The 63,697-nt window shown below is 42.4% G+C and overlaps 1 protein-coding gene across 1 annotated transcript; it reads left to right on the forward strand.

Annotated features, from left to right (window-relative positions):
• The first annotated feature begins 13,515 nt into the window (after positions 1 to 13,515).
• LOC126237253 (glutathione S-transferase-like) lies at positions 13,516 to 47,438 on the forward strand. The gene is made up of 5 exons (XM_049947171.1): positions 13,516 to 13,658; positions 42,419 to 42,566; positions 45,876 to 46,043; positions 46,456 to 46,598; positions 47,119 to 47,438. Exons 2-5 carry the CDS (start codon positions 42,431 to 42,433, stop codon positions 47,284 to 47,286), a joined length of 615 nt encoding a protein of 204 aa, XP_049803128.1. The 5' UTR covers positions 13,516 to 13,658; positions 42,419 to 42,430; the 3' UTR covers positions 47,287 to 47,438.
• Positions 47,439 to 63,697: the final 16,259 nt, after the last annotated feature.

The raw sequence follows: 63,697 nt of genomic DNA on the forward strand, positions 1-63,697 counted from the left end.
GAACTTTCGTTACGCCTGCATAGAACGACTTTCCAAACGATCAAGAAGCCTGGTTTCAACAGGACGGAGCGACATCACACACTGCACGACAATCAATGGCATATGTGCGATGATTGTTTGGCAACCGTCTGATCTCACGAATCGGTAACATTCCCTGGCCCTCTAAATCTCCAGATTTATCCGTTTCTGATTTTTTCTTGTGGGGCTACCTCAAAAGCAGAGTCTACACGACTCGACCAAGGTTCCCTGGATGAGTTAAAACAAAGAATTCGCGATGTAATTCACAGTATCCCAGCTGAGATGCTGCAGCGGTCAATGAGGAATCTCAACAGCAGAGTTCACGAATATATTCGTACAGGAGGACGATATCTAAAGAACGTAATTTTTAAAAAATGATAAATGCAATGAATGTTTCGTAAATGGCGAAGTTGTGAGGTTTCAATTAGTATGAGTGCAATTTCTTTCCTTCATCACTTCTAGTTTTATTAGACTGTGGAAATGTTCCCGTTTTTCCTTGTCACCTTGTACATTATGACTTCCTTTGAATAAATTTAGAGTAGTGCAGTTTAACATTTCCCCTCCTTTAGTGTTCCAGCATTAAAAAAAAAAAAAAAAAAAAAAAAAAAAAAAAAAACTTAAAAATTTTCACATAAAAACTTTGCAGAAATTAATTTTCAGCACGTCCTTGTGTTTATATACCTACACAGTGCAATGCAGCACTAAATATCTTTTGCAACTGTATAAATTTTACTATTGAATCAAATGTCGCCGAATTACCGGAAATTTTCCAGTGATGACGCTGCAGTCCACACAGTCAGACTCACAACTGTGAGCGTGCGGCCGCCTATTTACGTCGTCTTCTCCATCTGGCTGGACCCAATCCACAACCAACAAGCACTCTATTGTCCCTGTCACGACTTCTGTTCACGTCAGGTTAACAGGACGGCTAACAGCGAGCGCGCCCACAACGCCGCCTTCATTGCGAGCGTACCGCAGTTCAGTGTCTCGAGAGCCCGTTTAAAAGTTACGCGCAGCACAACAGTACGTTTCGAAATGAGAATATCTGCCTACTTTTATATATATTATTATTCATTCAAACAGGTTTCTCACTCTTAATGTTATCACTCTTAATCTTATTACATTTAAAATTACTAACATTTACTCCGAGGTGGAAAAATCATATGATAGCGATATGCATATACAGGATGGTCCATTGATAGTGACCGGGCCAAATATTTCGCGAAATAAGCGTCAAACGCAAAAACTACTCAGAACGAAAGTTTTCTAGCTTGAAGGGGGAAACCAGATGGCGCTATGGTTGGCCCGCTAGATGGTGCTGCCATAGGTCAAACGGATATGAACTGCGTTTTTTAAAATAGGAACCCCCATTTTTATTACATATTCGTGTAGTACGTAAAGAAATATGAATGTTTTAGTTGGACCACTTTTTTAGCTTTGTGAAAGATACCGCTGTAATAGTCCCAAACATATGGCTCACAATTTTAGACGAACAGTTGGTAACAGGTATTTTAAAGTAAAATACAGAACGTAGGTACGTTTGAACATTTTATTTCGGTTGTTCCAATGTGATACATGTACCTTTGTGAACTTATCATTTCTGAGAACGCATGCTGTAACAGCGTGATTACCACATTAATGCCATAAATGCTCAAAATGATGTCCGGCAACCTCAGTGCATTTGGCAATAAACGTGTAACGACATTCCTCTCAACAGCGAATAGTTCGCCTTCCGTAATGTTCGCACATGCATTAACATTGCGCTGACGCATGTTGTCAGGTGTTGTCGGTGGATCACGATAGCAAATATCCTTAAACTCTCCCCACAGAAAGAAATCCGGGGACGTCAGATCCGGTGAACGTGCGGACCATGGTATGGTGCTTCGACGACCAATCCACCTGTCATGAAATATGCTGTTCAATACCGCTTCAACCGCACGCAAGCTATGTGCCGGACATCCAACGTGTTAAAAGTACATCGCCATTCTGTCATGCAGTGAAGCATCTTGTAGTAACATCGATAGAGCATTACGAAGGAAATCAGCATACATTGCACCATTAGATTACCGTCGATAAAATGGGGGCCAATTATCATTCCTCCCATAATGCCGCACCATACATTAACGCGACAAGGTCGCTGGTGTTCCACTCGTCACAGCCATCGTGGATTTTCCGTCGCCCAATAGTGCATATTATGCCGGTTTGCGTTACCGCTGTTGGTGAATGACGCTTCGTCGCTAAATAGAACGCGTGCAAAAAATCTGTCATCGTCCCGTAATTTCTCTTGTGCCCAGTGGCAGAACTGTACACGACGTTCAAAGTCGTCGCCATGCAATTGCCGGCCGAAGTGGCCGTGCGGTTGAGGGCGCTGCAGTCTGGAGCCGCAAGACCGCTACGGTCGCAGGTTCGAGTCCTGCCTCGGGCATGGATGTTTGTGATGTCCTTGGGTTGGTTGGGTTTAACTAGTTCTAAGTTCTAGGGGACTAATGACCTCAGCAGTTGAGTCCCATAGTGCTCAGAGCCATTTGAACCATTTGAACCAGCCATGCAATTCCTAGCGCATAGAAATATTGTACGGGTGCAATCGATGTTGATGTAGCATTCTCAACACCGACGTTTTTGAGATTCCCGATTCTCGCGCAGTTTGTCCGCTAATGATGTGCGGATTAGCCGCGACAGCAGCTAAAACACCTACTTGGGCATCATCATTTGTTGTAGGTCGTGGTTGACGTTTCACATGTGGCTGAACACTTCCTGTTTCCTTAAATGACGTAACTATCCGGCGAACGGTCTGGACACTTGGATGATGTCGTCCAGGATACCGCGCAATATACATAGCACACGCCCGTTGTGCATTTTGATCACAATAGCCATACATCAACACGATATCGACGTTTTGCGCAATTGGTAAACGGTCCATTTTAACACAGGTAATGTATCACGAAGCAAATACCGTCCGCACTGGCGGAATGTTACTTGATACCACGTACTTATACGTTTGTGACTATTACAGCGCCATCTATCACAAAGCGAAAAAAGTGGTCCAATTTAAACATTCATATTCCTTTACGTACTACACGAATATGTAATAAAAAATGGGGGTTCCTGCTTAAAAAAACGCAGTTGACATCCGTTTGACCTATGGCAGCGCCATCTAGCGGTCTAACCGTAGATCCATCTGGTTTCCCCCTTCAAGGTAGACGAGTTTCGTTCTTTGTAGTTTTTTCATTTGATGCTTATTTCGTGAGATATTTGGCCCGCTCACTATCAATGGACCACCCTGTATACTGATGGCAGTAGTATCGCCTACGCAAGGTATAAAAGGGTAGAGCATTGGCGGAGCTGTGTGATTCATGTGAAAAGGTATCCGACGTGATTATGGCCGTACGACGGAGAGTAACAGATTTTGAAGGCGGAATGGTAGTTGGGGCCAAACGTATGGGGCATTCCATTTCAGAAATCCTTAGGGAATTAAATATTCCGAGATCCACAGCGTCAAGAATGTATCGAGAGTACAAAATTTCAGGCGTTACCTCTCACCACGGACAACGCAATGGCCGACGGCCCTCGCTTAACGACCGAGAGCAGCGGCGTGTGCGTAGAGTTGTCAGTGCTAAGAGACAAGTGAAATAAACACGAAAAACAATATGGGAAGTACGACGAACGTATTCATTAGGACAGCGTGGCGAAATCTGAGGTTAGTATACTATGGCAGCAGATGACCAAGGCGTTTTCCTTTCCTAACAGCCGGCCGGAGTGGCCGTGCGGTTCTAGGCGGTACAGTCTGGAGCCGAGCGACCGCTACGATCGCAGGTTCGAGTCCTGCCTCGGGCATGGATGTGTGTGATGTCCTTAGGTTAGTTAGGTTTAATTAGTTCTAAGTTCTAGGCGACTGATGACCTCAGAAGTTAAGTCGCATAGTGCTCAGAGCCATTTGAACCATTTTTTCCTTTCCTAACAGGACGACATCGCCTGCAGCGCCCCTCCTGGGCTCGTGACCATATCGGTTGGACCCTAGACGACTGGAAAAACGTGGTCTAGTAAGACAGTTCCCGATTTCAGTTGGTAACAGCAGTGGGGCACATCACAAGAAGCCATGGACACAAGTTCTCAACGAGGCACTGTGCAAGGTGGTGGCTCCGTAATAGTGTGGCCTGTGTTTACATCGAAAGGTTCAAATGGTTCAAATGGCTCTGAGCACTATGCGACTTAACGTCTGAGGTCATCAGTTGCCTAGAACTTAGAACTAATTAAACCTAACTAACCTAAGGACATCACACATATTCATGCCCGAGGCGGGATTCGAACCTGCTACCGTAGCGGTCGCCCGGTTCCAGACTGTAGCGCCTAGAACCGCACGGCCACGCCGGCCGGCTTACATCGAAAGGACTTGGTCTTCTGGTTCAACTGAATCTCTCATGGGCTGGAATTGGTTATGTTCGGCTACCTGGAGTCCGTTTGCATCCATTCATGGACTTCATGTTGCCAAACAACGATGGAATTTTTATGGATGTCAATGCTCCAAGTCACTGGGCCACAATTGTTCGTGATTCGTTTGAAGAACTTTCTGGGCAGTTCTCACCTCAGTGTATAAGAACAATAGTAACCTATACATACCAAAAAGCTGTTTATAAAGGGAAAACAGAAAGTATGAGAAATCTAAGCGGCTCAAGTGTGAGAAATTTAGACAGGGACTTAACACGTGTGTCCTCAGTCAGTCCCTTCTTGTCGTCAGTGTTTTCCACGTACTCCGTTCCTCGTCGATTCTCCAGAGAACCTCTTTTCTTATCGGTTTTTGCCATTCGATAGCATCACATCTCAAACTCTTCGAAACTCTTGTTTCCTGGTTTTCCCGCAGTCATTGAATTACTTCTATACAGTGCTGTACTCGAATCGTACATTCTCAGAAATTTCTTCTTCAGTCGAAGGCCTGTGCTTGATGCTAGGAGATTTATGTTAGAGAGGAATTTGTTCTTTGTCTGTGCTAAGTTGCTTCTTGTATCTTCCTTTCTTCGTCCATCATGCGTAATTTTGCGTCCAAGGTAGCAGAATTCCGTCATTTCTTCTACTTCGAGGTGCCTAATTTTTATATCAAGTTTATCAACAATCTCCTTTCTTCTGTTCCTCGTTAGGTTTCGTTCCCTTTTGTTCACGCTCACTCCACGTACTGTTTTTATTAATCTGTTCATTCCCTACAATATGGCCGAGCGGTTCTAGGCGCTACAGTCTGGAACCGCGCGACCGCTACGGTCGCAGGTTCGAATCCTGCCTCGGGCATGGGTGTGTGTGATGTCCTTCGGTTAGTTAGGTTTAAGTAGTTCTAAGTTCTAGGGGACTGATGACCTCAGATGTTAAGTCCCATAGTGCTCAGAGCCATTTGAACCATTTTATTTTCAGCGTTACTTTTTAGACGTGCAGTTTGGACGGTAGTGGAGGAAGACCGCATCGCTGTCTTATACCATTTCTTATATCCTTTTTAATCCAGATACTTCGTTCGTAGACTTCCGTTCTTATTGTTCCCTCTTGGTTTTTGTACGTATTATATATTACACTTCTCTTCCTGTAGGGCATGCCGTCCGCAGCTCGTGGTCTTATGGTTACCGTTGCTGCTATTGGATCACTGGGACCCGGGTTCGATTCCCGGCCGTGTTGGAAATCTTCTCCGCCCGAGGACAGGGTGTTTGTGTTGTCCTCATCATCATTCAGGAACTGTATGAAGGTAGTACCTGTTCCCGAAAGGACAGATACCACTGATGACTGTGCAGCTTCCCTAGAATGAAATGATAATTAAATTGACACCCTAGCTGCATACAGGCGTTGTATACACCTTTGGGGACATGTTGAAAATGTGTGCCTCGACCGGGAGTCGAACCCGGGATCTCCTGCATACATGGCAGACGCTCTATCCGTCATTCTAGAGAAGCTGCACGGTCATCCATGGTATCTGTCCTTTCGGGAACAGATACTACCTTCATACATAGTTAAAATATGGCTACCCGGCCATTGACCTTCTTGTGCGAACGCACACGCTATGCCCCAACTCACACGGGACTTGGTAGATTAATCTGCAACGAGTCATGAATGAGTGTGATGGACAAACATCTATTAGGTACACTACGAATGTAGTTGTGTGGACATGTTGGGAATGTGGGTCTCACGGGGGCGTCCAAGGGATAAGTCCCTGCAGTCACACTACCCTCTGTGCCTTCGATGCCTCAGATGGATAGAGCGTCTGTCATGTAAGCAGGAGATTCCGGGCTCGAATCCCGGTCGGGGCACACATATTCAACATGTCCCCAATGATGTATACAACACCTGTTTGCAGCTAGGATGTCCATTTAATTATTATTTCATTCAGGAAATGGCGAGCCTGGAAAGAGAATAGCTTGAGAATTTGTGTGGGCACTGATAACCACGCCGTTGAGCGCCCCAAAAACTCAAAAATCGTCATCATCTAGCTTATAACCATTTTTCTGAGAATTCCAAAGATCTTACGCCACTTTACGTTGTCGAACGTTTTTTCTAGATCGACAAGTCTTACCTAAGTATCTTGATTTTTCTTAAGTCTTGCTTTCAGATTCTAACGCAACGTCATAACTGCCTCTCTGGTGCACTTACCTTTACTATCGCATTAACGTGTATTAACAAAATGTAAAAGAATACAATGAAACGACAACGAAGACAGACTCGAAACGAATCCAAGACGATACTTCTTACCAATTTCGAAGGTATTAAGATTCGCGACGTACGCTTTTAAGCGATTCTGATCGCTGGACTAGCATTGTGTTGCTGTCTCAGATACATGCAATCAAGGCCATTCCACTTTCTTATGTAAAAACTTGCAGCCACCTCCTAAGAGACAGATTCGTTTTCTCAACGGTACTGTTGGTTCTACAGTTATGTGCACAATTTTTCCATGGACATCATAACATGAAGGCTGTGTGTGTATGCTAAGGTACAAGCGTATTTGCTAGCAGTAGCTATCATTTCACGAACTGAATATAACATATGAAAAAAATTACTAAGCAAGGCTTGCCTGGCAGAAAATACCGCGAGAAATGAATAGTAGCCCTAATATGGTAACCGAGCGAGGTGGTGCAGTGGTTAGACACTGGACTCGCATTCGGGAGGACGACGGTTCAATCCCGCGTCCGGCCATCCTGATTTAGGTTTTCCGTGATTTCCCTAAATCACTCCAGGCAAATGCCGGGATGGTTCCTCTGAAAGGGCACGGCCGACTTCCTTCCCCATCCTTCCCTAATCCGATGAGACCGATGACCACGCTGTTTGGTCTCCTTCCCCAAACAACCAACCAACCAACCCTAATATGGTAACGTTTACATTCGAAAAATTAAACCCTGTCAACCGTTCAGGACAGTCCGCTCGTTGATATTAATTGATCTTTGACAATAGACATAATTGTATCATCACCCAGAACATTGCCCATTTCTGGTGGAATACTTTATATAATCAGTTTTATCAAACTACATTACTAGATATCAGTATTAGTGGCGTTGACAAACAAAACTGAGTGAACAAACCAGCTGTGGCCAATGATTGGAAGGAAACACAAGTCACACCCATCAACGAGAATGGTAACAGAAGTGATCCATAAAACGAACGTCCCAATATCATTTACTTCCATCGGCTGTAGAATCCTATAACATATTCTGAGGGCAAATACAATGAGGCTTCTGAAACAAAATAGTCTCTTCCGTGTCAACCAGCATGGATTCCGAAAACACCGATCATGCGAAACTTAACGTGCGCTTTTCTCACATGATATCCTGAAAGTCATAGATCAAGGCAATCGGCGTATGCAGTATTTATTGGCTTCTGAAAAGTGTTTGGCTCATTACCACATTAACGTGTATTAAAAAAAGTACGATTATATATGGTGACACACAAAATTTGTAACTGGATTGACCCTTTATGCCGGTCGCGGTGGCCGTGCGGTTCTGGCGCTGCAGTCCGGAACCGCGGGACTGCTACGGTCGCAGGTTCGAATCCTGCCTCGGGCATGGGTGTGTGTGCTGTCCTTAGGTTAGTTAGGTTTAAGTAGTTCTAAGTTCTAGGGGACTTATGACCTCGCTACGGTCGCAGGTTCGAATCCTGCCTCGGGCATGGTTGTTTGTGATGTCCTTAGGTTAGTTAGGTTTAACTAGTTCTAAGTTCTAGGGGACTAATGACCTCAGCAGTTGAGTCCCATAGTGCTCAGAGCCATTTGAACCAACTTATGACCTAAGATGTTGAGTCCCATAGTGCTCAGAGCCATTTGAACCATTTGACCCTTTATGATTACTCACCTGGCAGACAATATTAATAGTAGCCTCAAACTTTTTTGCAAATAATGCTGTCAGCTTTCATGAAGTACTATCTGGATAAAGGTGTACAAATACCCAATCAGATCTTGATAAGATATCAAAATGGTGTAACGATCCACAATTTGTTTTAAATGCTTAGACATATGAAACTGTACATTTCACAGAAGGCAGATAAGTACGAGGGGACTTCAAAAATAAGTTGCACATTATGATGGCGGGCCAAATAACTTTTATTGAATGCTGCACTACAATTCAAAGTAACACAGGTACATAGCATTGGTTGTCAATTTAGTCACCAAGTCTCTGTAAACAATTGTCGGAACAAGGACTGATTTTTGTTTTAGCAAATATTGGGAATTAGATGTATCGATATTTAATAATATAATTGCCGACTCACGATTTTCGTAAAAAATATCGATATTTATATATACTGAAAAAAGATATCGTCGTACCTGCCTATAAAAATATCGGGTGCACATTGTAAATGCACTGCCGGTCTTAGAGTTGTATATTTAAGTATTGATTCATTCTTAGATATTCTGCAGATAAACAATTTAACAGTCTGTCTATCCCCCTCAAAGCAAGATCTGAAAGGAAAACGATGCACGTTCACGCTTGGCGATAACCGCTTTGATAACAATGGTAACGGCATGTCAGTGGCACAATAAAATGTGTCTGATAGGTCTGTTGGCACCGCCGAGCACGGATTACGTCAGCATTTCCGCTCACACGTCTCCGCCCCCCGCAACGACTGATCTCGTCATTTAGATGTTTGTTCATCATTTTGATCAACTATTTTTGAAGAATGTCGATGTGGAGAAATAGCACACTAGTCGCGCTAAAAATTGTTTTTTTAACGTAACTGGTGTGCTCTTTCTTCACATCGGAAATCCTGTTACTACTTACACACCGCCACTCCTCAGGGAAATCGGAGTTCTGCCTTTGTGTCACATGTTCTTGCTTCACAATGTCAACGAGAAACATTGGACGTGATGAAAGCTCAAAAAGTAGTAAGACTCCTTCAGTGAAAGTAAAATTATGTCCTACTACAAATTCAAAAGAAACACTACAAATATTTTTCCCAAAATTGTGTAAACATTATAATATAAAATAAAAATATCGGTATTCGGTATTGCCGTTTTGATATCGATATATGGAGGGTAAATATACCGCCGATATATGTCACCGTTTCGTGGAAAAAATATCTCAACAGCCCTAGTCGGAACGTCTTACCCATATTTCAGTTCCTCGGAGATAGAAAACCGCTTCTTGAACACGGAGCCATTCGAGAACCGCTCTGTGAACGTACTTATCGTCGGCAAGTCAGCGATTACCGCGAATCAGTGTCCCGGTTGCTGGTTACTGTCGCCTGTGGTCGACTTCGATAGCCTCCCTTTCCGACTGTAATCCGTTCATCATAAGAATAAACCTGATTAAACAAACGCAGAAGCGATGATCGGTCAGAAGCTGTAGCACACGTACACTGGTGTTGTTACGCTGTTGGAAGTAGGACCTACTTATCTATTAAATATTTTGTTACTAAGTTACGTTAAATTAAACTTTAAGATATTCAAATGTATTAACATCCATCAACGTTTTTCTTAATTACGCTTTAGCTACATAGATTTTATTTCAAAACTCGTGTGCAGTCACAGCCTCTGGAGCGTTGTGCTCTGATTGTCGCGCTGTTAATGCATAGAATAAAAATGGCTGAAGCTGCTTTCTGTTCCGTAGTCAAACATGCCCGTGGAACACGGTTAAAAAGGTGCCGAAGAATTGAATGTTCTTAAAGTTTTTCGTAAATTTACGGAGATAGTCGGCTTTTAAGTTTTCCCAGAGTTGTATATAATGCAGTTGAGAAAGTTATTTGAATTAAACGTGTAGCGCAGTTGGTAGCATAATGGCGTGTGAAACAACTGCGGTTATTCGTCCGTTGGTTCAAGTCTTCCCAATTTCATCTTTTCTTCTCGTTCCATTTGAAATACCTACATCTCGTTATTATAAAACTCATAATCATTTTTTATGAATAAAGCACGTCTTCTTATTCCTAATTACATATTGGACGCGAAATTCCTGTTTCCATTTCAGATACAAATTCTTAATTATCGATGTTTTATGAAAGACCATAAAAATTGTTTAAATTAAGAAAACATAAGAATTTAATTTTTTAAGGAAAAAATTAAAAAACCAAATCGTTTTTGTTTGGTCTATGTCCATCGTTATATACCACAGAGGTAGATAAGTATCGAAGAAATATGAAGAACAATCATTTTCACACCATCTTTTTTTTTAATCTTATTTTGTTTGCTTTTGTTCGTTGCGTCTGCTCGGGGCGGACGTCGTAAGACATCCGTTTTAAGTTCGCTGCTGATGGTATAACTCGTTTTTTATATTACAGGGGGTACGTAACCCTCTGACCGAACACGCTGAGCTACCGTGCCGGCATCCATCTAGCACATCATACAAATGCTGCATTTTTATGTTTGTTACTGTACCATCACAATATAAACCTAACAGAACTGATCTGTAGCCAAGTGGCGGGATTTGGCCCGAGAAGTAACCAGACAGTTAAGCTGCCAGACGTACTGGAAGTAACGCACGCAGCTTTTTCACACATCACTACCGAACGCTGGCGGGTTACAGAACGGCTCATCATAAAAGTAGAGAAAATGCTGGTTGGTTTCGTGGATTCTGTTGTTGATAGGCTCGTTATCAACGTAGCAAGTGACACTTCCAGAACTAAAACGTATTTCTCGGATTCGGATAAGGAAGGAGCTAAGAGATTACCAGACGACTGACTGTAAGTAATACCTTCAGTAGCTTCAATATTTAACTATACTGTGAAATGCTTCAATACTCTCTTACGTTACACACAGCTTATGCAGATAAACTACCCTGTGGTTAAGTGAGGTATTTTCATCATTCTTGTTTTTAATTACAGTAGTACGTTAGCCAAAAACGATAACGTGTTGCGGTTTTCGTCTAGTCGTCTGAGGAGCGTGTTGTGGGAGATTTGCAGTATATCATTTCATTCTGCTTAAAAATTAAATGACATTCGAAGCTGTATTGCTCCTCTACTCGTCTCATTTTTGTGTGAACTGCAGCTGGCCACGTCACTGCAGGCTAGCTGTACCAGCTGACCGGCCAGTACTGTCGAAGTTTAACGCGCTGGTAAAGCTGTTGTTCTGTATTATCGCTAAGTCGATGTGCGCGTAACGCACAGCATAAAATGTACACTTATTATCGTACTTGACAGTACTCAAGACAACTTGGCTGCAGTCCCGCGTAAAAAGGAAATCCAATGAGGTTCCAGCAAAAGCGGAAGAATACGTCAGGTTTATTTTTATGAAGAATGGATTATAGTATCACCTAAGTCTGTGCGACCTTCGTAAAATTGTTGGCGACATTGCGTATCACGAGAATTTCACGATGAGTGTGTGGGCAGTTTGTTGCAACTGACGATATAATAATGCACGCGATTGCGGAGAATTTGCTATTCGTACTACCAGCTCTATGAAAGCTTGTGGTGGTTTCATTAATGATGCGAGCTTTGTTTGCATAGAATGGACTGGGTCCTTTGATCCAACTGAACCGATCATTAACTGGAAATTGTTATGCTCGGCTGCTTGTAGACCATTTGCAGCCATTCATGGACATGTGATCCCAAACCGCAACGTAATTTTCATCGATGATAATGCGCCATGTCACCGGGCGATTATTGATCACAATTGGTTTAAAGAACACACTGGACAATTCGAGAGAATGATTTGGCCATCCAGATCGCCCGACATGAATCCCAACTAACATTCGAAATATCAGGCAGTGTAACGCTTTCGCAATTATGGACGGCTACAGGGGCTGCAGGGCTCAGTATTTGTGCAGGGGATTTTCAACAACTTGAGCCCATGCTACGTCGAGTCGCTGCACTACGTCGGGCAAAAAGAGGTACGACACGATATTAGGAGGTATCTCATGACTTCTGTTAGGTAAGTGTAAATATACAAGATCGAAGCAGCTGTTGCAAGAATTACTGCAGACACACTGATCAACGTTTGAGAGGAATTCGTCTATCGACTCGATGTTTTCCGTAGGACGAATGGTGCTCGCATTGAACTCTTCTGAGAAAACTGTTTTAGCTGCTCTTTCATTTGGCGTATTATTTATAACTGTAATTTTAATGTAATAAATGCTGCAAAGCCTTAAAACCTCGATATTCGTTTTGAAATACCCGACGTACGAGGGTAATCCCAAAAATAAGGTCTCCTATTTTCTTATAAGTACATACCTGTTGATTTCTATAATGGTTTACATCAGTTTACAGCTTGAACATTTAGCTATTTTTCGACATAATCACCATTTCTGTCGATACATTTTTGTAGACGCTGTGGCAGTTTTTGTAAGCCCATGTCATACCTGCTCGCCGCCATGCTGTTCAGAAAGTTATGAACCTCTTCTTTCACCTCGTCGTCGGAGCTGAATCGCTGGGACCACAATTAAAGCTGACAGGTACTGTGAGACTCTGAAAAAACTCAAACGGACAATTCAGAACCGGAGATGAGGAATGTTGAGCAAGGGCGTACACATTCTCCATGACAACGCTCGCCCACACATCGCTCGGCAAACCGTTGCTCTCCTGCAACAGTTGCAGTGGAACATAAATCACCCACCCGCCCTATTGTCCTGACTTGGTTTCCAGTGATTATCACCTTTCCCTAGGTTAAAAGAATATTTGGCCGGAAAGCGATTCAGCTCCGACGACGAGGTGAAAGAAGAGGTTCATAACTTTCTGAACAGCATGGCGGCGATCTGGTATGACATGGGCATACAAAAACTGCCACAGCGTCTACAAAAATGTATCGACAGAAATGGTGATTATGTCGAAAAATAGTAGAAATAAACAGGTCTATGTACTTATAAAAAGAAATAGGAGACCTTACTTTTGGGATTACCCTCGTATGTTGCATATTAGGTGGAAGAGTTCTGTCATTATAGGTTTTACCAAGGATCTCAATAATTCTGAGGGATTGTGGTCTACAAGTGCGATTCATTGCATAGCCACGCAGCACGGCGCAGGAGTGTGGGACAACTGTAGGTCATCTTTGGACGGCGGTTGATAAGGCTGTTCCCCTTCCCTTCGCCTCGCCTCCCCTCCCCTCCCCGTCCCTCTTACCCTAACGTGGCAACATTCCGCCGCCCTTCCACTCTCCGACAGCTCCACAGCTGGCTTTATATTGCTACGGACAGTCGACTAGTCGAGCGCTACAGTTGCAGGCCACAGCAGAAGCAAGGAGCGCCTTAATCGCCCGGCACAAGCAGGTAAGTGTCTTACTAGTCTTTGACATTATAGTTAATCACCATAACGGGTTCGGAAACTTTACGTTCTTGCTAACCACCTACGCATCTCACGGCGATTCATTGCACAAACGTTGTAACGCTGTCAAAATGCATAATGTTTTACCCTACAGTCGCTATGGTAATCGTAAAGAGAACACATTACAGTCAAACTAAGAGAGTGCATGATTGCTTTATAACTGAAATTAGATCGTGATCAATATTTCGTTTGCTGCGGCTCCAGCTTCCATATGAAGTATTATACATATGTGCTAACTGGAAACATTTACGTTGCCGTACGTAACATATATTGTGGTCGTACTGAGCGGTGGTAGAACATTAGTTCAAATGCAGTCCATAAGCTTCACACGCAAAGCATTCTTTGCTGTTGACTGCCTCTGTTTACGTAATTTCCGTTTTCATCTAACCCGTTCGGAAGCTTATCGCTTCGCATGCACTCGTAGCTGACGTTACAGCATTAAACGACCTACACGTATATTCCATTAACTAAACTAGGATTGTATACAGAATTTGAAACAACGTACTGAAGAACTTTCCACTTGCCTGTAAACAAATATTAGGCCCTACGATATTCGTACGTAGTTTCTAACTGCTCAGCAAAAGCAAGCAATGTCATATGTAAAATAGACTTGCTAGGCACAAGGTTAACAGCACCGAGACAAGCTTACAGGCAAAAATAGACTTAATGGACTACTCACTGTTGAGAATTACATCGCTGTGCACAGACCACAGATCATATCGTATATGCAAGAATGAAAATGTTTGTCTGTTTTTTCATGGTACATTTTCTACACTAAAATGCAAAATGATCTCACTGGACACACACTATTTTTCTATATCGAAAGTTTGTTCTGAAATTCATTAAAGAAAATTTGTACATAACATCAAAGTCTCGCGTTAGGCGCGGACTGCTGTTACATACCTCAGACGTTAAGAATTTTTAACATTGTGGAGCCTTGTCAGCAACTGCGATAAATGAACATGGAAAAAAGTCAGCCTCAGTTGCAAATAGAAACCAAACTTTGCCTAGGTTGCAGCCAAAATAATTTGGTCTTCAGAAGCGAGTGACACTGAACTACTGCACGCCAAAGTTTGGCGACGTCAAGTATAAAACTAGCACCGTAAGTTCCTCTTCAGCCCAAGTAATGTAGATTATGACCAGTTACTACGGAGCTACAATTTTATACTTGACATGGACAAACTCTGGCATGCGGTAGTTTAGTGTCACTCGCTTCTGAAGAAGGCCAAATTATTTTGGCTGAAACCTGGGTAAAGTTTGGTTTCTATTTGCAACTGAGGCTGACGTGTTACATGTTCAAACGATTTTCATCCCAAGAAGGTATGATTTCATTCTGTGTGGGTGAAGGATGTTGGCTTCATTTGGTATGATGGATAAAATTTGAGTTACTGCGAAATTTAATGTCCTGTAGACGATATAAGAGACGACGCAAACTAGGACTGAACGAGGCTGGCCCATAAAAGGCCTTCCACCATAAGTATAGCTACAGTTAAGGTAGGGATTGAACAAGTGGTGCGCTGATGTGATCAGTAATTACGTTCATATTGTTAGACTTTTCGGTTGTTAATGATACTGAAACACTCGTTTCAGTTATTGACATTTCCTCGTTAGAGATGCTTCGGGTTATTCCCGAAGCACCAGGTGATCGTGCTTGTGTTGGTTCGTACGGAAAAACTACTCCCGGGTGTTTTTTTTTTTAAATAGCTGTCAGCAATAGTCCCTATTTTTAGTACGCCAGTTTTATAGGTTTTTATCATATCTGCTAGTTGTTAACTATGTCAAGTTCAGTAAGCTAGATAAAAAAAATCAGTAGTATATGTAGCTCAATGAGGAACTCGAAACTTTCAGCGCAGGGCAGGAGCATGTAGAGGAAATCTGGTTAAAGTTTAAAAGGATAGTTGACCACGGACTGCATAGACATGTACTCAGAAGAAAAATTCCTAATGGGAGGGAACCTTTGTTACACCGTAACTGTAAAGAAATTTCGAAGGAAACAGATTACTGCGTAGTAGGTGTAAAACAAAGCGTAGTGCTATAAGTGGAGATGCTGAATGAAACGCATTTGGCTGTGAAGAGAGCAGTGCGTGATGCCTTCAGGGACTACCGTACCAGGATATTGTCAAATGATTTTACAAAATACAACGGAGTTCTCGTAGTAAAGGCTGTTATTGGCACCAAAGTTAGTGTCCAATCCCTAGCGAATAAGACAGGAGCTGAAATTGAGGGTAGCAAAGCAAAAGTTGAAATGCTTAACTCAGTTTTAAAACGTTCCTTTACAAAGGAAAACCCAGGAGGATTGCGCAAATGTAGTCCTCGTACCACTGAAAAGATGAATAAGTATCAGTGACAGTGGTGGTCAGAAACAGCTCAAATCGTTAAAACTGAACAAAGCTGCAGGGCCTCTTGGAATCTGTCAGATTCCACTGAATTTGCGGCTGAGTTAGCCCCTCTTCTAACTGAAATCTATCGTAGAGCCCTCCAACAAAAACAGTGCTCAGTTCTTGGAAATGGAACAGTCGCACCCGGCTACAAAAAGGGTAATGGAATGATACACAAAACTACTATACAATATCCTTGATATATATTTATTGTAGAATCTTAGAACATATTCTGAGCTCAAACATAATGAGGTATCTTGAACAGAATGACCTAAATGCCGACCAGCATGGATTTCGCAAACCTCGATCATGTGAAATCCAACTCGCACTATTCTCAACTGACATACTGCAAGATTTGGATCAAGGCAATCAGGTAGACAATGTATTTGATTTCCTAAAAGCATCTGACTAGGTACCAAACGTACCCGTATTATCAAAAGTACGATCATATGGGGTATGAAGTGAAATTTGTTAATTGATCGAGGACTTTTGAATAGGGAGAATTCAACATGTTACCTTGGATGGAGGGTCATCGTCAGATGTAGAAGTTAACTTCGGGTGTTTTGCTGTTCATGTTGTGTATTAATGACCATCAGACAATATTAATGGTAAAATCAGACTTCTTGCAGATTATGCGTTTATCTGTAACGAAGTACTATCCGAAAGCAGCTTCACGAATAGTGTCAGATTTTAAGATTTCAAAGTGGTGCGGACATGGGGAACTTACTTTAAATGTTCAGAAATGTAAAATTTTGCACTTCCCAAAACGAAAACAACGTTATGTCCTGCGACTATAATATCGATGAGCCAGCGTTGGAATCAACCAACTCATACAAATACATGGTTGTAATACTTTGTAGTGATATGAAATGGAATGAACACTTAGATTCAGGAATGAGTAAACCAGATGGTAAACTTCGGTTTACCGTTAGAATGCTGGGTAGATGGGATCAATCTACAAAGGAGATTGATTACAAATCACTCGTGCGGTCTGTTCTAGAATATTGCTAACATATAGTACTAACAAGGGATATTGAACGTATGGAGAGAAGGGCAACACGAATGGTCACAGGTTTGTTTAATCCGTGGGGGAGTCACAGACATACTGAAGAAACTGAATTAGAAGACTTTTCAAGAGAGACTTAAATTATCCTGAGACAGTCTCTTTAAATGATTACTATAGGAATATACAATCATCCACTTACATATTGGCCACTTGGTAAAATGTAAATGTCGTGTGGCTAGGGCCTCCCGTCGGGTAGACCGTTCGCCAGGTGAAAGTCTTTCGATTTGACGCCACTTCGGCGACGTGCGTGTCGATGGGAATGAAATGATGATTAGGACAACACAACACCCAGTCCCTGAGCGGAGAAAATCTCCAACCCAGCCGGGAATCGAACTCTTAGGATTGACATTGTCTTGCTGACCACTGAGCTACCGGGGGCGGACGGCCAGCTGATGATCGTAAGGATAAGATTAGAATAACTACTGGACGCACAGGGGCATTCAATCATTAATCTCGAGCTCTATACGTGAATGGAACAGGAAGAAACCCTAACTGGTACAATGGGACGCGCCCTCGGCCAGGCACCTCTCGGTGGTTTGCAGAGTATAGATGTAGAATATGAAATACTTTCCCTATATATGACGGTAATATCTGTTCCCGAAAGAACAGTTACCGTTGATGACCATGCAGCTTTGCTAGAAATGAAATGATAATTAAATGGACACCCTAGCTGCAAACAGGCGTTGATATACTTCATTGGGGACACGTTGAAATCGTGTGCCCCAACCAGGACTCGAACCCCGGATTTCCTGCTTACATGGCAGACGCTCTATCCATCTGAGCCACCGAGGGCACAGAGAACAGTGCGCCTGCAGGGACTTATCCCTTGCACGCTCCCCGTGAGACCCACATTCCCAACATGTCCACACCACACGCACACGGTATGCCCGAACTCGTACGGTACTTGGTAGACTAATCTGCCACGAGTAATGAGTATGATGGACAAACATCTATTAGGCGCACTACGAATGTATTGGTGTGGACATGTTGGGAATGTGGGTCTCACGGGGAGCGCGCAAAGGGATAAGTCCCTGCAGGCGCACTACCCTCTGTGCCCTCGGTGGATAGAGCGTCTGCCATGTAAGCAGGAGATCCCGGGTTCGAGTCCCGGTCGGGGCACACATTTTCAACATGTCCCCAGTGAAGTATATCAACGCCTGTTTGCAGCTGGGGTGTCCATTTAATAGTCATCTCATAAATATTTTCCGGTAATCATACAGGCTGTCGTCGAGAAATTGGCTGATGGCCGGTTTCCTGTGGTGATCAGGAACATAAAGAGGAAAATGTTTCCTCGTCTTTCAGTGCTCAAAACTCGCGGAAGTTGGTTTACAGCACTGCCGAGACATGTTCGTGGCAGGGATGGGTAGGGTGAAACTTACTTGAAACGCTCTCATACTGCATACAACTGTCTCGCGTCCAGAGCAGTGGCGTGGCGATGCTGAAGTAACTTTTCGGCGGCTTCTCAATATCCTCCATAGAGAAGTGTGCAGAATATTTGTATAGGATCAGCGCGCTTGTCAGTGGTCTTTAACATAAAACTAACGAACGAAACTAACTACGCGCCAGTCTTCATTTAGCGAATCTTAACTAAGATTTATTAAAATCAGTTTTCAATCAGTCGAATTTTTCCTGCTGAAAAAAAGGAAAAAGTGTAGGGATATATCGAACAGTACTGTAGCCCCCTCCCTCCGCCTTAGACTCCCTTAACACCAGAACTAATCAGGGAACCCGAACGTATGGCAGACCTGCTACAGTGTCCAAGCATGTCAAAACTATATTTTTATTAGGGCTGGTGTTCGGTGTTACCTTAATTTTCGAGTCCTGGGAAGATTCCTGTTTGGATAAGATTTTGCACAGCCGAAGTAGCAGCATACTAGGAGCCGCCAGGTTCCCATTGGTGTACGCCTCTGTCTGGCAAATGCCAGTCACTGGTCGAAGCAAAATTCTCTGCACATCAGCAAGATGAGGCAGAAAAATTTAAACATTTGCAAGTGCTATATTCACATCAAATGCAGCTCCAGAGCAAAAGAGCTTATGTAAGATACAAATTACAGGGTGTCCGAAAAGTCGTTCCTTGGTTACATAAATTGATAACTCAGGCTAGAACTAAGATACAAATATGAAACTGGTGTCCAATTGTTTACAAACTATCAACGTTTTTTCACACATTAGTAAACTTCCACACACGCACCCTTGGTAGCACGTAGCACATCTAGGAGATATTCAATTTCCATCCACACATTAGCCAACATCACTGGAGGGATCGATTCAACGACTGTGGTTATCCGTTGCCGCAGGGTTTTAAGATCTGGCACACGTGTTCGGTAGACCTCGTCCTTGACATAACCCCATAAAAAGAAGTCTAATGGGGTTATTTAAGGAGAGCGTGGAGGCCAAACCGTTGGCCCATCACGACCAATCCATCACACAGGAAAGGTCATATCGAGATAGGCACGGACGTCCAAACCCCAATGAGGCGGTGCACCGTCTTGCTGAAACAAGACATCAGGGTGATACTGAAGCAGCTGAGGAACAGCATACAGTTACAACATGTCCAGATACACTGCAGATGTGATGGTAGCCTCAGCGAAGAAGAATGGCCCGATAATTCGATCGTGCAATAGCGCGCACTAAACATTCACCTTTGGACTGCCTCTGGTGCACTCCATGACCTCGCCAGGGGGTTGTGAACCCCAAATGCGCACATTATGGCGATTCACTACTCCACTGACAAAAAGGTCGCTTCGTCGGAAAAGGCTATTTGTCTGAGATAACCATCATCGTCCTCAATACGTGGTAGCATTTCGACCGCAAAGTCATATCGACGTGTACTGTCAATGGGCAACAAGGCCTGAACGATTTGCACTTTGTATGCACGAAACAATAAACGTTTGTGTAAAATGTCATGGAGAGAGCTTTTTGGCATCTGTAATTCACGTGAGCCCTGCGGACCGATTTCTTCGGACTTCGCAGAAAAGACTGCCTTACAGCTTCCACCCTGTCCGCTGAGGTTCTTGGTCGACCAGACCTCGGAAGGTCAGCAATCGCTCCTGTGTTCTTGAACTTCTCATACCAGGCTTTAATGCTCTTTACGTCAGGTGGATTCCTTCCAAACGTTGTGTGGAGGTGTGTCTGCACTGTGGCTGGTGATCGTGTCTCATGGTACCACAGGACACACTGTGCCTTCTCCTGATTGGTTAACATGGCTTCTTGGGCACTGCAACCTCATCCACTACTTACGTACTGCGAACCTAAAACAGAAAAAAACTCTGATAGTTGTAAACAATTCGACACAAGTTTCACATTTGTATCTTACTTCTAGCCTGAGTTATCAATTTATGTAATCAGGGAAAGCCATTTCGGACACCCTGTATATCTGGAGAGAGGAACAGAGGGCGCTAACACGTTTAACGCGTCGACTGCCGTGTACCTGGCCTCCCCTGGCGGTGAAACGTCAATCACTGGCTAGCGGAAGTCAATGGGTTAAGTATGAATGTTCGTAAATTTTTTGTTGTACTTCATTCCACTTCATTCGTCACCTCCGCAAATGCAAAATTCTGGGTAGATTTAAAACGCCTGTTGTCAAACAACACTTCAATGCTCGTTTAGGTAAGAATGATTCTGTGATGCGAAGTTGCAAGACGATTCAATTTGACGCGACTGATTTTACACTACTAGCCTAAAAATTGCTACACCACGAAGATGACGTGCTACAGAAGCGACATTTAACCGACGGCAAGAATATGCTGTGATATGCAAATGATTAGCTTTTCAAAACGTTCACACAAGGTTGGCGCCGGTGGCGACACCTACAACGTGTTGACACCAGGAACGTTTCCAACCGATTTCTCATACACAAACAGCTGTTGACCGGTGTTGCCTGGTGAAACGTTGTTGTGATGTCTCGTGTAAGGAGGAGAAATGCGTACCATCACGTTTCCGACTTTGATAGAGGTCGGATTGTAGCCTATAGCGATTGCAGTTTATCTTATCGCGACATTGCAGCTCGCGTTGGTCGAGATCCAATGACTGGTAGCAGAATATGGAATCGGTGGGTTCAGGAGGGTAATACAGAACGCCGTGCTGGAGCCCAACGGCCTCGTATCACTAGCAGTCGAGATGACAGGCATCTTATCAGCATGGCTGTAACGGATCGTGCAGCCACGTCTCGATCCCTGAGTCAACAGATGGGGACGTTTGCAAGTCAACAACCATCTGCACGAACAGTTAGACGACGTTTGCAGTAGCAGGGACTATCAGCTCGGAGATACAGGCTGCGGTTACACTTGACGCTGTATCACAGACAGGAGCGCCTGCGAATGGCAAAACGTCATTTTTTCGGGTGAATCCGGGTTCTGTTTACAGCATCATGATGATCGCATTTGTGTTCGGCGACATCGCGGTGAACGCACTTTGGAAGCGCGTATTCGTCATCGCCATACTGGCGCATCACCCGGCGTGACGGTATGGGGTACCACTGGTTACACGCCTCGGTTACCTCTTGTTCGCATTGACGGCGCTTTGAACAGTGGACGTTACATTTCAGATGTGGTTCTACCCTTCATTCGATCCCTGCGAAACCTTACATTTCAGCAGGATAATGCACGACCGCATGTTGCAGGTCCTTTACGGGCCTTTCTGGATACAGAAAATGTTAGGCTGCTGCCCTGGCCAGCGCATTCTCCAGATCTCTCACCAATCGAAAACGTCAGGTCAATGGTGGCCGAGCAACTGGCTCGTCACAATACGCCAGTCAGTACTCTTGATGAACTGTGGTACCGTGTTGAAGCTGCATGGGCACTGTACCTGTACACGCCATCCAAGCTCTGTTTGACTCAATGCCCAGGCGTATCAAGGCCTTTATTACGACCAGAGGTGGTTGTTCTGGGTACCGATTTCTCAGGCTCTATGCACCAAAATTGCGTGAAAATGTAATCACATGTCAGTTCTAGTATAATATATTCGTCCAATGAATACCCGTTTATCATCTGCATTTCTTGGTGTAGCAATTTTAATGCAAGAGCACGCAAAGTACAGGGTGACAATTATTGAACTATATGGAAAAAAGTAAATTCGTTGCAAACTAAGGCGTGCGCACACTTTATTAAACATAAGTCACTAGAGATATTCGGATTTAGGTTAGGACATGTTTGATGTGACTGCCATCATTTGTGATGATGTGGCGCAGACGAATAGCGAAGTTCTGAAGTCGTCGGAACATCGATGCTATCGATGACTTCCTTAATGGCTGATTTCAGCTCAGCAATGGTTTTGAGGTTATTACTGTACACCTTGTCTTAAACATAGCTTCACAAAACTGAGTCGATGTGTTCAATTCCGGAGAATGCGGCCAGTCGAGCTTCATGCCAGTGGCCTGAGTACCCCCGAGCCGGAATGCGGTCCCCAAAGTGCTCTTTCAGGACATCACACTCACTCCTGCTTCGATGGGGTCTTGGCATGAACCACATCTTGTCGAAATCAGGGTCACTTTGAATAATCAGGATGAAATCATCTTCCAAAACATCACGTGTGTTCGGTAGTCACCGTGCCATCAAGAAATACCGCGCCGATTGAGGGTGAAGAGACTTCTCGATCACGAAATGCTGATTCCGAGCACCCCAGATGCGCCAATTTTGCTTGTTGATGAACCCATCCATATGAAAGTGGTGGGCGTCGTCGCTAAACTAGACGATACTAATTCCCATCACGCTCCGCGGCCATCCCTTCAGTTTGAACGTCCTAACGCAAACTGCTCAGACGTTATGACGATTTTATTTCGAAAGGCAAGCCTACGTTTCTAGCATTTGTAGACTTAGAGAAAGCGTTTGACAATGTTGATTGGAATACTCTTTCATATTCTGAAGGTGGCAGGGGTAACATATAGGGAGCGAAAGGCTATTTACAATTTGTACAAAAACTAGATGGCAATTAGGAGTCGGACAGTAAAGGGAAGCAGTGGTTGGGAAGGGAGTGAGACAGGGTTGTAGCTGATCTCCGACGTTATTCAATCTGTATGTTGAGCAAGCAGTAAAGGAAACAAAAGAAAAATTCTGAGTAGGAATTAAAATTTATGGAGAAGAAATAAAAACTTTGAGGTTCGCCGATGACATTGCAATTCTGTCAGACAGCAAAGGACCTGGAAGAGCAGCTGAACGGAATGGACAGTGTCTTGAAAGGAGGACATAAGATGAACATCAACAAAAGCAAAACGAGGATAATGGAATGTAGTCGAATTAAATCGGGTGATGCTGCGGGAATTAGATTAGGAAATGAGACGCTTAAAGTTGTAAATGATTATTGCTATTTGGGGAGCAAAGTAACTCACGATGGTCGAAGTAGAGAGGATATGAAATGTAGACTGGCAATGGCAAGGAAAGCGTTTCTGGAGAAGAGAAATTTGTTAACATCGAGTATTGATTTAAGTGTCAGGAAGTCGTTTCTGAAAGTATTTGTATAGAGTGTAGCCATGTATGGAAGTGAAACATGAACGATAAATAGTTGGGACAAGAAGAGAATAGAAGCTTTCGAAATGTGGTGCTATAGAAGAATGCTGAAGATTAGATGGGTCGATCATATAACTAATGAGGAGGTATTGAAGAGAATTGGGGAGAAGAGGAGCTTGTGGCACAACTTGACCAGAAGAAGGGACCGGTTGGTATGACATGTTCTGAGGCATCAAGGGATCACAAATTTAGCATTGGAGGGCAGTGTGGAGGGTAAAAATCGTAGGAGACAGATGAATACACTAAACAGATTCAGAAGGATGTAGGTTGCAGTAGGTACTGGGAGATGAAGCAGCTTGCACAGGATAGAGCAGCATCAAACCAGTCTCTGAGCTGAAGACTACGACAACTACAACATAGTTAAAAAATTGTCATCCTGTATGTTGTATAAATGCGTGAAAAATGACATAATTGACTGTTGTTTCCTTCTTAGAACACATTTTACTACAGTCACCATAAATTGTATCCAGATGAAAATGCAATGGTTGTTTCATTAGGAAAATTTTAAAGATAAAGGAAAAATGGGTTCCTTCAGTCAGCCAGCACAGGGAAACGACCACACGTAGAAACGCTATTTAAATCTGTTAAAACGTGCTCAGTCTCATAGGGTGTTTGTGCATTTTACTCAGTGATCCCTATACTATCTGAATGGCGAACTCGGCTGTGTGAAGTGAACGTTCCGGCCAAAGATAGTCGCATTTCATTCCTTGCCTAGTTAAAACATGGTTCCCACGAAATTGCACAAGAATGCAAAATGAAATTACTTTTTTATTCTGCTCCCACATCAGCCTATTCATCGTATATTGATATAAAGTTCAAAGCCATAAATAAGAATTACTCATCACGTACAGACTGGTGGAAATTTTGACGAATTAAAACATCGCGGCAAATGCAGATGACAATCTGCAGTCACGTCGAAGTTCATGCTCTCAGATCAGAAATGTGCATCCAAGCAATAGAGAGATCACTGATTTTATTGAACATCTTAGTGTATTCGGCTATCTTTGACTTTTAAATCTTCGGACGAAATGTATTCAAGACTATTGACGTTTACTTATATCGCATTCAGATGCTATTTTCGATTTCTTTTGCGCAATATCCGATATAGATATTGGATAGATCTCTGAATAGTTCCGAAATTTGTTTCAAAAATACTGAAACAATAGATTAATGCAACACAAAACAACCTGCATTTCTTTGAGAGACAAAAACGAAACATTTTCAGAGCTGTTAGTTGTTTGTGAAACGTGAGGAAACTATTGCGTGCGTCGAAGGATCTGATACTTTTAAAGTAACAGCGTCATTGAAATTATGTAAGTAAACGCACATTTTTTCCAGGCATGTCCTTATATGGGATTTAGACGTTGGTTACTATTCTCATACTAACGGGCTTGAATTTACACAATAGAATTTGGGTTTGTTATGTTGACTTTCATCCTGAAGCACCTACATAATTTGTGTGACCACATATACTGGATATGCGCGTGAGTTAAAACAGGACATACACGGTTGCTAATGGAAAATGTTCCGTAAATATAGAATCTCACATTTTCTCAAATGTTTATATCCAACAGATATGATTAAGTTCATAAGATCGCACTTTGCATTCATCGATAAATCATTCTTTCGGGGAAGTTGAAACATACATACTCTGACGCTGTTGCGTTATATGCGATGATGTGAATAATTTTCTCGGAACTATGTGATGTACTCACTACAAAGATATGTACTGCGTCTAGTACTGGGAAACTTCCTTGATTATGCTATAGAGAGCGAACGCTCAAAACATTGGTTAGGACGCTTTTGGTAACCAGTTTTTTCACGTAATGAAAATCATTCGAACACCGGGCTCAACGATTAGAAACAAGTTTCAAATCACCAGATCATTGTTTTAGATTTTGTCCCCGTTTCCCTAAGTAACTTTTTGCAGATAATGATTTTTCTTTACATCGGACATAGCATATTTTCCCCATCCTTGTCAAACTAACGACGGGACGTGAACTCCAGAGCCTGAATGCCATCGTTTGGAATGTTTATTTGCCAGCATCCGTCTTCCTTTTGGTCTTACATGTAATTAGTTTGCGATACTACTGCTGTATCTCTCTTCGAGGGCGTATTAATTCATTATTACTCTGAAGAAAATTAGAACATGTAATGGACCGAGCGGTTTAGGCGCGGCAGTCATGGACTGTGCGGCTGGTCCCGGCGGAGGTTGGAGTCCTCCCTTGGGCGCGAGTGTGCGTGTGTGCGTGTTTGTCCTTAGGATAATTTAGGTTAAGTAGTGTGTAAGCTTAGGGACTGATGGCCTTAGCAGTTAAGTGCCTTAAGATTTCACACACATTTGAACATTTTTGAACATGTAATGGATCTTACCGAGTCATTGTAAACAGCTGCATTTGGCTTTAAATGTCGAAACTGTTCAATCATTCAACTTCCATTGAGTTCAGATCCTGAGATCCTGGGTATGCTCCTGAATCTTTTAGTTGGTTATTTAAATGAAGTCTTCAAAACTTGCTTGCATAGTAACTCGTAGTTTTTCCCTGGATTTTCTTGCTGGACGTAACATGGCGAAAACCTAGGGAGTCATTACACAACTAAGTTTTCAAGGCCATAGTCGGGTGCTGAGTGAAAGTTCATTCTGTATACAATCCACTAGGCTACGGCTAAGCCGTTTTCCTGCCATAATTTTTTTTTTTTCCAAGAGTGCTATCGGTAGTCCCGCGTGTTATGCAGGAGATCATGTGTGTGCAGTTTGGAAGGTAGAGGAGGTGCTGGTGGAGGTGAGGGTGGGTCGTGAGTCACACCTAGGTAGCTCAGTCGGTACAGCACTTGCCCGCGAAACGAAAAGATACCAGGAGTTTTAATCTGAGAGAAAGTTTCAAATCAGCACTTTCTCATCTGCAGAGTGAAAATTCTTTCTGTTCATAAAACTAATTTCGTCGGTCAGAGACGGTCTGGTACCGATATTTCTTTACACACTTCGCGCCTACCTAGCAGAGGCTATTTTGTAGCTACACAAACGGTCTCCAAGAAGCAGAATACTGTCAAGACCAACCTAGCACAAAGCTCATTTTGCGATTGTGTAAGCAGCTCAGTAGGTTTCTGTGCAAACAGCAAACTGCCATACGGAACTTCTCAAGAACAAAGCTGGAGTTCATGAAACGTATACCACCACATACGATCAATATAAAGCATATTTTAGAGCCAAGCATGTGACACCTACTGCTGCGTGAGGTTAACGAACACCAGATACACATTTTGCTCACTACTGTCAACCCACAAAGTAAAGATTTTTTATACATTCCTCGGTGCAATATTGTCAAATCATTCTTAGACACCTGCATGATAATTTTGACACTTCCCAGAATTAGTTACTATAAAAAAAGTATTATGAAATTGAGGATGAACAGGACAAGATAAATATAAATTATTTTTCACTATTATACAAACTAACTTTATGCTGTTTCATCCTTTAAATAAGGATAATTTTGTTTCAGGACGTATCAAATTTTCAGTCAAGTTTTCATGTATGATACAGAAACCTCCGGGCAGATTAAAACTGCATATTGCTCAGGGCAGTGAACCAAAACCTTTGCTTTTCAGACAAATTCTCTACCGGTGTGATACAGAGAACGAGAAAAAACAATTACTAACGCATGCTCTTTCGACAGCCCTGAACTTGCAGATAGCCTGTTCGAATTCGAAAAGTGAAAACAATTTTTCTCATCGCTAGCATTTGTCGTGAACGACTAGGAGACACGAGGATCTGAACCACTGATTACCTTATGTTAAGTCGTAAATGTTCTTAAATGTCGGAGTGAGAACAAACCACACCGTTAGTGACTCACTGGTCAGATCTTAAGGTACTCTTGAAGCATATTAGTGAGTAGGCTACGTGCCAGAACCTAGTTTCATATTTTCCCTTCCCTCGGTCGTCCTCATTTTGACACGGAACGCACTGAGCAATTACCCACACTGATGCTTCACATGACTCTCCCAACTATGCTAACAAGATGTCATTGTTCATGAAGAAAGAAAATCATTCTAACTACGCAGCTAAGCTTAGACCTCATGACCTACCAGACAACAATACCCATACGACATGGTAAATCCTTTGTTTTGCTTTTTGACAGTGTTAGGTACGTGATTTTCTTCATAGTATTAAGTAGAAACAAGTAAACACTGCAGGAATATATATTTCAGATACGTTTTTGTGAGCACACATTTGCGAAATTGTACTACCGGCGATGACTAAAATATTGAGCAGATTTCGTCACACATCTGAACACTTCTAGGTATGAGATGCCAAGGGCGCAGGTATAAGAAATACGCAAAACTGTCACAAAAATAAGATATTGTTTAACAGTTAACCTGAAGAGATACGTGAATTCTCCACTCCTTATATTCTTATCATCTGCTTACGAGAAGCAGCATTTTCCTGGGCCGACAACTGTAAACGCACAATATTCCAGCAGGTTATTTGTGCAGTGCAGCACCATAAGGAAACTACTACTACCGAACAGACGTCTGTTCGCACAGTTGCTGCCTATACGGCTCGCTCATGTTCAGCATTGGAATCTTTGCTGGTACTTTCCCAAGTTACTATAGAATCTCGAAGGTCCGCGTGCTGCTGCTCAAGCAAATATCCAATTTCACCGAGGACTTAAGATACAGGGGGTTTCAAAAATGACCGGTATATTTGAAAGGGCAATAAAAACTAAACGAGCAGCGATAGAAATACACCGTTTGTTGCAATATGCTTGGGACAACAGTACATTTTCAGGCAGACAAACTTTCGAAATTACACTAGTTACAATTTTTAACAACAGATGGCGCTGCGGTCTGGGAAACTCTATAGTACGATATTTTCCACATATCCACCATGCGTAGCAATAATATGGCGTAGTCTCTGAATGAAATTACCCGAAACCTTTGACAACGTGTCTGGCGGAATGGCTTCACATGCAGATGAGATGTACTGCTTCAGCTGTTCAATTGTTTCTGGATTCTGGCGGTACACCTGGTCTTTCAAGTGTCCCCACAGAAAGAAGTCACAGGGGTTCATGTCTGGCGAATAGGGAGGCCAATCCACGCCGCCTCCTGTATGTTTCGGATAGCCCAAAGCAATCACACGATCATCGAAATATTCATTCAGGAAATTAAAGACGTCGGCCGTGTGATGTGGCCGGGCACCATCTTGCATAAACCACGAGGTGTTCGCAGTGTCGTCTAAGGCAGTTTGTACCGCCACAAATTCACGAAGAATGTCCAGATAGCGTGATGCAGTAATCGTTTCGGATCTGAAAAATGGGCCAATGATTCCTTTGGCCCCCCCTGCGGGTCCGGGGTAAGAATAGGTCCGAGGTATTCCTGCCTGTCGTAAGAGGCGACTAAAAGGAGTCCCTCCCCCTCACGGGGGTAGTTAGCGCCTGCGTCCGGAGACGGACGGTTCCACGACCTCTATTTGCGGTCATTTTGCTTTTTCACTTCTCGTTTCTTCCTTCCTTTGGTTGGTTCCTTTCTTTGCTCTTCTCCACCTCACTGTCTTCCTTACTCTTTCCCCTGCATAATCTCCTTGCCTTCTCATTGCCTTCTTCTCATTGCCTTCTTCTCATTGCCTTCTTCTCATTGCCTTCTTCTCATTGCCTTCTTCTCATTGCCTTCTTCTCATTGCCTTCTTCTCATTGCCTTCTTCTCATTGCCTTCTTCTCATTGCCTTCTTCTCATTGCCTTCTCTGGTCTCCGCCTCGGCGTTTGAGACACTGTCCTCTCTTTCTCTCTCTCTCTCCCTCTCTCTCTCTCTCCTTTTTCCTCTTCTTCCTTCCTCCCTGTGCGCGCCTGAAGGCCGACCCACGCGTTCGCACGCGTAGCCGGTGACGGGGTAACGCGTAATTCCCCGCCCTGGGTAGGCATGTAAGGCACGCGCGTACCCCCTGGTAAAGGCCAGGCCCGGGGAGGGGTGATTGCCTGAGCTGATACCTTCTGACCATGCCGATTGGTCCCTCCGTCTGTTTCTCGGGAGGTGTGACCTGAGGTGTAAACATTCACCTAAGGCGTGAGTGCCCTCTGAGAGGGTCCCCACAAGGAAGGAGCGCGCCATCGGAGACGCTGGCAATCATGGGGGATTCCTCCGCAATGGATTTCAATCCATCTCTCTCGACTTCTGCCCAAAAACGGAAACGTGACCAGCTACCAGTGACAAAAGTACTACCGCCTGCCCCACAGTTCCTCGTCGTTTCTCGATCTGAGGACGGAAAGGATTTTTCCTCTGTCAACCGTTTCGTTATCCAGAAGGGCGTCGATGCCATAGCCGGATCTGTCAAATCTTGTACCAGGTTGCGTAACGGTACCTTATTACTCGAAACTGAGAGCGCCTTTCAGGCACAAAAACTGCTTCGGGCCACACTCCTGTACACATTCCCTGTCCGGGTGGAGGCTCACCGAACTTTGAACTCGTCTCGTGGTGTGGTCTATACTAGATCCCTCGACGGCTTGACTGACGAGGAGATTCAATCTTTCCTCGCTGAGCAGGGCGTGACGGCTGTCCACAGGGTCATGAAAAAGGTCAACAATGACCTTGTACCGACCCGGACACTTTACTTGACCTTCGATAGTGTTCAGCTGCCATCGCGCATCAAAGCGGGCTATGAGGTTATTTCTGTTCGCCCCTATGTCCCGACACCTACGCGCTGCTACCAGTGTCAGCGTTTCAATCACACTCGACAGTCTTGTTCCAATGCGGCTAAATGTGTCACTTGTGGCAGGGATGCCCATGAGGGTGACTGTCCACCTCCGTCTCCTCGTTGTGTGAACTGTCAGGGTGACCATGCCGCATCCTCCCGCGACTGTCCTGTCTATAAGGAAGAACGCTGTATCCAAGAAATTCGGGTCAAAGAGAAAGTGTCCACCTCGGCTGCTCGCAAGCTATTGGCTAGTAGGAAGCCCACGCTGCTCCCAGTGGGGAAATACAGTACTGTCCTCGCCTCTCCTCGGACTACCAGGGAGGTGGCAACCCAGACATGCGATCTGACCTTCAACACCACGGTCGTCCGTTCGGCCAGTGCTAAGATCGCGCGGTCGACGTCTCCTCTTCCTCCCATCACCCCACAGACACCAGCCCCTTCATCAGCTTCTGCTAAGACGACGACCCAGAAGTCAGATGCACGGGCCTTCAAGAAGGAACCGTCCCGTGCAGACTTCCTACGTACCTCAACCTCCCAGCCTTCAACCAGTACTTCCACCAAACGACCTTCCAAGAAGGCTAATAGGAAGCACAGTTCTCCTTCTCCGCCACGGCGCATTTCTTCTCCTGCGCCACCCAGCGGTTGCCGCCCCAGGCAGTCATCCGTTTCGCCTGGCCGCACCGCTGGTAGCCGAACATCTGGCCGTTCACCGGCGGAGGAAGCTCCCCCTCCCGGCCATCATCCCAAGATGGCCGATGAACCTATAGACCCAATGGACGCTGACTGTCCGCCTACTGATAGCGGCGGCAGTGCTCGCTCGAAGCCAGGCCCTCAGCGGCCTTCGAGGTGACCCCTTCTTTCATCTTCCCTTTTTTTTTTTTCTTACGATGGCACTTATTCACTGGAATATTCGCAGCATTCGCTCCAACCGAGAGGACTTGCAGTTGCTGCTCCGCTTGCACCGTCCGCTGGTCGTAGCCCTGCAGGAAACGAAGCTACGCCCATGCGATCAAATTGCCTTGGCACACTACACCTCTGTGCGTTTTGACCTACCCCCTGTGGTAGGTATCCCAGCTCATGGAGGGGTTATGTTGCTGGTCCGGGATGATATTTACTACGATCCCATCACGTTGCACACCGGCCTGCAGGCAGTTGCCATCCGCATTACTCTCCCCACTTTCACATTTTCCATTTGTACCGTTTACACTCCATCGTCGTCTGCCGTTACCAGGGCAGACATGATGCAACTTATTGCTCAGCTACCTGCACCGTTTTTGTTAACTGGAGACTTCAATGCCCACCATCCCCTTTGGGGCTCTCCAGCATCCTGCCCGAGGGGCTCCCTGTTAGCAGACCTTTTCAACCAGCTCAATCTTGTCTGCCTCAATACTGGCGCCCCTACTTTTCTTTCGGACACATCTCACACCTATTCACATTTAGATCTCTCTATATGTACTCCCCAACTTGCACGCCGGTTCGAGTGGTATGCACTTCCTGATACATATTCGAGCGACCACTTCCCGTGTGTTATCCATCTCCTGCAGCATACCCCCTCTCGGTGCTCATCTAGTTGGAACATCTCCAAAGCAAACTGGGGGCTCTTCTCTTCCAGGGCGACCTTTCAGGATCAAACATTCCCAAGCTGCGATAGTCAGGTCGCACACCTCACGGAAGTCATTCTCACTGCTGCTGAATATTCCATCCCTCACCCTACTTCTTCTCCACGTCGCGTACCGGTTCCCTGGTGGACCGCAGCATGTAGAGACGCTTTACGTGCTCGTCGACGTGCTTTACGCACCTTTAAACGCCACCCTACAGTGGCGAATTGTATCAATTATAAACGATTACGTGCACAGTGTCGTCGTATTATTAAAGAAAGCACGAAAGCCAGCTGGGCTGCTTTCACAAGCACCTTCAACAGTTTTACTCCTTCTGTTGTCTGGGGTAGCCTGCGCCGGCTATCTGGCACTAAGGTCCACTCACCAGTTTCTGGCTTGACGGTCGCGAATGACGTCCTTGTGGCCCCTGAGGCTGTCTCCAATGCCTTCGGCCGCTTTTTCGCAGAGGTTTCGAGCTCCGCTCATTACCACCCTGCCTTCCTCCCCCGCAAACAGGCAGAGGAGGCTAGGCCACCTAACTTCCGCTCCTCGAATCGTGAAAGTTATAATGCCCCATTCACCATGCGGGAACTCGAAAACGCACTTGGCCGATCACGGTCCTCCGCTCCAGGGCCTGATTCTATTCATATTCAGATGCTGAAGAACCTTTCTCCTGCAGGTAAAGGTTTTCTTCTTCGTACTTACTATCGCATCTGGATTGAGGGACATGTTCCCGCATGCTGGCGCGAGTCTATTGTTGTCCCGATTCCTAAGCCGGGGAAGGACAAGCACTTGCCTTCCAGTTATCGACCCATCTCGCTTACCAGCTGTGTCTGTAAAGTGATGGAGCGAATGGTTAACTCTCGATTGGTTTGGCTGCTCGAGTCTCGACGCCTCCTTACCAATGTACAATGTGGATTTCGTAGGCGCCGGTCTGCTGTTGACCATCTGGTTACCTTGTCGACCTTCATTATGAATAACTTCTTGCGGAAGCGCCCGACCGCGGCTGTGTTCTTTGATTTGGAGAAGGCTTACGACACCTGTTGGAGGGCGGGCATTCTCCACACCATGCATACATGGGGCCTTCGCGGTCGCCTCCCTCTTTTTATTCGTTCCTTTTTAATGGATCGACAGTTCAGGGTACGTGTGGGTTCTGTCCTGTCAGACACCTTTCGCCAGGAGAATCGGGTGCCACAGGGCTCAGTTTTGAGCGTCGCTCTCTTCGCCATAGCGATCAATCCAATAATGGATTGCCTCCCAGCTGATGTATCCGGCTCCCTTTTCGTGGACGATTTTACCATCTATTGCAGCGCGCAGCGTACGTGTTTCCTGGAGCGCTGTCTTCAGCGTTCTCTTGACCGTCTTTACTCCTGGAGTGTCTCCAATGGCTTCCGTTTTTCTGCCGAGAAGACGGTCTGTATTAACTTCTGGCGCTACAAAGAGTTTCTCCCACCGTCCTTACGACTCGGTCCCGTTGCTCTCCCATTCGTGGAGACAACAAAATTTTTAGGTCTTACATTTGACAGGAAACTTAGTTGGTCTCCACATGTGTCATATTTGGCTGCCCGTTGTACCCGTTCTCTCAATGTCCTCCGTGTTCTCAGTGGTATGTCGTGGGGAGCGGATCGAACCGTCCTACTTCGCCTATATCGGTCGATCGTCCACTCCAAGCTGGATTATGGGAGCTTCGTATACTCCTCTGCACGGCCATCCATCTTACGCCGCCTCAACTCCATACAACATCGGGGTTTACGACTTGCGATCGGAGCGTTTTATACTAGTCCCGTCGAGAGTCTTCATGCTGACGCTGGTGAGTTGCCACTCACCTACCGGCGCGATATACTGCTTTGTCGGTATGCCTGTCGGCTACTGGCAATGCCCGACCATCCGTCTTATCGTTCCTTTTTTGATGTCTCTCTCGACAGTCAATACGGGTTGTATGTCTCCGCCCTGCTACCCCCTGGAGTTCGCTTTCGTCGCCTCCTTCAACACCTTAATTTTTCACTCCCTGCCACCTTTCGAGTGGGCGAGAGCCACACGCCACCTTGGCTCCAGGCTCAGGTTCGCGTCCACCTTGACCTCTGCTCGCTCCCGAAGGAGGTTACCCCCGGTTCAGTCTACCACTCCCGTTTTGTCGAACTTCGTTCGAAGTTCATTAATATGACCTTCATTTATACAGATGGCTCTAAGACCAATGACGGGGTCGGGTGTTCTTTTATTGTTGGGGCACAAAGTTTCCAATATCGGCTCCATGGCCATTGTTCGGCCTTCACAGCTGAGCTCTTTGCCCTCTACCGGGCTGTCCTTTACATCTGCCGCCACCGACATTCTGCATATGTCATCTGCTCCGATTCCCTGAGCGCTATCCAGAGCCTCGGTGATCCGTACCCGGTTCACACTTTCGTGCACCGGATCCAACGCTCTCTTCAGCAGCTGGTGGACGTCGGTTCTCCGGTTAGCTTTGTGGGTTCCTGGCCATGTCGGTATCCCTGGGAACGAAGCTGCAGATGCCGCGGCCAAGGCTGCGGTCCTCCAGCCTCGGACAGCTTGTTGTTGTGTCCCTTCGTCAGATTGTAGTAGGGTAATTTGTCGGCGCATTGTATCGCTGTGGCATGCCGATTGGGCTGCACTTCCAGACAACAAGCTTCGGGCCTTGAAAGCTCTTCCCGTGGCTTGGACGCCCTCCTCACGCCCTTCTCGGCGGGAGGAGGTAGTTTTGGCCCGGTTGCGAATTGGCCACTGCCGGTTTAGCCATCGCCATCTGCTGACGGCTGCGCCGGCGCCGGCGCCGTCGCCGTTCTGCCCATGTGGGCAATTGCTGACGGTCCGCCACATTTTAACGTCGTGTCCGGATTTTAACACCCTGCGTCTCGATCTTGGCCTGCCATGTACTGTAGAAGCCATTTTAGCGGATGACCCACGAGCAGCTGCTCGCGTTCTTCATTTTATCAATTTGACAACCCTCTCAAAGGACATTTGATTATGCTGTTTTCTTTTTTAATCCTATGCCTGTCAGTATGTCTTTCATCGTGTTTTCCGTTTCGTTGCTGTTTTAAACTTGTGACTCGCGGTGCATTCCTACAGTAGTCTGGGCGCTAATGAACGTTGACGTTGTGCGCCCTAAAACCACAAAAAAAAAAAAAATTCCTTTGGAAGAAATGGCGGCCCAGACCAGTACTTTTTGAGGATGCAGGGACGATGGGACTGCAACATGGGGCTTTTCGGTTCCCCATATGCGCCAGTTCTGTTTATTGACGAAGCCGTCCAGGTAAAAATAAGCTTAGTCAGTAAACCAAATGCTGCCCACATGCATATCGCCGTCATCAATCCTGTGCACTATATCGTTAGCGAATGTCTCTCGTGCAGCAATGGTAGCGGCGCTGAGGGGTTGCCGCGTTTGAATTTTGTATGGATGGAGGTGTAAACTCTGGCGCATGAGACGATACGTGGACGTTGGCGTCATTTGGACCGCAGCTGCAACACGGCGAACGGAAACCCGAGGCCGCTGTTAGATCACCTGCTGCACTAGCTGGGCGTTGCCCTCTGTGGTTGCCGTACGCGGTCGCCCTACCTTTCCAGCACGTTCATCCGTCACGTTCCCAGTCCGTTGAAATTTTTCAAACAGATCCTTTATTGTATCGCTTTTCGGTCCTTTGGTTACATTAAATCTCCGTTGAAAACTTCGTCTTGTTGCAACAACACTGTGTTCTAGGCGGTGGAATTCCAACACCAGAAAAATCCTCTGTTCTAAGGAATAAACCATGTTGTCTACAGCACACTTGCACGTTGTGAACAGCACACGCTTACAGCAGAAAGACGGACGTACAGAATGGCGCACCCACAGACTGCGTTGTCTTCTATATCTTTCACATCACTTGTAGCGCCATCTGTTGTTGAAAATTGTAACTACTGTAATTTCGAAAGTTTGTCCGCCTGAAAATGTACTGTTGTCCCAAGCATATTGCAACAAACGGTGTATTTCTATCGCTGCTCGTTTAGTTTTTATTGCAGTTTCAAATATACCGGTCATTTTTGAAACACCCTGTATTTACCGATGCTGACTTACGAGGAGCAAATGAAACCTTTGTTATACATCATACTAAAACGAATGTGTAATAGCTGACATTAACAGTAGGATAAAGTTCTGGTTTTACTTTGTCTTATAAGGAAGTTTGTATTACCTGTAATGTATTCACTACAAAGAATGAATCGTAGGATATGAGGACAGACCCTCGAAACACTGATCAATTTATTGAAACACACAATACATATCTACATCCACATCCATACTCCGCAAGCCACCTGACGGTGTGTGGTGGAGGGTACTTTGAGTACCTCTATCGGTTCTTCCTTCTATTCCAGTCTCGTATTGTTCGTGGAAAGGAGGATTCTCGGTATGCCCCTGTGTGGGCTCCAATCTCTGATTTTATCCTCATGGTCTCTTCGCGAGATATACGTAGGAGAGACTCCTCGGTGAAGGTATGTTCTCGAAACTTCAACAAAAGCCCGTACCGAGCTACTGAGCGTCTCTCCTGCAGAGTCTTCCACTGGAGTTTATCTATCATCTCCGTAACGCTTTCGCGATTACTAAATGATCCTGTAACGAAGCGCGCTGCTCTCCGTCGGATCTTCTCTACCTCTTCTATCAACCCTATCTGGTACGGATCCTACACTGCTGAGCAGTATTAAAGCAGTGGGCGAACAAGCGTACTGTAATCTACTTCCTTTGTTTTCGGATTGCATTTCCTTAGGATTCTTCCAATGAATCTGTCTGGCATCTGCTTTACCGACGACCAAATTTATATGATCATTCCATTTTAAATCACTCCAAATGCGTACTCCAAGATAATTAATGGAATTAACTTCTTCTAGTTGCTGACCTGCTATATTGTAGCTAAATGATAAGGGATCTTTCTTTCTATGTATTCGCAGCACATTACACTTGTCTACATTGAGATTCAATTGCCATTCCCTGCACCATGCGTCAATTCGCTGCAGATCCTCCTGCATTTCAGTACAATTTTCCATTGTTACAACCTCTCGATATACCACAGCATCATCCGCAAAAAGCCTCAGTGAACTTCCGATGTCATCCACAAGGTCACTTACGTATATTGTGAATAGCAACGGTCCTACGACACTCCCCTGCGGCACACCTGAAATCACTCTTACTTCGGAAGACTTCTCTCCGTTGAGAACGACATGCTGCGTTCTGTTATCTAGGAACTCTTCAATCCAATCACACAATTGGTCTGATAGTCCATATGCTGTTAGTTTGTTCATTAAACGACTGTGGGGAACTGTATCGAACGCCTTGCGGAAGTCAAGAAACACGGCATCTACCTGGGAACCCGTGTCTATGGCCCTCTGAGTCTCGTGGACGAATAGCGCCAGCTGGGTTTCACACGATCGTCTTTTTCGAAACCCATGCTGATTCCTACAGGGTAGATTTCTAGTCTCCAGAAAAGTCGTTATACTCGAACATAATAGGTGTTCCAAAATTCTACAACTGATAGACGTTAGAGATATAGGTCTATCGTTCTGCACATCTGTCAGTCTTTAGTCAGTTTCGAATATAAAACCATACAGATGTTAGCATCACTTTCCGTGCATTCCTCCAGGCTGCGAATGATAGCTTCGATCAACTGTTTCAGCATGTTCAGTGGGATCTCCTCCATAGTTGCACATACCCTTTAGAGTTCAGCCACTGTATGAGGACCTCATACACGTCACTCTTCAGGTGTCCCCACAAGAAGACGTCAGGAAGCCCAAAGCGGTGTTTCGTTGGGCAACTTTATCCTGTTCGTTTAGTTTCTGTACGAGCCGCATTTTGTATGGGTGGAAGTGCAGGTTACCTCGAATAATGCGCCGCAGGGAACGATCTGTCATTGTTAGCGCCAAGGCACTTGGCGCGGGCTTCGGATGAGGGCTTTACGCATCTCCTCAACCAGTTCCGCGGTCCGCTGCCACCTTCTTCGCCTTGGACTTTCCTTCTTTGCACAAGACGCAATTGTCCTGAATTCACCACCCACCGTAAAATCGTCCGATGATCGATATTATCATGTCGTTTCAAGCCGCGCGGAGTAGGCGCGCGGTTTGAGGCGCCAAGTCACGTATTAATCGGTCCCTCCCGCCGGAGGTTAGTCTTCCCTCGGGCTTTTGTGTGTGTGTGTGTGTGTGTGTGTGTGTGTGTGTGTGTGTGTGTGTGTGTGTGTGCGCGCGTGTGCGTGTGCGCTTAGCATAAGTTAATTCAAATAGCAGTTTGGTCCCTTATGAATTCACACACATTTGAACAACTGTCGTTTCAACTGCCAGCCGGAGTGGCCGAGCGGTTCTAGGCGCTACAGTCTGTAGCCGCGCGACCGCTACGGTCGCAGGTTCGAATCCTGCCTCAGGCATGGATGTGTGTGATGTCCTTAGGTTAGTTAGGTTTAAGTAGTTCAAAGTTCTAGGTGACTGATGACCACAGATGTTAAGTCCCATAGTGCACAGAGCCATTTTTGAACCTAGTAGTTTCGTCCCTTTAAACATCCCACCAATCATTCTGCCAGTCTCTGTACAAAGGCACATTCGTAGGCGTCTTGAGCGGCGAGGAGGGGGCGGGGGGGGGGGGGGGGGGAGGCGCCTAACCCGTATGCAGACTATTCATTCATCATCAGAATTCTCACATTTCTGTCAGCGATTGTACTGCACTGCGGGTTTAACACTGCTTGAGGCCAACGGGAAATAAAGTGACTAATCACTATACTGTACGAGGTGCGGCTAGAAAAAAACCGGACTGATGCTGGAAGAAACATTTATTTACAATTATTTACAATTTCCTGTTATCTCCTTCAATGTACTCTCCTCCTCGGTCTCTACACCGCTCCATACGAATTTTCCACTGTTCATAGCAATGCTGCAGATCATTTTCGGTAAGTCCATACATTACTTCCGTCGCTTTTTCTTTTACTGCTTCAACAGTCCCAAATCTAGTTCCTTTCAAAGCTGACTTGACTTTAGGGAAAAGAAAAAAGTCACAGGGGCCAAATCAGGTGAGTAGGGTGGATGATCTAAGATGGGAATGTTGTGTTTTGCCAAAAACGTCTTCACTGACAACGCACTGTGAGCTGGGGCATTGTCTTGGTGAAGGATCCACGACTTTTTTCTCCACAAATCGTTCCGCTTTCTCCGTACTCGCTCACGTAGGGTAGCCAGGACGCTAATGTAGTAATGCTGATTCACTGTTTGTCCCTCTGGTACCCAATCAATGTGCACAATCCCTTTGATGTCAAAAAAAAAACAATCATCATTGCCTTGAATTTCGATTTTGACATTCGTGCCTTTTTTTGTCGTGGAGAACCAGGAGTTTTCCAATGCATCGATTGGCGTTTAGTTTCGGGATCGTAAGTAAAAAACCACGATTCATCGCAAGTAATAACATTTTGTAAGAAGGTGGGATCACTTTCAATGTTTTCCAGGATGTCAGAACAAATCATTCTTCGGCGTTCCTTCTGTTCAATTGTGAGACACTTTGGAACCATTTTTGAACACACTTTGTTCATGTTGAAACTTTCATGAAGAATCTGCCTAACACTTTCCTTGTCAACTTCTATTAACTCAGACACTGCTCTGATTGTTGAACGGCGATCTTGTCGAACAAGTTTACCGATTTTTTCAATGTTGGCATCAGTTTTTGCTGACAATGGTCTGCCAGTGCGAGTGTCATCACTGGTGTCTTCGCGGCCATCTTTAAATCGTTTAAACCACTCAAACACTTGTGTTCGCGATAAACAATCATCGCCGTACACTTGTTGTAACATTACAAACGTTTCACTTGCAGATTTTCCTAGTTTGAAACAAAATTTGATGTTAACACGCTGTTCTTTCTGTACACTCAACATTTTCCGACGCACAGACAAAACGTCACCTACTTAAAACAGACGCCACGGGCAGACTGAGTGCAGGAGGCAGATGAAACTCGAGCAGTAGGCGGAGCGAGAGTCACGTGACAGGCCACGCGACTTTCAGCCTTATTGCATTCGTTTTATTGTTTCACCAGTACTAGTCCGGTTTTTTCTAGCCACGCCTCGTATATCTTGGATTTTTCTGAACTGTGCCGAAACAGTGTCCTAAATATGTTCTGGCGCTTCGTCATAGGTTCGTTTTAAACTGCAGTTTGGATAATGTAATCACAACAGTCTGTGGATGAAGAAAACCTCTGATGACTTGCTGAATATGCATTGGTTTAGTCGGCAAAACTTCTTCAGTTCTCTGAATGTAGGTGTACGCGTATACTTAATGATGGGAGTTAAATACATAAGTCGAAAGACCATAATATCACAGTCTGACAAACAGCCACCAAATTCTATAGGGCAAAAAATGCAAGATTTTGACAGTTGCAGCGATGCTAGCAGTCAAAGAGGCTAGTCTGTAGTAACGGAAGAATGGCGCGGTATGGACTGAGAAATAGCTATTTTAAATCTTGTTACTTCCGTGTTTTCCAGTCAATAAAAGGGCCGGGTATGTTTCCAAAACGGATAGGAAAAATTAAACTAGTATCCTACCTTCCAGTACAGCCAACATGTAATAAAAACAATCCCAGTGCGACGTAATAGATACCGTCCACAGTTGTAGAGTCGCAACAGTATAATCAAAAACTCTAAATAATAATAAATGAATTGTGAATTTTAATTTCTAAAGGAACTAATTAGGAGTGTTTCCGCGGCTATGGTATATACGTTCTGAGGCTATGCGCCAACTATAAATCGTTTCCAGTTTACTTCCCGACCGAGCGAGGTGGCGCAGTGGTTAGCACACTGGACTCGCATTCGGGAGGACGACGGTTCAATCCCGTCTCCAGCCATCCTGATTTAGGTTTTCCGTGATTTCCCTAAATCGTTTCAGGCAAATGCCGGGATGGTTCCTTTGAAAGGGCACGGCCGATTTCCTTCCCTAACCCGAGCTTGCGCTCCGTCTCTAATGACTCCGTTGTCGACGGGACGTTAAACGCTACCCACCACCTTTACTTCCCGAATTTGACTCGATTTAATACACTCAAAACTGGTCACCATTTTTATGGTTTTGAACGTTAGCCGCCGTATATTCTTATAAAACCTCTTCTCATTATTTCTGTGCCTTGCGTGCAGGCTTACCTGTCACGTTTATCTATTTTGCATACCAGATATCAAAATGAGTCTCTCTTAAAGGTTCTCTTTCTCAGATGTAACATTTAGTCCTCCAGCATGTCCACTTGTGTCGCTTCCTTTTTATTTATGCACACAACTAAACCTACAGCTAGCACATGTTCCATTACAGTTAGTATATAACCTAATATTTATTTATTTTCAGCGAACACTGCTGTCTCATCAATCTGTCGTATTGTACTAAATTTTGTACTTGACAAACAAGACTTCTACTTCCCTCTTTCCATTTCAATGCACAAATGAAAACCAGTGGTGACAATGACCATCCTTTCATCAGTTTCATCGGTTTCGATTTTTTGTCTTAATCTGTCGGTACAAATTATTTTAAAACTTTGCTCTGAAGAAAGTGGATCTCCAGATATCTCTGTTCACGATACCACACTGACTGAAAAGGATAACAAGAAAACCATTTTAATTAATCACTCCCCCCACCCCCCCCCCCATTATAAAACAACTGTCCATACCTTATAGCGTCAAAATAAGGTCCGAAATAAGACTTCATCTGCATTTCGAAAGCGCTTATCTACTCTATATACACAACACACAAGCGTTTCATAGAATGTTTATGCAGGACAGCTGTGTGTGGTGCTGCAGTAGCGAAGAAACAGTGTTCCGTGATTCATTGTCTTGAACTCTGATAGCGGAACTATCGTTTCCTGCGGCAAAACAGAGGAAAAAGTGTGAAATTTAAGTCAAATGGCTATCAAATCTGGGGTGCAACACAGCTCCAAATAGTCATAGTTTATCAGAATTACAAATTCTATAATCTGACAACCTCAAGATGATTGCCTTTGGTCAGTCTTAGGCTGTTAAAGAGATATCATAACAGGCAATTTGAGGATATTGGCGGATTTCCCACATTCATCTAGTCGAAAGTCTTTAAAGACTTACTCAAGAATTTGCCTTGGACCATTTCAACCCTCTTTCAACATGTTACAGTTTGGAGACTTCTAATCATCGTTATCTGTCGATAGTTTTTATATTTATTTTTTTCTCTGCATGCTTTCGTGTGTTTAGTCCCTTCATTCTCTTTTATTCTTCTTTTGTAGTGCCATCAGTTCCACTGTAATTGACCACCTCTTATCAGTTATTTCACAAAGGCTAATGTGGCACTGCTCCCTTTTTTCTTATGGCATCAATGATTTCTGTGGAATTAAAGTAGTGAACTGCAAGAGTCCTAAATAAAAATTGACTAATAGTGTATAAATTGCACTAACAATTAACGTCTAACTTTCTAGAATGCATATATCCCAATTTTAGGCACAAATGTTTAATATCTGTCTGATTTTCAGCTTGATCTAGAGATGGCACCAAAATATAAATTAACCTACTTCCCTATAATGGCTCTGGGTGAGCCAATTCGTTTTCTTCTATCATATGGCAAAGCTGAATTTGAAGATGAAAGATGTGAGAACGAGAAATGGCCATCTGTGAAAGAATGTAAGTAAAAACACTTGTTTAAGCATATGGGATTAATAAATTTAATCTCAGATCTCATACAAAATTAGCAAAATAATTGCTCTCTAAAACAGTAAAACATTGTATGAGACATTTTGTGCACTAAAAATAGTAAAGTGAGATATTGGGTAGGTGATGCTGAAAAACAAAGAAAAAACCTGTTGTGTAAAAATGTAATTTATGTAATATTGAAATCTGTTTCGGTGAGTTATTCTAACACTGAGAAACAAGTAGTTGTAACTATTTAAAAATGTAGTTATAACCACATTTTCTTTTGCAACATGTACAAAGTCAATTTCTGTAAAAGGAGGGTACACATTACAATATCTAATTTTTTTGTCAAGGGTTTTGACATTTTTAAACTCTTTTGGCTTGAGTTTGGATTTCTTAAGGGTTCTGATACAGAGAAAGCTATTTAAACTTAGTGAGAATGTATTTAATTCGTTAGATAATAAATTAGAGGCTGCTGGCATTTTCTGTAACCTGTCAAAAGCCTTTGACTGTGTGAGCCACAGCAATCTCTCAAGTAAATTATAATATAATGATGTCACCGACAATGCTGCAAAAGGGTTAAAGTCTTAGCTATCTAACAGGAAACAAAGTGTGTCATTGGGAAACACCTGTGCAGTAAGCAGTCAGTCTTAATCTGACTGGGAATTATGTGTGATGGTCTTCAAGGTTCCATCTTGGGTCCATTGGTTTTTGTGTACATTAATGACCTCTCATCTACTACATTGCCAGATGTTAAGTTTGTTTTGTTTGCAGATGATACAAATATTTCAAAAAGTAGCAAGTCAAATACAGATTTAGAAATAACTTCTAATCAAATTTTGAATGACATTGAGTGGTTTTAAGCTAATTCACTGTCATTAAACTTTGAGAAGACCCATTAAATGCAGGTCATGTTAAATTTCTGGGATTACAACTTGATAATAAATTCAGTTGGGAAGGGCATACCACAGAATTGCTTAAGTGCCTAAACAAGTCTGTATTTGCCGTTAGAATGTCAGATGTAGGAGATATAAATACAGAAAAACTTGCTTACTTCGCTTATTTTCATTATATTATGTCATATGGGATCATGTTCGGGGACAACTCATCAAACTGAGCAAATATTTTTAGGTTGCAAAAGTGTGTGATCAGAATCATTTGTGGTGTAAATTCAAGAGCATGTAGAAACCTGTCCAAGGAACTTCGTATTCTAACTGCTGCTTCTCATTATATTTTTTCCCTAATGAAATTTGTTGCAAGTAATACATCTTTATTTCCAACAGATAGCTCAAGACATAATATCAATACTAGGAATAAGAACAATCTACGTACAGACCTAAAATCACTTACCTTGGTCCAAAAAGGGTCCAACATTCAGGAACACACATTTTCAATAAATTTCCCATTAAAAGCTTGGTTTCAGATAAAACATAGTCTAAACAGAGTTTGAAAGAATTTTGATAGTTTCGCTGGCTCTTTACTATTTGTGTTGTTTTATTATTACTCGCGTAACAACTAATATGAGATAAAATATGTTGCTACGAAAAGAGCCCCGAAATACCTTTTAGTGATGCTGTGCTGTGACTTTCTTTGGATCATTCATTTTCAACAAAACAAAATAGATTATGTTCTTATTGTTCTGGATCTGGCTTTCTATTAAAGGAACATTTTTTCGTTACTGTAACTCGCCGTAAAGTTAAACATATCTTCCTTACTTTATAGTAATTGAAAGGGTTAGTGAAAATTACTTCGTTATCAATACTGATGTTACAGTACGCAATGATTGTTCAACATCAAAATTTTGCAGTGGATTTTTGTTAACAGTAAAACACCAATAAGTACGACGACTAACACGAGAACATGAGACTATTGTCATAGAAAAAGATGTTTTCACTATAAGGTTTGCCAGACCAGAACTACGCACAGCAAGACTTCTTTTATGTTATGGAGGTAAATTATCTTTTGGCACTGTTAAAGATATTTTATCAGCAGCCCGCATCAACCTGTAAAACACATCATAAAATCTGCTGCTCTGCTCTGCAATTCCGGAAGCTGAAAAAAATAATTTTTGTTCACTATTACCTGCCCGCTTCTTTGCGGTATGATTGATTTCATTTAATGCAGTTTGAATGCGCCGTGGCAGCGGCTCGTTCGTTCGTAGCGCAGCTCTGCACCACGAATAATATTTAAATAACTGAAAATTTCTTAAAGGGATGGGATAAAATACCAGGCAAGCTTATTACAAATCATAATGAAAGGTTTCACTAAGTAATTCTATTAAAAATATTTAAACAAATAGTTATTACACACCTTTCCCAAGCTATGTCTAATGGCGTCCCTCTCACAATCTTGACAAAAGAATGCTACGTAAGTGTACAATAAAACGTCACAGGCTCTTCCTACTCACGTAACTACAAGAAGACGACAGAGAAATTAATGTTCGTTCCGTATTATTTATACTAGTCACATATTCTCATCTTTGTTTCATATTTAATAAGTATCGTCTGTGGCGATTTCAGTACTCGCAGACACAGATATTATCCAAAATAAATAAAAAAACAGTACATAATTTTGTACAAGAACAAAAACATGATACACAATGCTTTCTCTTTATTACGTAATGTCTTTTGCTAAGACGTTACAATAGGCAACTCCTCCTACTCCATAGATGAATATCTTAACAGGGACTGTTAAGCCAGCTTAAGTAAAAATATTTTAGATTTCAGTTTTGACAGCAGTTGGTCACAACACTCAAGATTAGGTATTTTGTGTATGATAAATTTATTAATAGTGCATAACAATGTTTCATTCTGACAGCGTGTTAATTCTGTAAATATTAGCTGTTCCAGTTTACTGCATTGTATTCACCTATTTTGACAGTCTCCTGACAAGTGATCAGGGTAGTGAGTATTACATACAAATATTTTATGTTTCTGTGTTATACTTTGACATATTCCACACACACAAGAATCATAGCATTTTTGGGTCTATGGGAGGAAAGCCGATTCTAATCTAGTCTCTTTTGTACATATATTTTTCAGGTGTGCAATAATTTTGACTTACTGTCTCACATCAGGTTTGAATTCCACTGTTCACACTGAAGTTTTATGTTTCATTACTAAATATTCAGTAATATTAAAGAAAAATATTTCTACAGTTTTTGGGTGAAAGTGCCATACTCTGACACAGTTTTGATCTATAGAAAGCAAGAGTGCTTTCTTGTATCTGTTAAGATTGCAAAAGAAAGCTCTATCTTTCATACGGTAGAAATTTTGCTAAAATTTTTTTCCTTTTAACTAGCAATGCCCTTCGGGCAGGTTCCAGTTCTTGAAATTGATGGGAAGAGGACATGGCAGTCTCTCGCTATATGCCGATACTTAGGCAAGCAGATGGGCTTGGCTGGTGCTAATGATTGGGAAGATCTCCAGATTGATATGGCTATTGATACAGTAACAGACCTAAGACTGAGTAAGTTATGTTTCTTTACACTGAAGCCATTTGTTTTTGTATTTACATTTACATATGTAAGAAGACTCCTGCCTGAAATACAAACACCAAAATGAGTAAATACAGTCAATTGTGCACCATTCAGTGGAGATTGTGAGTGATGGATAAATGTAAACAAGATGCCAAACACCATAGTTAAACCTCTGAAGTATCACACTTTAAATTGTCTAAAGACATAAATTTTCCCAGCAAAAATGACACTATGCAGTAATCTGTGATTTTAAAGAAACATTTGAGCTGTGACAGATGATGATCAGTGAGTATGTTCTCCATTGTAAAAATAAATTGATATTAATTTTTCTAGTTTCATATTTTTTAAGATAAAAATAACCAAGTATCTGCCAAAATTTTATATGTTGGGTTATTTTTGTAGAAATAGCAAATTATTCATATGAGACTGATGAAACTCTGAAGGAGAAGAAAAAAGAACCCCTCTTCAATGAAACTCTACCATTTTTATTGCCAAGACTTGATAATCTGGTGAAGGAAAATGGAGGTTATCTGGCAAATGGCAAGGTGAGCTGAACAATATTGAAATTTGTAGAGTAGTGATACTGATTAAAGTGGGGTAATCTTAAAAATAGTAGTTATCTGCAGGTGCATTCAGACAGATGGTTGTCAACAATAACTCAGTCACATCGAGTTAAATTGCTAAGTCACAAAAACTGAAAAATAAATCTATAGCATATAGGATATTGTATAATACTTTCATCTGCATTCAGATCAAGAAACAGTAGTTCACAATTTTAATACTACATAAAAAAAGTAATTTAACAAACTGAACTAAGGCTTTTACTATGCTAAGGAGGGTATTTAGTATTTGTGGCTAACTAGCTGTTGCACACATTGTTTTCCAGAATTGCAAGAATTTTTCAAAATCATGATTTAAATTGCTAGGAATTATGAAGTTGAAAAATTCTTTTGAAAGAATTTTGGGTAATCTGTTGTACTTCATTGAATTGTTTCACAACTGACCACATGATTTTGATATAAGATAAGTTATGCTGCAGCATTAATGTGAAATCTTTGCTTTCAGCTCTCATGGGCAGATCTGTATTTCATAGCTATATTGGACTACCTGAACTTTATGGTTGGATTTGATCTAACAAAAGATTATTCAAACCTTGCTGCACTCAAGAATAAAGTACATGAAATACCGGCTATTAAAGAGTGGGTTGACAAGAGACCAAAAACTGACATGTGAATTCAGCCTCTGTTTTATTTAAAAGTTATCTGTTCCTCGTTTATAATACTGAATTATTTGTTCATTAAATTTTTCTAGAATGTCTTATTAAAACTGTGATAAACACTTTTGTATTTGCAAAAAAGTACAATAAAGTTTCTTATCAAATTGAATGTCTTTTACATGCCTGGAAATGTTTCATATGTGTGAATTATGTTCAAAAGCTATGTGGAAACAGATCTGTACGCTCACAAGCCACTGTCTTGACAGACTGAAAGATGATAAATAAGATTCATGACAATATCTGTTACACTTCTAATCCTCCTGTTCTCAATGTTAATGAAGATCTTTAGAAAATTTATATGTAATCGTAATGATGACTTCCAGAGCAGCAGAAGTCTGCCAACCTTACTTTAGAGAAAATAATTATTTTTGTATATAGTTGATGTTCAGTTTTTTGTATTGGTAGCTTGTGTGCAGCTAATGAATGTGTGTACGTAAGACAGTGAAATACAATGAATCATTAAAGTATGAAGAAATGTTAAAATCTGTTGTTGTGTGCTGTTTTGGAAGTCGATGCATTACAGGTTGTGCAGCTTCACAATAAGAGTGCCCAAGTTAGCAAGACAGAAACAGTATTTAGACTTACATATGTTTACAACACTGTGAATAATACATTTATACATTTAATCTTAGTCCCAGGCTATTTTTTGAATCAGCAAGTTTCTCTTATCATGTCTTATATTTCTGCATCAGTTCTTCAAAGTATCAATGACGAAATGAAATGAGTGTTTGGTGTTATTGGCCGGGAGGCCCCTTACGGGGCAGGTCCAGCCGCCTTGGTGGAGGTCTTATTACATTTGACGCCACATTGGGCGACCTGCGTGCTGGATGGGGATGAAATGATTATGAAAACACAACACCCAGTCCCTGAGTGCAGAAAATCCACAACCCAGCCATGAATCGAACCTGGGACCCTGAGGATGGCAGTCTGTCATGCTGACCATTCAGCTATTGGGGGGGACTAAAGTATCAATAATGAGGACCTGCTGCGTCCTGTTGGCATTTGACTTAGCTTTTATTGGTATGTCATCTTCATATTTGAGCAACCTAGGATTAAAACTCCATTTCTGTTGGAATGGAAATATATTTGTGAGAAGACATATTGAGTACCAATCCATCACACAAATCTAACATTACTTTTGATTTTATGTTTTCACTTTCCCTAATTATTTGCCAGGACAGGTTCTTTCACACTGGAGGTGGTTCTAATGACTGTTGACTCTAGTTAATATTTGGAGAAAGTTTTTAATTTTTATCTTCTTACACACATGGGGAAATAGTGATGTCTAAGATAAATTTAGACAGCTGAACTCACTAATTCTTCCATTTAGTCAAACTGCCTTTGGAAACTTCAGAAAAGTACCTTTCCACTTAGCTTGCTCAGCCACTACTTTACATACCTCTTGGCATGATGCAACTGCAACAGTTCATAATGCTAGTCAGGGAACAACTTGCTGTGATCTCCCAACAAGCATCACTTTAAACAAACCAACAACACTACAAAGGTATATGTAAGTTAACAAATTGCAATTACCATCATTTTCAGTTTTTGTGTAGTCACTGTAATATTTTAGAACAGTGAAAATTAATTTTGCGAATTGAAGTAATTCTAGAATATTTATTCATTAATTAGAAACTGCAAGTAAAAAAACAAAATTATAATAGTTGGTTTTCTGGCTATAGAAGTGTCTCACCAGTACCTTCAAAAGCAAATCTAGAAAGACTTGTAAAATTCTGAAAATTTCTCGGGTTTTCAGCCGGGTAGTGTCGTCCAAAAGGTGCAATATTTCGGCAAGCCGACTTCTTGCCTTCTTCAGGCGTTCTTGTTGTCTGTCTGATCTCTGATGAAATGCAGATTTTATATAATCTCCACCCCCCTCTCCCGCAGCCGCCGTCTGGGCGCTTCAGAGCGGTCGGTGGTGGGGGAAGGGCGGCGCCCTGCGACAGATCATGGGCCGCTTGCGGAACTCTGCCGTCGTGGTGACAATGCTGCTTCTTCAGGTGTCCTGACAGGAGCGGATGTCCGTGTAGACTGTCGTTGTGTTTTAATCATACTATAAGCTTGATCCCAGGGTTTGCTTAACTGGAAACTGCTGTCTTTATTAGTTCGTCATGCAGCAGGATCTCCACTGCCTCTTTGAGGAGACAATCCCAGAAGGTGTTTGATTGCTGTAACATCGTAGTTCTTGTCATGTCCATGTGAGAGGCGCTTCCCCCACCACCCAGCGCCACACTTCCCCCACCACCGGCCACGGATCGCTCAGAAGGAAGCTGCGGGAGAGGGTTGGAGATTATATAAAGTCGGCATCCATCAGAGATCAGACACCAAGAAAGCCTGAAGATGGGAAGAAGTTGGCTTGCCGAAATATTGCGGCTTTTGGACGACCCTACGCGGCTGAACACCCGAAAAATTTTCAAGATTTCTGTACGCCGGGGAAACCTCAAATCACACTAGTAAAATTTTGCTTTGAATATGACAAATTGAGCTCAACAGTACTATGCTTCTACGAAACATAGACAGATACACACTGTAACTCCTGTGTACTTAAAACATGTCTTCAATGGTATCACAGGGATATGGAGGTTTCTACATTTTTCTCACTCCTCACCAGACGTACAGTCTCAGAAAACAGAATCGTTCGTTGGCCTTACCTCTCTAACGCACCTGAATACCGGAAATCTGCACAGTAATTCGCCACACAGGTCGTGGATGTGTCAAGACCTAGTTTACACTATGGCTGTGCGGGTAGCCGACAATGTTTTAAGTTTGTGGTGCGACATTGTCTGATACTTTTTGGAAGTCAGTTGTTCACTTAGATTTTTAGCATCCCACACTTAATTTGCATCCATGGCATACTGGATGAATGGTTTACGACATTACACTACTGCACTGCTTAATCTGACTCTAATTTAGATGTAGTTATTCCACACAGTCGCGGTCCTTAAACTTAGCTAGCATGGCAACAATGAATTCAGAAAAAGGTTTTTCCTACAGAAACTGCGAGACACATTGTAATTTATTCGTAAAATGACAGCCTTGTAGGCTAGGCGGAAACGTTAATTTTCCATTGCTCTATTGCTTACTATGCACCAATTATTCAGGCAGCAAATTTCCAAATATCTAGTGAACGACGGTACTTTATCTCCAGTTGTGAAAGTCCGTTGATTGTTGCTGGGTTGCCAAACACTTTCAGACAACATTTATATAGGCTATAACTTTCAAAGATAACACATGTAACGGCATGCTTCCGTTAGTCATTGTCTTGTGATGCGGCTAAAACATGTCAAATACTCGTTTCGAAGTGAAACGTCTATTGACTCAAATAACAAATTGGCAGTACTTTAATAACAGTGGAAGCAATAGTGCAGCAAACTGATTACTTGACTGTAACATACAGAACCTGTGTAATGACTGTAATTTCAGTTGTGTAGAAGCTGGTAATTTCCCTTTGCAGTTAACTGCAAATGTATTTACGATGAGAATTCTGTGTCTGCTTAGTACTAATGAGATAGGTGCTTTGCATACTGGATTGAGCAAATAGCCAGGTGTTTCCATTAAAACGTAAAGTTTCTGGTTCCATTATCTGCTTGTTCTTGATGGAAACTTGGTGAGGCAGTATGCTAGCAAAGGTGTTCGCAGAAACACTGCAGTGCACACATTGTGAAGCAGAACGACACAGGCAGAGCCTCATTAGAGCTGCTGCTCATAACAAAGGAAGACAGCACCACACTAACTCCATTTAAGCAGTCAGAGCTATATTAAATAATGTCGTGCAAAGGCGCTGAGACCGTGTGACGCCGCCTCATTCTCTGACACCTGTAACCATTCTGATTATACATTTGTCACTGTCATCTACCAGCGGTGGTTACAATACAGGGTGATTCAAAAAGAATACCACAACTTTAGGAGTTTAAAACTCTGCAACGACAAAAGGCAGAGCTAAGCACTATCTGTCGGCGAATTAAGGGAGCTATAAAGTTTCATTTAGTTGTACATTTGTTCGCTTGAGGCGCTGTTGACTAGGCGTCAGCGTCAGTTGATGCTAAGATGGCGACCGCTCAACAGAAAGCTTTTTGTGTTATTGAGTACGGCAGAAGTGAATCGACGACAGTTGTTCAGCGTGCATTTCGAACGAAGTATGGTGTTAAACCTCCTGATAGGTGGTGTATTAAACGTTGGTATAAACAGTTTACAGAGAATGGGTGTTTGTGCAAAGGGAAAAGCTCTGGACGGCCGAGAACGAGTGATGAAAATGTAGCACGCATCCAGCAAGCATTTGGTCGCAGCCCAGGAAAATCGACTCGCAGAGCTAGCAGAGAGCTGCAAATTCCACAATCAACTGTGTGTTGAGTCCTACGAAAAAGGTTAGTTATGAAACCTGAACGTCAACTACCCGAGGCGATGGATCGGCCGCCAGGCAGCCCGTGACAGAGCACTTCATCACTGGCCTCCAAGAAGCCCTGATCTTACCCCCTGCGATTTTTTCTTATGGGGGTATGTTAAGGATACGGTGTTTCGGCCACCTCTCCCAGCCACCATTGATGATTTGAAACGAGAAATAACAGCAGCTATCCAAACTGTTATGCCTGATATGCTACAGAGAGTGTGGAACGAGTTGGAGTATCGGGTTGATATTGCTCGTGTGTCTGGAGGGGGCCATATTGAACATCTCTGAACTTGTTTTTGAGTGAAAAAAAACCTTTTTAAATACTCTTTGTAATGATGTATAACAGAAGGTTATATTATGTTTCTTTCATTAAATACACATTTTTAAAGTTGTGGTATTCTTTTTGAATCACCCTGTATAACTGCTGTTGATTTGCCAAGAAACGTGAAAAGCGCCTTGTAGATGAGAATTTATATTTTCAGTGTGCCTCGATTCTTGCGCCTGATCCTAATAAATTCGACAGTTTCACGCTAACTGGCCCTTTTGGCTATGATATACGTATGGGAATTGTCTAAGCGTAATTACTTGACCCCTCGACTGCTGTGAGTAGTACTCCATCCCAGGATGACTATGACCCAGAAAGTGCCGTTAATTGGATTTGTAGTCCACCTCTTGTCGACTTATTGAAAGCAGTCTGAATGATCTGACAACTGTGTTCCCTCATGCATGAATTCCGCAAAGTGTTGTGGCAACTGTGAGTCTGTGCTAAATGCATACATTTGCAAAAATGCTCACTGCAGTAAAGGGGTGCGGTACTCTCGATCCTTACATGCCCCCATACCATAATGAGTACACTAACACAAGGTTCATTCACAAGAAAAACTCCATGTCCGCAAATACGTAAACAAGAATTTGTGAGCCGTAATTATGCATGAAAGCAAAGAAATTCTTGAGTTTTATGTTTCTGATCAGGACCGCAATTACTATCTGGTATCATATTGTGCTTGATGACCCTAAAATGTTTATTTTCTCACAAGGGAACCTCCCCATCGCACCCCCCCCCCCCCCCCCCCAGATTTAGTTATAAGTTGGCACAGTCGATAGGCCTTGAAACACTGAACACAGATCAATCGAGAAAACAGGAAGAAGTTGGGTGGAACTATGAAGTAAAAGAAGCAAAAATACAAACTGAGTAGTCCATGTGCAAGATATGCCCTGTCAAGGACAGTGTGACCTCAGGAGCGCCGTGGTCCCGTGGTTAGCGTGAGCAGCTGTGGAACGAAAGGTCCTTGGTTCAAATCTTCGCTCGAGAGAAAATTTTACATTTTTAATTTTCGCAAAGCTATGATCTGTCCATTCGTTCATTGACGTCTCTGTTCATTGTAATAAGTTTACTGTCTGTGTTTTGCGACCGCACCGCAAAACCGTGCGATTGTTATTGAAGTCGCGAGCTAAATTTGCTGGATTCATATTGCCTACGGAATACATCTCACGTATTTAATGCACTTTCATCCATAGTAGCGAACAGTCAACTGCCAGCCAGGGATCCTCGTTAGCAGGAATACTCTCTCTTCCGTGCGCTGTTGTCGACAAGTCGTGTGATTCGACGTTTGTTTAGGTGTAGCGTCCCCATACTACGGCGCAGTTACCTCGCATCGGACGGACGGACCGACAGGTAATAATTGTGTGAAAATAAAAAATTAAACTTTTCACTCGAGGTAGGACTTCAACCATGGACCTCTCGCTCCGCAGCTGCTCACGCTAACCACGGGACCACGGCGCTCCTGAGGTCACACTGTCCTTGATAGGGCATATCTTGCACATGGACTACTCAGTTTGTATTTTTGCTTCTTTTACTTCATAGTTCCACCCAACTTCTTCCTGTTTTCTCGATTGATCTGTGTTCAGTGTTTCAAGGCCTATCCACTGTGCCAACTTATAACTAAATTTGAGGGGGGTGCGATGGGGAGGTTCCCTTGTCAGTTCATATTGAAACGTGCTGCGATACGAGAGAAGGAGATGAATTGTATGCTTCTCAGAATAGCTGTCTACTTGCGTACTACCATCGAGTGCAGAAAAGCCCTTTAGTTCGTTTTGTGTGTGGGGGTAAGAAGAGAGTCGTCAGTCACTGGTTAGTATTATGATGACGTTAATATTCTGATGGCTAATGACATGATACTGGTTCCACATGAGACATCGGATTTGGGAAAAAGGTTCACTTTGGCTAGGTGAAGAATGTGCAGATAGTGATGTTGGCACACTGCGATCACAGCCAAGACGATGTGTTCCAGTTTGTATCTTAGCGTGTGCTGGGGTGTCAGTCGATCTGTCAACATAAACACAATGGGCACTGTTTATCGCTGCACTTGTCACTAGTCACGATATTCAGAGCACACTGTCTTTTCTATATATATTACAGATGTGCGACATTCTCCACGAATTTAATAATGTAACGTTCAGGATATGTATGGGAGGGTAAATATTAATTTTGTAAGTTTCCGACGCATTAAAACAGTCCAGTGATATTTAATAAAATTTTTATTGTTGCTCGTCTTTTAATCTCTCCCTCTCCCTCTCTCTCTCACTCTCTCACACAAACCACACACAGAGCAGTTGTGTCCTGCGAGAGACATGTCCAATGTCTGCTTGACAACATACATTTCTTTCCTCAGTTGCCGTCTCTAGGGAAGATTCACTTTCCTGGCGAACCACGAAGTGCATGATGGAAGCTGGAAGATAAGAGTTTAAGACTAAGAGCTGATATAAAGCAACGCTTGACTGATTAGTACAGCGACTGCATGGTCTTTAGGAAAGCCTGTACTCCTTTTAGCCAACCCATCCACCATCATTGCGAAGGTTTTTTCCAAATCGTTTTGGAACTGATTCAAATAACTACCTTGAAAGTGTTTCTTGATGGTTTATTTTCCACCACGTGTTTTCCATATCCTCTCAAAGGTCGCTTTTTTTAAAAGAACGTATTTGTAATTTACACACTGCATTAAAGTTTTTTATAGTGTCGAAGAATTCAGGCCCAGTCAAAGCTGAGAGGTCATGAATTTTGATGAGTCTTAGGTCTGTTGTGGAGGAACTTGTGCTGAATACCTGTCTAGCAGCGTTTCATCCACCAGCTTCTAGTTTAAGTAGTTTGCATGCCGTCTATATTAGTTCCGTGATCTCTGTGTTAAGCAACTGAGAGAAGTTCTAGCGTTAAAAGGTTTTTTGGCTTTTCACATTTAACCAAATATAACACTGATGATGATAATTCATGGCAATGTTTGCCGACAAGATAAAGAATACAACCTTTTAACACTAGATTGCGTACTCACGGCAGTTCCCCTTGGCCGTTTTTTGGTACGACTTGGAAAGAGAGAAAAATTAATGAATGATCGACGATGCGTCGGTTCTCGATTGTGTTTAGGAGACGTACGGATTGATTGCGTGAAAATAGTTTCTCACATGACCTCTTAACCCGGATTGCTTTCACGCTATCAGACTCTTCAATGAAATTACCTAAGGGACCTATTTGAATAATAAAAAAAAATGCAAAACAGTGAAATTTTGTAAAAAAGTTGTCAGATTGGAAATTGAACACATTAATGGTCTCCCAAATACAATCGAGACACCGCGATAAAGAGCGAACCTGTAACAAAGTTCATTTAAACATAAACATTATTTGTGGTCAATTTAAAGAAAAGAATAAGCATAGATTTTCTGTACAGTGAAACATCAATATATTCTCAAAGAACAATGGCCTTAAACTATAAACATTAACAAATTTACAATGAATACAAAACTTACATTTTTATGTTTTTCTCATACATGGAGCAGTCCAACAATCGCTGCTTTTGTGTGTGTGATATTTTGTAAAAATTAAATGTCCTGGCGTGCGCGTATTTTTTATCGTCACAAGGTTTACAAAAGCGTTTACTTTCTTGATGATAACGTGGTTTTTCACACTAAATGAAATATAACTTGTAGCAGTGCTACACAACACGTCTTAACAAGTCGGCAACCAAACATCAAAGGTAATGAAGTACATGTTAACATATCGGCGATCAGAAGTACAACTAACTATGAAGACTCTAGAATTTTTTTAACAAATGATAAATTGTTCTTTCTTCTGTTTCGCAGCTTCTTGCTATCAAGCGCTGCGGCAATGATTTTAAATATCTGCGCCCAGCGAGTCATAGTGTACCTTTTAAACGCTGGCCGCGCGTCTTGGTATAGGCGCACGTTATAAACAGATTTCGTTTCTTTACTCTCGCGTTGTCATGCTTAGTATCATTACAAACTACAGCTCGGTGGCTATCCTTTTCTCATATGCAAAATGTCTGAAATCCAATAATATCACATTGCTTCCCGCGTGAGTAGCGATGACTCCGTCAGGATCATCGCGACTCATGCGTAGTCGTGATATTATTGCTTTCGTGAAACAAATTAGTATTACTTGCAAAACTTCTTTACAATAGATTTTACACACTACATCAGGCAAAGTGGTTAACATACAGAGTATCAGGTAAGTATATTCGTACGACTGAAATTGATAGTAACTTGTCCATAGGGTAACTACATGACAATTGAACTGTGCTCTTTCTAATGTATTGTACAAGGATAACAAATGTTCATTTCTCGGTAAAAGAAATTAAGATAAAGATACACATACATAGATACATTATACATGGCATAATAAAATTAAAAAATAACAAAGAAATAAATTACTTGACTTCGCAGGAAGTCTAGGTGCTGTGTGCACTCGTGGAAAAAATGTTACAAAAAATTGACATTCTTGTTTTTCAATGACATATTACAGGAATATTTTTGTCGTTTTTTCGTCGAAGATTTCTTGCAGTAAATACGTAGCACTTTACTTATTTGTGGCTTTCATGACCTAAAAAAAAAATGTTTCACTACACTTGGGTAGGTATGAGTTGCACTGGGAGTGGTAGAACTTCGGGTATAAATGATAGCACTGTACCTGAGTGGGGAAACTGATTACACTTTCACAGTGGAGGAAAATTAGGGCATCACTTTCACTGTGGAAGTTGGAGTAGCTGTCGGGGTATGATGTTGCGTTGGAAATACGTCGTGGGTGAGGAACTGGAAGATTGGTTCTGCAACATGTTGAGCCGTATGGTGGCGGTCTCTATTTCACTTGACACATGTCCGTGCTTCCATTTATGTTTTCGTACATGAAAAATACAGAAAAAAATCTGTATTAGAATGTGCTTACTTACTAATAACTTAGTCTAAAAGAAAATTGGATTAGTTAAGGATAACAATTGTTTATGTACATAAGATCTCATTCTCTTAGGAACGCTTAGTCCTCATATTTATCTATTTTTCTGGTTTTATTTGGTTGGACACGTTTTCGTCATTACTCGGCCTGGTCAGTAAATTCGGTAGCGAATGTCAAATTCGAGCTTAAGACTCTTACGATTAGTGTCTTTATAATTTCACAAGGTACATGAGTGCTTAATTCATTGCTTTATCATATTTTATTTTGAATGAATTTCAAACACATTGGACATCCGCGCTCGTTGTGCAAAGAAAAATTGATTGTTGAGCGCTCAGCGTACACAGTGTTACGTCCGTTGGTCACAATCACGTGATAATAACTTGACAGTTCCACAACGCTAGCAGCAGTATTCTGCGAGAAGCAGAGCGTTTGGTGTCTACTAGCCGTGGCGTGAGTTTTTACACAGTTTTTCATCGACTCTGGATTACGGAAGCAGCCAGATGCGGCGACTCCCGCAGCTGTTTCGAAGAATGTGTCCGTGGAAAGGCGTACAGTACCGTTTGTGGTAAGTACAACACATTCACTTTCACTCTTCGGCTTTCTACATCGTGGTTTCGTGGTACAAGTACTTATAACAACGCGGTATTTCACACGTGTCCTTCGAGTTATCACCTTTTCAGTTCACACGTTATTATTAATTCGTGTTCACATTTATTTGGTCGTCATGTTAAGGTTCACACGCACCATTTTATACGTGTCCATTAATTACTTGTCTATAGTCGGTTCACACGCAGCAGCATATACGTGTCCATTTATTACTGACTGCATTATTAGTAGAAAGTACAGTTAACATTTAGTATACATATCATGTCTAAAAATTATTTACAAAGAAATATTTAGTCTGTGTGCCTACAAGGCCTGACGAAAAGCGTGTCTCTTGTTCGTAGTTTGTGCTTCCAAGGCACTTTAGGTTTACACTTTGTTCGAAATCTTGCTATTCTTTTCTTTTTACAATAGTTACTCTTTTCTGAAGTTCAGCTCTTTTATTTTCTCTCTATTACGTCGTTAGTTTGAAGACATAGTCAATGTGGCTTCGTTTACGTGATGAACAGTTCGTGTTCAAACTACCATTAGGGAAATTGGGAAGCTTGGTGTTCCCTGTCGTGCAATTGCACATAACAAATCTTAATTGAACTCGCAATTTGCGGAGAATAAGCATAGCCCGTCGACAACCAATGTGTCACGACTATCCATTCGTGTAGCCTGTATGTACAAATCATGCAACCAGCTCGTAAAATTCACTTCTCTACTGGATAAGGTAGGATGGTAAGGATACTGGTTAGAGGAAAACACAAAAGACTTTTATGGAGTGAAGAGATTTGAATACACAGTGTTAATGACGTATGATATGATGAGCTTAACATAAATTATTATCACCTTAGTTTTTCATGACAAATAGTATAATTAAATCGATACAGTAGTTTCAGTGTCGTCTGATCCAGCTCTCTAAACAATTTTCTATGCGTATCTAAAATTACTTAAACCATGCATTAGCAGTGAACTGTGTCTGTTAACTATCTTCTGTTCCATGTATCGTAAAATTGGTTTTCTAAAAAAAAAAATCGTCATACCTCGAGGACCTGAAATAGATATTTCTAGTACTAAATTAGTTTATTTATAAATGATCTTTGTAAGTATTTCAGCTGCACTGTGCCGTAAAATTCTTATGTGCGTATACGGTTTTCTCCGTATTATAATAAAATAATTGAGTTGCGCACTTCTTTCCTGCTACCTGGATCGTTATTGACTTACTTGATTCTTATATGCTAAGCTGCTGCTTTTTGCCTGCTGCGTTTCATAGGTGGTCTCATAAAATTTGTTGTCACACACTCCTTATGCATAACATGACATTTACCTCATTAGAGTAAGCGACCTTAATCATTTTTTTTAACCTACGAGCAATCATTCTGGTCTGAATGATCATTTTAATTTATTTCATTCAAGGGGAGAGAGCTTTGCTATACTTAAAACTAGTGATAGCAGGTGGCACTTAGCACGTCCCTACTATAATATTTATTTGTCAGCTCTTTCGGCTGTGGCCGTTCATGGCTCAATTAACTTAAAACTAACTTACATCTAAGGCAAATCTTGCTCTCCTACAATAAATGTGTTTTACTTAAGGTGCTCATATAAATTACTTATCTTGCTGTGGCAGGTCGACAGGGTGTTAGTCCTGTGCATTACTCTTACATACGTTGGTACTTCACACATAGTATGACAACTTCTAGTGTGTGTATATTTTATTTTAGCAGCTTAACTTAACAGATATTTTCAATGGTTGAATCTGTATTTCTTCAAGTCTGCGTGATGAAACAATCCTTTTATTCGTCCAGATACAGGGTCAGCTAATAGATAGCAACCAATGTGCGGCTTTCTTAAGATAATATATGGTCCTTCATACAAGTGCTGCCACTTGCGATTCTTATGATGAATCAAAGATGGTTTGAAGTGGGTCTTTAATAGCACTCGTTCATTTCTACGATACAATAAGACTTTGCTAATGTATTTGTCATGCGCCTTTTTTCTAAGGTTGGCATGAGTGGTTATAGATATGAGAGCTTATTGGTTCCGCAACTGCCCCGTGGAGGCATAAAGAATTTGCTAATGGTTTTCCGACTGGGATGGAGCTGAAATGTCAGTTATTTTTACTTGACTAGTATTTTGCGACATACCAGGTCGAAAATTTGCGTTCGTATCCCATACGACTTGTGCATCACTTGATTGCGTGTTATTTGACATCGCGTTTGGTGCTTGGTTCGCCTGTGTGTAAAAAATAGTCGGATTTCCTTGGCTATTATGACCGGCGGTGTCAGGGAAAGCATCCGACGAATTGTCCTGACTATTGTTCCTGAACTGTTGGTTGGGTTGGTGAGAAAATGTCGCATTTTTCGGCTGTGAAAAATTTATTTGCTGAGAGGGAGTGAAGTGACTCGGCTGACTGTACTGTTGTAGTCCGTTATAATTGTTCCATTTCTTTCCCTTGTGACGATTTCCATTATTCGTCTTGTTGTTCTGGTACTGGTAATTACCGTTGTGATTTATCGGTGAATTACCGTATTGTTGCTGTGTGTTTTGATAAATCGGATTGTATCTATTCTGGTGTGGATATTTGTTATATTGTTTTCCATTACGGCGGTTGAAACTGTTATGATTGCCGTAAGGCTGAGCGTTTGGTTGTCCGTGTTATGTTGGTACGACATTCCAATGTTATGTTGGTACGACATTCCATTGACGCAATTTGTTATGTGCTGCTGCGGAGCGGGCGGTCCATTATTATAATTATTCCGCGCGCTCGCACGCACATCCTCATAGATCATATCCAAATTGTCAAGAACAGAAAGAAAGGCTTCTAGGTCTTCTTCACTCACATTAACTAGTTTTTCTCTTATTGACACAGGGAGTTTTGACTTTAAGATCATGATTACATCTTTGGTCGAAATGGGCGTGTCCCAATACTGAATTTTACGTAGATATTTTTCAAAATAACGTCTCAAACCTCCTCCTTTGGTGTTGAAAGGTTCGGCGTTGTAAACCTCCTTTCGGAGTCTTTGTTGTATACCTGAACTCCAGAATTTATTCAAAAAATGCTTTTCAAAATCTGCATAGGTGTGACATTTGTCTATTATTTCTGTACCCCAAATTGATCCTTCACCGTGTACATAGCCTAAGATGAACTGTATCCGCTGCCTGTCGTTCCATGATTCTGGAAAAGCACCTGTGAATGATTTTAGAAATACCATGGGATGTATATTTCGTTTTTCAGGTATAAAAGGCTGAAAAACTCTGTGTTTTAGCACACTCTCGTCACGCATTAGTTCAACGAGTGTTAGTTGATCGGCATGACTACGTGACGTGGTAGTTTCGCCACGCGTATTATTTACTGTTGGTGAGAATTGTACCTGACACGCGGGATATTGACGATTATCGTGTTCTGGCGGTAGCGAATACTCACTTTGATTGTCACCTTGCAATTCCGTAACTTGTCGCTTCAGTTGATCTATATCATTGCTTAGCTGACGTTTCCATTCCGGAAGATCGTGGCTAAATGCTCGTCTGATTTCACCTAATTCACTGGTTAAAGTGTCACCAGAAGTACCGGGAGCGGTTAAGATTTCTGCTGTAGCAGATTTAACCGTACCCTTTAGTTCAGCGTGTACCTTCAGCGTGTACCTCAGCGTGTACTGTTCTTTGGATTGCATCCACTCTTCAAATTCCCTATTAAGTGTATTGCTTATACCGGTGTTGACATCTGCGATCTTTTTATCAATATTGACATCGGATATTTGCTGAGCAAGGTCTTCGACTCGCTCGCCAACGTGGTTGACACTTTCTGTCAATTGGCTTACTCTCTTTGAAACATCACTGTAATGTTTCAAAGAGTCACTCGCAGTTGATTTACACACATCTATTTGGGCCTGCATATCTATGAACTTGCTACCAATATTGGTCTCGGCGGATTCCACCATCGAAAGAACACTATCAATTTTTGCGTGTACGCTTGCGTTTAGCTCGCTTGCGTAAGCGGTGGTAATGGCTTTAATTTTTTCCTCCATGGTGTCATTCGAATTTTTGATTTGTGCTTGGATGTCCTCTATCCTTGATTCTAAACTGCTAAACCTGCTGTCACTTTGATTTGCTAACTGACTGATTTGCGTTCCAAGATTGTCACTTTGGTTTGTTAACTGACTGATTTGCGTTCCAAGATTGTCACTTTGGTTTGTTAACTGACTGATTTGCGTTCCAAGATTACCCATGTTTGCTTCAAAACTGGTTTTCATATCAGCAAACAATTTTAGTATATCTGACAGCGAGCATTCACGTGACTGCGACGCGGTCTGTGGTGCCGACAGCTCACGTGTCGCTTCGTCGTCTGTTGTTCCCTCACTACGAGATTCAGGTTTGTTTACACCCGCGCGCGGTCTAAGTTGCCTTGGTTGCTCATCAGCCATCGTAAATTTAAATTAGTTACACTGCACGAGCTAGAAAAGAATTTTTTTTTTTTTTAAATTATGATTTTTCACTTGTCAGGAGCGCCAAGGATTTCGCGTCCTGATTTCTCAGATATTGCTTACGCGTTATAAACAATTGAAACTCTGACACACGAAAATGCCAATATGGCAACGGGAGTGACAAAATAAACGAAAAACACTTATAGAGCACTGAAACTGGCACAGATAGCGGCCATTGTGATTCACTTAAATACACAACAATGGAAATTCTTGCTAACTATTTCTAACTATTATAAGCGAAATGATGTGATAGAGGCGGATCTAATAGCAAAGGGAAACAGAAATTGGGAAATTAAATTGCTTGAGGAAAAGGAAAAAAGGCGTAGAGAGTGAATGTCACGAGCCGACTGAATGCTCGGTACGCAAAGCATCAAACGTAATGAAAAATCGTACTCACATTAGTTGTCTTGCGCGCGGCTATTTATTGCTGTTGTGGATTCTTACTGCGATTTTCTGCATATGCGTCCTTTTTTTATCACTGGTTTTGGCTTCCAATTTTCTCCAGACGGTAGCATGAAAATAGAAAGAACAAATAAGTTTTTTTTAGTCGAGTCCCTGTTCGGGCGCCACATCTAGCGTTAAAAGGTTTTTTGGCTTTTCACATTTAACCAAATATAACACTGATGATGATAATTCATGGCAATGTTTGCCGACAAGATAAAGAATACAACCTTTTAACACTAGATTGCGTACTCACGGCAGTTCCCCTTGGCCGTTTTTTGGTACGACTTGGAAAGAGAGAAAAATTAATGAATGATCGACGATGCGTCGGTTCTCGATTGTGTTTAGGAGACGTACGGATTGATTGCGTGAAAATAGTTTCTCACATGACCTCTTAACCCGGATTGCTTTCACGCTATCAGACTCTTCAATGAAATTACCTAAGGGACCTATTTGAATAATAAAAAAAAATGCAAAACAGTGAAATTTTGTAAAAAAGTTGTCAGATTGGAAATTGAACACATTAATGGTCTCCCAAATACAATCGAGACACCGCGATAAAGAGCGAACCTGTAACAAAGTTCATTTAAACATAAACATTATTTGTGGTCAATTTAAAGAAAAGAATAAGCATAGATTTTCTGTACAGTGAAACATCAATATATTCTCAAAGAACAATGGCGTTAAACTATAAACATTAACAAATTTACAATGAATACAAAACTTACATTTTTATGTTTTTCTCATACATGGAGCAGTCCAACAATCGCTGCTTTTGTGTGTGTGATATTTTGTAAAAATTAAATGTCCTGGCGTGCGCGTATTTTTTATCGTCACAAGGTTTACAAAAGCGTTTACTTTCTTGATGATAACGTGGTTTTTCACACTAAATGAAATATAACTTGTAGCAGTGCTACACAACACGTCTTAACAAGTCGGCAACCAAACATCAAAGGTAATGAAGTACATGTTAACATATCGGCGATCAGAAGTACAACTAACTATGAAGACTCTAGAATTTTTTTAACAAATGATAAATTGTTCTTTCTTCTGTTTCGCAGCTTCTTGCTATCAAGCGCTGCGGCAATGATTTTAAATATCTGCGCCCAGCGAGTCATAGTGTACCTTTTAAACGCTGGCCGCGCGTCTTGGTATAGGCGCACGTTATAAACAGATTTCGTTTCTTTACTCTCGCGTTGTCATGCTTAGTATCATTACAAACTACAGCTCGGTGG

This window comes from Schistocerca nitens, chromosome 2 (genome assembly GCF_023898315.1).
Source record: "Schistocerca nitens isolate TAMUIC-IGC-003100 chromosome 2, iqSchNite1.1, whole genome shotgun sequence".
Taxonomy (NCBI): Eukaryota; Metazoa; Arthropoda; class Insecta; order Orthoptera; family Acrididae; genus Schistocerca; species Schistocerca nitens.

What these genes read in the sequence shown, in the direction of transcription:
- LOC126237253 (XM_049947171.1), top strand. Translation starts at nt 42,431, where the DNA reads ATGGCACCAAAATATAAATTAACCTACTTCCCTATAATGGCTCTGGGT. An exon ending in ATGGCCATCTGTGAAAGAAT is followed by an intron (nt 42,567 to 45,875) that starts GTAAGTAAAAAC and finishes CCTTTTAACTAG; the next exon opens with CAATGCCCTTCGGGCAGGTT. An exon ending in GTTATCTGGCAAATGGCAAG is followed by an intron (nt 46,599 to 47,118) that starts GTGAGCTGAACA and finishes CTTTGCTTTCAG; the next exon opens with CTCTCATGGGCAGATCTGTA.